The sequence below is a fragment of the Solanum dulcamara genome, chromosome 7 (genome assembly GCF_947179165.1).
Source record: "Solanum dulcamara chromosome 7, daSolDulc1.2, whole genome shotgun sequence".
Taxonomy (NCBI): domain Eukaryota; kingdom Viridiplantae; phylum Streptophyta; class Magnoliopsida; order Solanales; family Solanaceae; genus Solanum; species Solanum dulcamara.
The window spans coordinates 3,902,181-3,952,909 of record NC_077243.1 but is presented as its reverse complement, the minus strand read 5'-3'; the positions used below and the strand labels follow the sequence as shown (position 1 = coordinate 3,952,909).

The window sequence follows — 50,729 nt, the reverse complement described above, 5'->3', positions numbered from 1 at the left end:
TGGGAGTGGAGCTCCTTGAAGTCCAACAGAGGATGTAACAGGTGAGATTAAGCTGCTGACCTATGGATTCCTCAGCCCTATCTATTTATGATGTTTGCATATAGATAGGTTTGTGGGTTTGCATATGTCAGGAGCTTCATTTCCCCCTTTGTTTAATCCCTTTTTGGATTGAAGGGAGCTCTACATTCATCTCTCCTTTTACTAGATTTGTCTTTTTCTTCTTCTTCAATGTTAAATCGAAGTCATACAGTACTTATTTTTTACTTAGATCTATCTAGTTTTAGATTTAATATTCAGGTCTGTAGATCTTCTTTCCTATTTCTAGAATCTATATTATTTATCTGGTTATATTTGAAATGTTGTTTACTTTTAATAAGTTTGAGGGTCTCTATAGATCTGATTTTCCTATTTCAGGCTTCTGAAGAAATATTGGATTTGCATTTGAAGTCATCTCTTACCGCAGCTTTTACCCTTTTGTCCAGATTTGAGTTGTGTAAATTTGGAAATACTTGTTTGTTTTACTTTTAATTATTTGTATTTGTTTACGTATTTTTTTCAGGTGTATCCTATGTTAGTATGTGTACCCATAGGTGGTATAAATATACATATTCAATACTACAAAATTACTTTAAATATATTTTATAATCAGGGTTTATTTTTTTTATTATAATTATGGTTTAGTCTAGGCTATTGCTAATTGGCAGAGACATGTGATTTCTTCCTCGATGTTTGTGCGATTAAAAGCTTGTTTGAATTAATTATTATTGGGACAGGTATAGGCATATGTAGTTTAAATTATTGTAGACCCTTCATTTTGGATCTAATCTCGGGAAGATATCATAGTTTTAAATACAAGTAAAATTGAGAATTTTAATTGTCAACAACATTTGATAAATGCAACATTGTGTGACGTAGATAGTTTCTCTATTACAAATCTTTTTAAGAATCTTTTTAAATTTTCTTTGCAATCCTATCACTAAAGACAGTATTTGGGATTTTATGCGTTTTGAATTACTTTAAATTGTTCAAAGTTTTTCAAATCATTTAGAAAGAGTTTGTTTAACTGGCAGTTTATTTAAGTTAGGATAGTTGAACCTATTTTTTTGGTTTATAAATTGTGTTAAGCGTATGAATTGTTTTAAATTAGCTAAACTTAGGATAATTTAAATTGGGTTCAGTTATTTTTTTGGGTGTATTTTAATTATAATATGACTTTAAGTTTATCGGTTTAACACTTGAAAAAAAAGTTGAAGATAGAAAAGATGTTGATGTCTGTTTTAATTTATTTTTTTGGTTGATAAATTATTTTTAGTTTATTCACTGTGTTGGATATGTTAGGATCAACTGTCAGTTATTTTTTTGGATTTATGTTAAGCACTATTGGTTAATTAAATACTCAAAAAAAAAAATTAAAACGTTTATTACCAAAATTACTGTGTGAAACTCCAGAGAGGGGCAATTAAATTCACTAATGTGTAATTTAGACCGATTAAATACGAAATAAATTAATTTTATAGCACATTTTATTTTGGCCCAAAAAAAATCGAAGTAACATTTATATATACTTTATTTTCACCGTTAAATTTATTGTTCTTATGGATTTTAAGTTTTACTTTATATTTGATATTGAGAATGGTGGAGAATTTTCTCCAATATTTTACATAGTTAAACAATCATTTGTTGAATTCAGAATCTATTTATGTATAAGTAATTGATGATATTTAACTTAATTAATGAATTATATTAAGATAGTGAAAAATGTTGGTAGTTTATTATTTGTGAACTTAGTAAATGCATTAGGCTCATATGGCAGCTGCAACATGATCTGATCAAATATGCAAATTTAATAACTATTCAAGATTGTATACATGGTAGAGAACTAAGCTTTACTCATAACCAGTGGCGGACCCAGGATTTTAAATAAGGGGTTTAAAATCTAAATAACTAGACACACGAGCTAGTCGAAGGAGGTTCGACATCTACTTTATATACATAAAAAATTATTTTAACCATGTATAAATAGTACAATTTTCCGCCGAAGGGGGTTCGGATGAACCCCTCGGCATAAGGTGGATCCGCCACTGCTCATAACCCATGTAATAATCGACGTCAAATAAGAAAAATAGAAAAATAGTTCATATACTGACTATTATATAACCTCTCACCAACAAATGCCGGTAATTATTCTTTTTAAATTTTATTAGATATTATTAGAATTAATTTCGAACTTCCCTAATAGACTTGTACTATAATTTAATCTAAGAAAAAATCTCGTATCAATCATTAGGGATCGGTACGGAATGGATTTAGGGTTATGCGAGGCTGTGCGAGTTGAAGTAATTATTTTTAAAATTAATGCGGGGCAAGGAGAGTAGCAGGTTCATGGGGATTTAAGGTACCAAATAATTATCTAAAGAAAATTAAATTTTTATTTACCAAAAATCAAAAATATAATTTTTTTATATTAAACTTTTTCTTTAGTTTTAATTTTTTTAAAAATAAAATTAAGTTAGACCTGTCTCGTGAATTGTTAGTTGTTGAATTGTTAATTAAAAATAGTTAATTAGTGATTAAGAAATAATTATTGAAATATTAATTATAAATAATTAATTAGTTATTGATGTTGGTTAGTGAAAAAAAAAATAAATTATTTTTCATATTAAACTCAATTAATAAAGAAAAAAACATAAAAATTTATGCGGGGCAGATTGAAAATGAAATAAATTGTCATGTGGGATAATTTAAAAAATTTACGGGTTGAACTCAGCTTGCCCATTGCCATCCCAAACTCTATCAAATAGTAAGGGTCCGTTTAATGACGTAGATTTTATCCCATATTTAATTGACAGAGAATTGTGGGATGATTTTTTTATGGTTTGCGGTGTAATTTATATTCGCACGGAGTGTGAGATAACAATACTGGGATAATCCGGTAGTTTGGATGTGTGTCCGCCCCTGATCTCATTCATTATTGATAAATACTCTCTTTTTTACTCCCTTCGTCGGAAATTGGTGTTTGGATCTATTTAGTTGTTTTTTTTTTACGGAAAAGGGTCAAAATATCTCTGTATTATTGGAAACAAGTTAAATATACCCTTTATTATACTTTTGAGTTAAAAATACCATTTCCGTTATATTTTTAATACTGATTTGCCCTTATAACTAAGGGCTGGGACAGTGGACGGTTAGAATTAAAAGAACTCATCTAATTTAAATCATGCCCAAATATAAACTAACCCGCCCCACTCGAATCAATTTACCTAGACCCATTAATATTATCCGACCCATTTTTAAAAAAATGATACTCTTCTTGAATCAAGTTTAATCTATAAGTGAATGGAAAATTAACTGAAATGAGTGCGCAGGTAATGTAGAATCACTCCACCAACAATTTGCCCCAAATATCAAAATCATCAAAGTAAAAGCAAAGAGCTATACCAAAATATGCAGCTCTAGAATGGAATAGAGAAGTTGATTGCCGGAGATGGCGTCTGGAAAGGGAGAATTCCGAAAGATTAGCCTGAAAAGTCTCAAAGTAACTGTAGCTCCGGAAGATTAGCCTGAAAAGTCTCAAAGTTCTCAGAGAAATTACACAACCCTTGCTCAATCAAGTCTGACATGGACTTGATGTAGCCTGTTTATTTATATTTTTTTCCAAAAATTAATAGAAATCATCTAAAATTCTTTGGAGCTAGGAGAACAAAAATGAGTTGTGATAAGATCTAGAGGTGTAATTGGTTGTAGCTCTCTCGACGTAACTCTTAGGAAACAGCCCTCAAACACACAATTTACTTGAACAACGAAGCAACAATCCATTTGTGAAAGAGAACCCAAGTTAGAAGAACCAAATTCAACCAAATAGAAATCTGGACACTCTTCTTCAAACCCAAACTAAAATATAACACCTTTAAGTTTTTGATGTTTCAACTTTAAATTGGGTTTGGGTAAATTGATTCGGGTGGGGCGGGTTAGTTTATATTTGGATATGGTTTAAATTAGATGAGTTCTTTTAATCCAAGCCGTCCACGTGTCCCTTAGTTATAAGGGCAAATCAGTACCAAAAGTATAACGGATATGATATATTTAACTCGAAAGTATAATGAAGGGTATATTTATTGACATATTCTCCTAATCAGTTAGTAGTTAGTCCTAATCAGTTAGTAGTTAGTGGTGTATTGTTAGTAGTTAGTGGTGTATTGTGTATATTGTGTAGTTGGTTGTGTAAGTGTATAATTAGTTAGTTGTTAGTGTGGGCCCTACTAATTTTGTGTGGTTGTTAGTAGAGTAAGTATATGTATTAACAATGTGAGTAGGTGAAGAACACACTTCACTTTACTCTTTCTTCCTCACAAATGAAATGAAAAATTCCCAATCTTCTCTCTAAATCTCTTAGGTCTTTTTTCAAAGTCATCCATATCTTTCAGCCTCCATTCCAACATGGTATCAGAGCGGGTCATCGATTGAGGAACTCGCCGTTGAAGCTGAAGCTCTGCCATTGCCGACGAAGCTGAAGCCCGGAGCTGAAAACCATGGATGACCGTTCACAGCCACAAACATCGAGTGAGAAGATAGTCATAGAACATGGCCATCCTTTGTATGTGCACCCATAGGACACATCAGGATGTGTATTGGCACAGGTGAAACTCATCGGATCTGAAAACTATGGAGTGTGGAGTCGAGCCATTAGGATCTCCCTTCTAGCTAAGAAGAAGCTAGGGTTCGTGACTGGTACATGCACGAAGGAATCATTCGATGAATCGCTTCATGAACAGTGGGAGACGGTGAATGCGATTGTGCTTTCGTGGATTATGAACACAGTATCAGAGAATCTATTGAACGGAATCATATATGCGTCAAATGCACATTTAGTCTGGGAGGATCTAAAGGAAAGTTTTGACAAGGTAAATCGAGTACGAATCTTTCAAGTACACACAGCCATTACAAATCACAAACAGGGAACAAGTCCAGTGTTAGTGTATTTCTCCAAATTGAAGGAGTTGTGGAGTGAACTGATTTAATAGCTCCTTCTCCGAACTGTGGCTGTCCAAAGTCTAGGGACTATATTGAGTATCTACAGGAGCAGAGGTTAATGCAATTCTTGAGCGGTTTGAATGAAGCATACGACCAAGCTAAGCGACAGATCTTGATGAAGTCAAATGCACCATCTGTGAATCAAGCCTATGCTCTAATTGTGCAGGATGAAAGTCAACAAATAAATGTTGAAAGGTCCAATCCCATAGCAATGCAAGCCAAAAGAAATGATAAGTATAAGGGAAACAATTCAATGTATTGTGAGAATTGTCATATGCGAAACCATACAAAGAAGGAGTGTTACAAGCTTGTTGGCTATCCTTCAGAAATGGATGGCAGAGCCAACAGAAAAGGGGAAGGTACCTGTGACAGCTACAGGAAGGATAACAACCATCGTGATGGATAGAAGAAGGATAGATACAGAGAAAGGTACAAGAGGGATAACAGTGAAGGATGGAGAAAAGAAACACATGCTGCAATGGCCAGTAATGCAGATTGCTTCCAAGGGAAATATGCAGGTAAGGATGATCAGTATGCTGATGAAAACAATAGAAGAGGTAATGGCAAGCTCAATCATCATGATTCAGAGAATCAATACAAGCATCAGGACAGCAACTCTGAGGAGTATCAAGCACATATGACAGGTATTGTGACTTGTTTGATGTCCCAACTAGAAGGATGTGACTGGATAGTTGATTCCGGAGCCTCTCATCATGTTACTGCAAATGACAAAATGCTCAAGGATATTCATAGCCTGCATAATAGTAAAGGAGTAAGGATACACCTGTCAAATGGAAGCACAGTGTCAATTACACACACAGGAAGTGTAGAATTATTTGGCTAGGAGAAAATCACAAATGTGTTATTTGTGCTTGATTTTAAATACAATCTATTATCAGTATCACAATTAACCAAAGAGCTATGTTGCTCAGTCAATTTTTCCCTGATCACTGCATCTTTCAGGATCTATATAGTGGCAGAGTGAAGGGGATTGGTAGATTGCAAGAAGGACTGTACATCTTCCAAGGGACAGCTGAAGACTCCAATGAACAAAGCATAGAAGATATGAGGCAAGTCTATCTAGCAGATGCTGATGAAAGGTGCAGCTTGTGGCATAGAAGACTGGGCCACCCTTCCATATCCACTATGAAGACTATGGCAGAATTCCAAAATAAAATTGGCAGAAATGTACATAACAATTGTAGAATATGTCCATTAGCAAAGCAAACCAGACTACAATTTCCTATAAGCATCTCTAGAGCAAATCAACCTTTTGAACTATTGCACTTAGATTTGTGGGGTCCTTATAAAAGTCTAACTTTTGACAAGAAGAATTATTTTCTCACTATTGTTGATGATCATACCAGATATACTTGGGTTCATTTGTTGCAACTGAAGGCTGAAGTAATTGTAGTTTTGAAGCAATTTCTTATCCTTGTGAATACTCAATTTAATTGCAAAGTTAAGACCATTAGGTCTGACAATGGCACTGAGTTCTTTAACTCTCAAAGTTGTGAGTTGTTGCAGAGTCTAGGGATAATTCATTAGAGCAGCTGTCCTTATACACCTCAACAAAATGGGGTGGTTGAGAGGAAACACACGCAGATCTTGGAGATGGCAAGAGCCATTAAATTTCAAGCAGCATTTCCAACAAAGTACTGGGGTTTTTGTGTTAAAACTGCAGTTTACCTTATGAAAAGGTTGTCATCCAGTGTTTTGAAGGGATGTACTCCTTATGAATTATTGCATCACAGCAAGGCATCCCTTGATCATCTAAGGGTACCTGGCTGCTTATGTTTTATATCTACACTGCCCAGGTTTGACAAATTTGCTCATAGAGCCAAAGAGACTATATTCATGGGGTTTTCAGAAACACAAAAGGGCTACATTATGCTTGACTTATCTACTAACAAATTTTTTGTTAGCAGGGATGTGGTGTTTCATGAGACTGACTTTCCTTTTAGCAAACTTGCAGACTCAGAGGAGAGCACATTCCTTCAACTGAGCCATGTTGATCCTCTATATGATTCCCCTGCTCCTGCTCATATTTGCCAGCCTCCACCAATAGCAGCAAGGGAGGCACACTCAGCTGACAAAGATGATGGTGATGCTACTGCAGATACAGACATCATGGATGTTGAGGCTGTTGAAGCTGAACCATTGCAAGTAGCTGAACATCCATTGCATCATGGCAATGTTACTCCTGCTGTCACTGGCAACAGACCAATCAAATCAACCAAGCAACCTGAATGGTTGAATGATTATGTTGTCAACACCAGTCAGGATCACATCTATTCCATCAGTAAGTATCTGACATATGCAGGAATATCAGAAAACTATAGAAGTTATTTAGCAAAATTCTCTGCCTTAACTGAACCAAAAAATTTCAAGGAGGCTTCAAGGGATGCAAGATGGTTAGAAGCTATGCAGCAGGAGATCAAAGCCCTTGAGGATAATCATACTTGGAAGGTTGTTGATCTTCCAAATGGTAAAAATGCAGTTGGCTCTAAATAGGTATACAAGATCAAATATAAGGCAAATGGAGAAGTAGAAAGATTCAAGGCAAGGTTGGTGGCAAAAGGATACAGTCAAAAGGAAGGTCTTGATTATCATGAAACCTTCTCCCCAGTGGCAAAGATGGTCACTGTAAGATCAGTGATTTCATTGGCAGCCTCAAAAGGATGGAAACTTCATCAAATGGATGTATACAATGCTTTCTTGCAAGGAGATCTTTATGAAGAAGTGTATATGGAGCTACCAGAAGGGTTCAAGAGACAGGGGGAGACCAAAGTGTGCAGGTTGTTGAAGTCCCTATATGGCCTCAAACAGGCATCAAGACAATAGAACATCAAGTTGACTGATGCACTGATATCTGCAGGGTTCACACAAAGCCTTCATTACTACTCACTCTTCACAAGGAAGTCAGGTAACAACATTGTCATAATACTTGTATATGTAGATGATCTTCTCATCACTGGAGATAGCAGTAGCCTCATAGAAGCAGCAAAACAGATTCTGCAATATGACTTCAGAGTAAAAGACTTGGGGGAACTCAAATATTTTCTTGGCATAGAAATTCTGAGATCACAACATGGCATCATCCTTAATTAAAGGAAGTACACACTGGAGCTAATATCATAAATGGGCCTAGAAGGTGCAAAACCAGCTGCTACACCACTAGAATCTGGAAGCAAGTTGACCACTGTGGAATATGACAAGGCTGTTGGAGCTGAAGGAGATGAAGCTTTGGAATAAGTCTCAAAATATCAAAGGCTGATAGGAAGACTGTTGTATGTCACCATAACTAGGCCAGACATCAGCTTTGCAGTCCAAACACTAAGTTAATTCATGCAAGAGCCTAAGACATCACACTGGGAAGCAGCTGTTAGAGTAGTCAGATACCTGAAAAATGCACCAGGACAGGGCCTTATTTTCAGAGCAAAACCTACATAAGAGATAACTTGTTAGTGTGATTCAGATTGGGCAGCTTGCCCCAACACAAGAAGATCTATCACAGGCTATGCTGTTAAGTTTGGAGAGTCACTTATCTCTTGGAAGTAGAATAAGCAGCAAACAGTATCCAAAAGCTCAGCTGAAGCTGAATATAGAAGCATGGCAGCTGTTGTTGCAGAGATTACTTGGCTGCTGGGCCTGTTCAGTGAGCTTGGAGTGGAAGTTCATCAGCCAGTAGTTGTTTGGAGTGATAGCAAGGCAGCGATTCAACTAGCAGCTAATCCAGTTTACCATGAGAGAACAAAGCATATTGAAATCGATTGTCACTTCATAAGGGACAAGATAAAGGAAGGTATCATCAAAGCGGCATTTGTGAAGACAATTGATCAACAATCATACCTTATGACAAAGGGACTGAGCAGACAACAACATATATATTTGATGGACAAGTTGGGAGTGTTGGACATCATTCACCCTCCAACTTGAAGGGGAGTATTGACATATTCTCCTAATCAGTTAGTAGTTAGTCCTAATCAGTTAGTAGTTAGTGGTGTATTGTTAGTAGTTAGTGGTGTATTGTGTATATTGTGTAGTTGGTTGTGTAAGTGTATAATTAGTTAGTTGTTAGTGTGGGCCCTACTAATTTTGTGTGGTTGTTAGTAGAGTAAGTATATGTATTAACAATGTGAGTAGGTGAAGAACACACTTCACTTTACTCTTTCTTCCTCACAAATGAAATGAAAAATTCCCAATCTTCTCTCTAAATCTCTTAGGTCTTTTTCCAAAGTCATCCATATCTTTCAGCCTCCATTCCAACAATATTTAACCTATTTTCAATAGTACAGGAGTATATTTGACCCTTTTCCGTTTTTTTAAAAAAATTGGAAAAGAGTCATTGGACAAGATGAGGAGATGTGTCTCTGCTTGTTCATCCGTTACAGAGAATGGTATTATTGCACCACTTTTTGGATGGCAGGGATATGGCAATATCAAAAATATAACAAAGGGTATATTAGTACCATTTTCAATAGTTTGGGAGTATATATATGTCCTTTTTTCCCATTTACTTTTGTTAGGTACAATTTTAATTTATCCTTGTAACGGCTAACATGCCATTTACCACGTTTTGTGAGTGACATCCGTACACTATAAAAAGTTGTATGTAATTGGCTTTTTAAGTGACTTGATTACACTATAGTTCAAAAAATTAAACTCATATCAAATGTCTTCGCCTATATAAGGAGATAATAAATTGATGTTGTTGCTCCTGCGTCAATTAAGCTGGCGATCTCTATTTGAGTTTTAAGTTTGACGGGTAAATTCTTAATGTGAATGTTAACGACCTAATTTTTTATATGGGTTTGGGATGCCACTGAATTTTTTTTTTTGAGGATTTATAGTATTTTCACACTTAACCTCCAATGTAACTCGAACCCAGGACCTACCGGTCGTGGGTGGAGGTGCTTAACCAACTGAGCAACCCTCACTTGTCCACTGAATCTATTGATTATTTGAATTAGTGCTTTCTAAAGTTAAACATTCATAGGGTAGATTCCTTAATGCATATACATGGCAAGTTTGAGCTAAAACTATTGAATTCGATTTCGATTGAACAATACTTTACTTCCGCCCTTAACCAGCCAATGCCTGATGTAGACCATAGTTTATGGGCTCACGGCTGAAACCCAATAGCTTTTGTATAGATACTATATTTCAAATTTTTTATTAAAAAATTCATAAAATATAAATAAATACGTTACGGCAAACCCGGTGACATTAGAACAGGATTTAATAGATTGAAACGCCAAGGAGAAATCAAGAATTAAGATGGCTATAGTTTGAGATTATTGGAAATTGGATCAAGATTGACTAAATAATGTGTCATTGACTTAACTGGCAACTCTTACCATGTTTTAATTTCTTTATTTCTTTAATTAGCAAACAAAACTAATGAAGCTTTTTTAAAAATATTGGTTTTAAACACATCAAACAATTTTTTTAAAGAAAATATTTGACAAGATTTCAACGGATCAATTTGAGCTTCATAATTAGCCTAAATCAGCCCATCATTCAAATGAGTTGAATTGGATGGGTCAGGATTTAGTAGCTCTCCCAAACTTGAGCAGATCACTTTTTCAAGGGCTAATTTTGTTACTCCTGCACCCTAGTTATCTAGTCCAGTAATGAATTCACTTTGCTTTCAGCAATAGAACAGTTAAAAAAAAACTGATCTCACCAGTAATTCGTATTTGTTATCAAGAGACAGAGAACCATAGCATGTTATTACGTGGGTTTGATGAGGTTATATATACCCGGAAATGCTCCCAGCATAGAAATCTATGATTCCATTCTTCCTGTGGATGGCGGTAAACATCTCAAAAGCATATTGGGAATCCAGAGAAAAGCAACAAAGAATCTTGTTAAGAAAGATTCAAGGAATAGAGGGGTCTCCTATTCTCATTCAACAAAAAGGAATCCAAGGGGGAAAATAAAAAGAAGACCAAAACTTTAAAATCACTGATTGACTAGCAAAAATCTATTCATAAACAGAGCTGTTACCATGATAAGGAAATGAACTACGTACACAGAGAACTGCGAGATACATAGGCAGGCAGTGAGGTTTTCCACAATGGACACATTCCTCACCAGGATTGCAAAGCAATGCCTAACAGAATATCGCCAACAAAAAACATGGCCAAACCTCATCACACCGACCTAAAACAAGAACTTCAAATCTTTGACCAACTTCTCCATCTAAGTTCAGCAGCAGCAAATCTTCATGATTACTGGACCTACACCTACATATTCCCTTCACAATATTAGTTCTGACAATTCTCACACACATCTTTGAAATCGACAAGAAAAAGAACGAAACATTGCCTACACCCTTCATGATTCAACATAAAACACCCAGCCAAACCCAATCTAATAATATTGTCTTCCTCCACAAGGTTTTACAAGACTTAGAGCCCGTTTGGATGGGCTTAAAAAAAGTAACTTTCATGTATGAAGTGCTTTTAGAACTTTGAAGTGCTGAAAGTTATTTTTATAAATAAGCAGATGAGTGTTTGGATAAAAGTGCTTATGTTGAAAATAAGTGTTTGAATTTTAAGGTTAAAAGAATAAAATGGTAGATTGAGAATTTAGTTAAAATATAAGGGATATAAAAGTAATTTTCATGGTCAAACAAAATGGCTTTAAGCACTTAGAAAAAAAAGTTAGAAATTCTAACTTTTCATTTTTGACTGACTTTAAGAACTTTATGGCTTAAAGTTAGCATTAGGCAAACACGTCCAAAAACTAAAAAGGGGCTTTAAGTTGGTTTTGACCAACTTAAAGCCCATCCAAACGGGCTCTTAGTATGCAACCTGAATTTTGCTAAGGAAACACGATTCCACAAAATCTGATTTTTCATGTTTGAAAATGGAAGAAAAATGATGGGAATTTTTTTATTTTTTTTGGGAAGTTAGTTACATTTTTTAAAGGAAATTAAGAAAGGTCAGAAAATTGAACATCATAGTTTTTCTTTTTGACAAGTGAAAATTGGAGATCATAGTACACTCTTATCACCTTTTCTTTCACTTCCGCCAAATAGTATTTTAAAGCTTAGAGAGTTGAACATCTCTTTTGCTTATCTTTCCTTTCATCTCATACAATTGGATCTTAGACTTAAAGAATTGTAATTTTTTGTTTCATAAACTTTAAAATATTACACTTTACATTCATTTCAACCCTCTAATTCATCCTCCATTTCCTTCAACCTAAATCACCCTTGTACCTCCCCAAACTTTTCTCTTTAATGTTTTTATCTGATTTCCCCCTACATGTTAATATCATTGATAACTAATCCAGTCCATGGATAGAAACTAAGCATAATAGAATAATAGCAAAATCAATACCTCATAATTCTGCATACAGCATCTTGCCATTCTCAACATTAGCCTCCAAATTCCACCCCCTGCCGTAAAAGAGGTTAATATCTTATAAACTAGTCTATTAAAACCAGAAAAGGCATAGATGATATGCAATACAAAATAGACCTCTCTTGAGCCTCCTTCCTCAGTTGTTCTCTGTGGTCTTGTAGTTCCCCACATGCAGATTGGATTTCTATATTTTTCAGACAGAGCTCTCTCCATTGCATGGACAACGCATTGAGCTCATATGCAGTAGTTTGCTGTTATGCAATGGCAAACAGATAAATGAGAACAATGCAAGCCACTACAGAAATAGATCAGTAGTAACAGGAGAGACTTATACCTGATGATATTTCCTTTCCCTGTTTACTGTTTCAATCATTTCATTCAGTTCAGCAGCTTGTGATTTCATTCTGCAGCAAATTAGTTTGATATTCAGCCATGGAAGGGATGCAGCAATACCAGAGGAAAAGGACGGGCGAATCATGCTCTTTTCTAAGAGAAATATTAATAGTGTGCAGAACTGGTTCCAGATGTGTAAATACAGTGATAAATACTACTCCCAGCTCCTCCTTACTGATAAAGAGTATTAAAAAATACACAGCTTCTCCTTTTTGAATCACAATTGCACCAGCAGTGGAGAAGGGCAATTGTTTGACCATATCACATTCTTACACTTCTTCTTACACACAAAAATAAAGGGCATGTCCCTGATTATTTTGATGCAAGAGTATTTTCTCTTGATTGACATGTTCTTGTAGCCAAAATGCCATGACCTGTTTAAGATAACAAGTTCTAAGTGTTATTTCAGTATGTGCAAAAAGTTTTCTTTCTTTGACCCCGTCAATCACGCGCTGCCATACAAAATGAACAGAGGGAGCATGTAAAATCATTCCAAGATAGAAGTAGCAGTATATTGTTAAGGATGAGATAGCTGAACAGTAACTACGCCTCTGTCCCAAACAAGTTGGTCGGCATCAATAAATTGTTACGCAAGGATGAGACAACAGAGCCCCAAGAAAAGTATAGAATTATTTAAAGAAGAAGAACCTGGCTAAAAATGCCTCCAACCGTTGATTGTACAGCTTCCACACATCAGGACCATGCTTTGCCATTAGATCCAGATTTTCTAGCCTATAGAATATCAAGGTTAACTTTTGATTACAGAAGCAATAAGCACTCTATTGCACAACAAAAAGGGGAAACTTTTTAACCATATTATATCAAAGGCATTGAATGTTTCAGTATCAAATTACTTAATGCATCCACATACAGGTAGGGCACTGGGATGTAAAAGGAATTTTTCCTGATAAACAACAACAGAAAAGAAGTAAAAAAATTTGGTAGTAAAGTGACACAAAATTCACATGTCTTTTATTAGGATATGACCTGCTGAAGCTGATAGTATACAAGTTCTTCAGAATCCTATTTCATTGAAAATTTGAAATAGATACAAACACACTCCCCAACACGTGACGAGTAGTACTATGTTTCCCCACACGTCGTGCAGGCTTCTCAGATTTGACATAGAATCCAAAACAAACACAAAGCTTTTTATTCAGAAGTTATTTGGAAAATGCAGTATGCAATCACCATATCTTAGTTATTCCTTTGGCAGAAGTACTCTTTTATCATGCTTCACTGCAACATCTATTTTACTAAACCTTGTAGCCTTACAGACCTCATTTCTTTTGCATGTAAAGATAATTGAGTAACTGATACAAAAGGTTTCTTCCTACGAATAAAGGTTATCATGTGCTAATATCTAGATTTTACACATATATATACTAATTATTGGACACATACTTTTCTTTTGTATAATCCATATAGAAAAAAAGAGCTTAAACTGAGAACCATGATTATATAATTTGCAAAAGAGGAGAATCTCACAAATACTACCTCTAGTTTCACCACTGGATACAGGTAGCCTACCTGATTACTTGATGTTGCAGTAAACGCTGAGCTTTTTGAAGAGCTTGCTTCCATGCAGTTTCATCATTGCGCTTGTTCACAGGCGGCACCTCAAGCCCATATCGTGAAGTATCTATCTGTACCGGAGGTTTTCCAGCTCTCACCCGCTCATATTCCCTCGCAAGCATCGGATGATTCTAAAACCAATTCGTTCATTAGACAAGCAAAAACCATGGTCTCATCAAGTAGTTACCAAATCAACACAATTCAAGACAAATAGCATTTTTTTCCCTCCAATAAAGCTAATACTTATAGAAATTGATGAGTATTTCAAAAAATGGAACCCTAGAATTCACGTAGAAAAGAATTGAAGAGCAGAAGTATTGACAAGTATAGATTGAAACCTCGAAGTTGAATTTACGAAGAGGAGGGAGGTTTTTGAGGAAATCAGAAGGTTTTTTGGAGCTGCGGCGCATCTCCTCTTCGACCAAACGGTCCACCTCTTCTTTCACGTTGGGATCACCGTAGTCGTCATCAATGTACGGCAAAGCATCTATCACTTCCGCACTGCTAGAAACCGCCGGCCGAGACTCCGGCGGCGCCTCTAGCATCAAAATGTCGCCGTCATTTGTCGCCATTGTTTCTGGGACCTTGTCACCGATGTGTAGTAAGCCAGTAGCGAGTACGAGTTCATTACTTTTTCGTTTTATAGGTATTCATTCTCTTCCTATTTTACCCTTGTAAATATCCCAAGTTCCCAATAGCATTTTTTTTAAAAAAATTCTCTAATTACGTAGTTAAGAGAACATGGAAAAGATTAGGCTAAATAAAGTGAAATGAGTAGTAGTAAGAATTTATATGGTCCATTTAATTAGATTGAGATAAATTTATAGTGTTATTGTTTGAAAAATCAAGAGAAGAATAATGGATGATTAATTGGATTCTTGTACTAGACTATTCTTAATTAGTAGATAATATTATTTCTTTATAGTTTTCTTTTTTGTACTACAGTTGCACTCTTTAAAAGTAAAAGAAATTGTGCATTGGCAATTTAACATAAAAGTGAAAACGCATACTTGGAGTTGCTTTTCTCCAATTTTATCCTTGTACTTTAGAAATATTGGACGCCAAACACTATAATTATACCTATTTATCTTCGTTATAATTGTACTATGAAATCTCTCTTCAGTTTCTTCAATTAAAAAGTACTTCTACGCCTTAAAAGTAATTATAAGTTGATGTCTTAATTGATTATATATGTAGGATATCTTGACATCTATTCGTCTAAGATTTTTGAATAAATAAAACTAAAATGATCTACTACTATGTATTATATCTTTAAATTTTTTGTTTAATTGGACGCTAGCTAAGTCTTAAATACGCAAATTGGGGTTGCTTATAAAGATTCGAACAATAATCTTAGGAAATATAAAAATTCAACATCATTAATTTCGCCGTCAGTACTGCTCTTGATTGCTGAAAATATAGAGGGGACAATATTATTTAATTAAACAAAGAGATTAGGCAGATGCACTTTATGATGTATTCCTCAAAATCATGTAAGAACATGTGAATGCGTCTTACTACTTTTATGTTTTAAATTTCGTATTCTAAGTCAAACAATACTATATTATATATAGAAGGCTCCTCCTCTAACTAGAGAAAACCGAGGAGAGAAGGAAACTGTGGGTTATTGGGACTGATCTTTGCTGCTGAATCATTGGCTCATGAGCATGTCAAAGCAAATGAAATAACATCCTTGGGACATGTTCTTGCTCCAATGATGCAGGAGCTGAGCTCGGTTTTTCACCGCCTTTTCTTGGACTGAAGAAGGGTTCCCTTCCATTCTCTCTAGGCACAGTAAAAATCACCATCAACTGATCATGAATGATTTCATTCATTCATCCCATCAATGGCAGATCAAATCATCAGAAGGAGGTATTTATACAATCTTTATGATGCATGTATCAATCCAGTTCCAATATCCTCAAAACAAAGGTACATTTATAAGGACCGATCTTTATTAACATATGCTAATCTTAACTCTCAAGCATGTAAACAAAGGCACAAGTCAATACACACACGGACAATCAATCAAGCAAAAGAATTCAACAAAGCTAGGACAAACAAAATTGCAAGCTTTGAAAGCAGCTTTAAGCCATTAAATTCAGCTGATGAAATAATCAGTCTGCATAATAAATTTAATACTACTAAGCAACACTGCGGGCAACAGAAAGAATGAAACTTCACCAGAAAATCTTCAGTTTTCTTATTTTTGTCCAAATTTTAGCCCTTAAAGAAACTAACAAAAAGCTATATGTAATCTTTTACATCCACGCCTACGCTGAAGCTACACAAGAATACAACATGCTCCTACACTATGAAGCTGGTGTGCTTGCATACAACAAGGTGAAGAACATTTCTACTTCTGGCATGTTTTGGACAATTTGGATGTATCTGTCCCTATTGGGTTCTTCAAGCAGGCTGCGACTCATATGAGCAAGTCGTGGTAGAAGTTTAGCTAATGGAATGCCTAGTTTTAAATTGGTTTCTCCATAGAGGACCCTTATGTCTTCCATCATCACATCCACCGTTGTTTTAAGCGACATATCCAGAATATTCTCAAATTCGGAGCTGCCCAATAAAAGGATAAGTAATCAACTAACAGATTTGCCAAAGAGAATTAATTTGAGAAACAAATACTTGGAAATTTGTCAATATTGAATGCTGTCAGACATCAATTCAGAGGTAAAGAATGAAGACATTTTGCTTTATCTGCTGCATTGAGTTCTAAACTTATCTTTACAAGGAACACAGCAGTCAGCTCCTTTCATCTTTTTTGCATTTTTAATCTATATTTTTTCTTTTATTTTTTGGTGGGGTGGGGAGTTCAGTCGCTTTCCTTGTGCTCACAGCAGCATGAAAAGGTGAAAATAGTTCCATTATGTGCTCCAAAGCAACAAAAGATGTCAAAGTTTGGGTTTTCAGCTTGATATCAGAGAAAATCTCAATGTGCACATAGTTGTTTTCACATTCCAGACTAATATTGCTCTAGTGCCTCAACCATTATAAAATTTAGTATCTCAATATAGTGAAGAACAAGTACCAAGCTGAATCTTGTTTTGCAACACAATTGGAAAAGCAAACAAAAGTACCTTGACAAAACGGCCTGTGCCTCCAGCATAAGTTGTTCAAATTTGGATGCAGGCGAAGGTTCTGTCCTATCACTGCTAGAGTTAGCAGCAGAGTTATATAGCTTAGCATGCTCTGGCATCAAAAAGCCCATCCAGTGATGAGGCCTTCCCATGCTCAGAAAGGTGGCCAATATCTGCAGAATGGTATCATGAAGTACAGTTGTGTTGAAGAAATCCTTCAACTGTTTTCTGCAAACCAAAAGTTCAGAAATATTTGAAAGACGCATTTTGGAAAAAAATAGCTAATTTCAAATATAATTTATATAATATGCAATCCTATGGTTTAAGTAGGTCAATCGTCTGCCATCCATTCACTAAAAATGTTCAACTCCAAGAGGAAAATGTTTCCAACACATCGCGCCTTCCAGATAGCATGTGATTTTGTACCACACATCGATCTAGAGACATTTTCAGTGAACACCCACCGGCCCTGCATGGTCCTATGTAATTCTGTTATATGACCTAGGATTGCATCTGTATGGTTTCTTTGTTCCTTGGGCTTCATATGCAGTTTGAAGGTTTGATCAACCCCGTACACTGACAGGGGATGATTTGACCCTTTTCATTGTCCATTGGATTAGGAGGTTGGCAGTGAATAATCACATTTTGATAACTCAAAAGACTCCTTGCTCAGTAGTTTGTGTTTTTGTGTCGATTGGCTTCCAACTAGACATCCTTAATAGGCAGCTATAAAAGAAAAAAAGAGAGTGGTGCATCTAACTTCTACCATCTTACATGATAAAACTACAAAAGGAAACATACTGCAGAAGAATAACACACAAGCTATCTCATCTACTGTCTGCACATAGCTACACTGGAGGGAGCAGAATCTGGTACTTATCGGATTCAGGATGTGGTTCCAAGATCGTAAAATTTAGGTATTTTGAATCTGTCGTCAATCTCTCATTTCCCTGTGTGTGTGTGTGTACATATTAATTTAAATTTCAAAAGAACTGGGTTGCGGTTTAATGGAAATTCTATGCTTTTAAACACATATGGGTTTGATTCTTCAAACTCTCACAAGCAATTGTTCTGGAGTAGAGCTTTTTTGTTCCAAAGTTAGTTTTCTACCTTTTGACTTTCTCTTTCTCTTCCTTTTTTTCCACAAACCCCACGTATATTATCCCTCTCTCCGTTGACCTTTTTGTTAACGCATAAACAAACACTCAAACTTGGCCTCAGCTGGCAAGTAAACACTCCAACTTTGAGAGTGCACATCTAGACACCCAAACTCGGTCTCAACTAGCAACTAAACAATCCAACTCATCCCCATTGTGTCTCGTGAACACCCAACGCTGTGATTTATTAGAGGTGTCTAAATTATATTTTATAAGTTGGAGTTTTCAACTAACACAATGGAGACGATAGCACATTGGAGACGAGTTGAAGTGTCTAGATGTGCATACTCCAAGTTGGAGTGTTCACTTGCCAGTTGAGACCAAGTTTGAGCATATGTTTGTATTATGCCTTTATTTTCTCCCCTATCTTATCATCATTGACAGACTACAATAGTTACACATCAATGCTGCAGAATTTCAATCTATATTTCCACTTTGTTGCACTCCAGCAGCTATTCACAAATGAGCATCACCGCAATATGTGGAGCATTTATTTTTTCCAACCTCTTGCATCATGCCCATCTTGATTTTATCCTCATTAGAAACCAATTATCATAATAATATTGAACTTTAATTATGGCTACACAGTGATGGCAAAAGAAAAAGCTTTTCTCTTTTACTAGGACAGCAAAAGAAAAACATTGTGGTTGAAATTCGAAAAAAATGGCCTATGGCCTGAATCACTTGAGACTTTAATGCGTAAGTTTTCATTATATAGGTTAGCCCTGATTAGCAGTTTCATTGCAACTGAATATTGAAAATTCTCTCTTTTGGCATAAAAGGAAAACAACAACAACTACGCCTCGGTCCCAAGCAAGTTGGGGTCGGCATGTGCCCCACTTCTTCATTTAAGCTCATTTCATATCACCATCATACTAATCATAAAAGGGAAAAGCAGGGGGGGGAATTAAAGAACCTAACCATCAATGCATAGGTCCATCACTCGGTTCGAAGAATCAAATACCAAAATTAGTCAGTTACCAAACTGAAAATAAAAAGATTGGATTTCATATTCGAATAAACCTCGTCGGAAAAAGAGGCGCTTTCTAGATCTAAGCGAATTCGATGAAATCGAACGGAGCGACCCTCTAAACTCTAGATGCACATTTAACTTCTGAGAGGAAAAGAAAGAAGTAAAGAGCCTACCCTTTTAGAACTTCAGATGTTGCAGTTTCAAAACATGAAATCAAGGCAGGCAAGCCAACATTGGTAAGATAGTCTGCACTGGCTAGAAACTGCTGCTCGTCATCTCTGTCAATTAGATCAGCTTCATCCTGGAATACCAAAAAAAAAAAATTCACATCCAAACAGCAAAAGATGTGTTGGCTAAAAGACTAGTGTCAATTGCACTTCCAATAAGCAACAAAAACTGAGGCTAACTACCACCAGTTGGATCGCATTAACATAGAGTAAAGCGAAAAATTGCATAATCACCTAAAAAATAGGTTCACATAAAAATTCCACTCTTACACCCCCTTTTCCATTGTAATAAAGGGTTTAACTTCCATTTATTTATTTTTGCTTGTTATAGAACCCGCTTCTTCTTATTTTTTTATCTCTTCTAGGAGTTGTGGCACTTTCATTCCTTTGGGTCACTTCATATTACTTTTCCTATCTTTCACCCTTTGTGCTTTCCTCCCGCAATCAGCAAATCCTTGTCATGGTAATTCACTCATTCATTCTTCTTTGGTTTCCTTAGAAAGATCTGTAAACCTTACCTTCTCTGATGGCTTCTCCATTTTATATCTCACCACTGACTAAGAGGAATATCTAGCCTTGTGACAAGTAAGATACTATCCTCTATTCAAAGAAGGATGGACCTTCATACTAGACATAATTGTTGTTGAACCTTCAAACACTGCAAACAACTCAGCCGACGAGGTTTTTCCTATCTTCTCTGGTTGGTTCTCAATCGATACTCACTCCAGGCTAGGAAAGATTGACAACTACATCTGCTGGCTTGTCCGGACTGAGAAAAGTAGGGCGAAGCATGGAAATATTATGGCATCACTGACACCATCCAGCTTTCTAGGCTTGACATTTCTTTGTATATAATGCTAATCTCCAGCTTCATCAAAGCTAGCTGATCGCCTGACCGAGCGAGATTGGAGATCACCTTAATAATTTATCATAATTAGGCTCCCATTTAACGTACGCATGTCATGTAGTTTCTGTTCTTGTACCTCTGTCGTCCCTCACCCCTTGCCCTGGTCACTTTTTGAATTTCTTTTGGTATCCTTGGTACAACACATTCAGATAGTTATCACAAGTCTTCCCATTTTCGGGACAAGATCATTTCGTATACAAAAAGGTGTCAGCGGATACCAATGTCGTCTACTCAAAAGAAGAAGAATCCTATTCTATCTTCCTAATGAACAACAACAAAGATTACAGTGAGATAAGTGATAAGGGGTATCATGTCTTCTTTCATTATTGACTTCATTTGTTCAACATCTAAGACAATAGTATAGGAATTCCTTTATTATGCCCACATGATTGCCCAAGGTCGAGTTTCCTCTCTTACTGCCCTACTTCTCTTCTTTTTTTTCTTGAGAAGGTAAGTAGATTATTTATCAAAAATGCACTAATTTAGCACCACGTTGGTGCTAAGACAGTACATGAGTCAGTAATCCTATTGTACCCCCCCCCAAAAAAAAGGATATCTACAATAAATGTCCTATTCCTATAAAGATCTTTGTTTTATAAAAATGACTGTGGTGTCCGGGCCAGCTTTTGCGCACCTCGACTAATTCCACGGGATACCTGCCACCTCCCACTAGCAACACATATCAAGTAACTTTGTCCACCAAGGCTAGGACAAATAGGAAGAATCACCTAGTGTTTTTTTTGTCTCCACTGAGTTTTGAACCTGACACGTCAAGATTCTCAACCACTTCATTGACCACTAGGCCACACCCTTGGGTGCATATTCCTGTAAAGATCTATGAAATCTAACATTCTATCTTCATCCTTTACATCCTGTAGATTTCACCAAAAGCCATAAACATTGTAGTTAAGTTGTTGTACACTAACTTTCTTCCCTTCAAAGCATCTCACATTCCATTCCTTCCACGCAGGGATGGTACACCAAATCTTCTTTAATGGTTTACTAATCCCCTGGAGCTCCAACAACTCAGTTATTGACTGTTTATGGAATAACAGTGGTCATCTTGAAAACCTGAAAGAACAATGTCCAAATCTGTCTAGCCAACGAGCAATGCAAAAAATAAGTGGCTGCAACTATCCTTTTTTTTTGTTACACATGAAATACCTACTGCATAAAAGCATTCTTCATTTATGTAGAATATTGTGTTGAAGGCATGCATCATGAACCACCAACCACATGAAACAGTTAACTTTACAATGGGCTTTAGACTTCTGAGCCAAAGGCGGATCCAGGAATTTAAGACCATGGGTGCACCATTGCATAATACTCCTCTGTCCCAATTATATGGCACCTTTTCCTTTTTAGTCTATTCCAAAAAGAATGTCACGTTTTCATAATCTACTTACCTTCTCAAGAAAAAAATAAGAGAAAGTCTTCATTAATGAAATGATTTATCGTCACACAAATATCTAAGATTTATTTTAGACTATCAGTTCCAAAAGTCTCCATTTTTTTCCTTAAATTTTGCTTCAAATCAAATAGTGCCATATAAATAGAGATGGGGAGTAATAATTTAGTTACGTTATAAAAAAAAACAATTATATACACAACATGCATAAGCAAACAATACAAGTCCAAGCATCATGAAAAAAAATCCATTTTAAAAGTTGAAGAATCTTCAATGAGTTAATAGCCTTATTTAAACTAACAGCAAAAGAATAGGAAAAAGATTTAGAAGGTGACATAAATAAGGCATCAAGGAGAAGCTTTTAAAAAATCAAAAAGAAAGTTGTTCATTAACTTTTTAAATCTTTGACCCAATAGGAGTATAGGAAAAAGATAAGAAAAGACTTGATTTTTATGGGTTTCAAATGTAGTCCGTGCGAGGCATCACAAAGCCTTAAGAGATTAAGTTCCAAATCAGCACCTTAAATATAAGACACATATGTGGATGCACCCCCTTAAATACAAAGACAATAGAGGTGAAATATCAGCACAAATAAGTAGAGCTCTATTCAAGAGGACAGGTGCACATTCACCATGCGAATCAATATAGATTCGCCACTGTCCCGAGCTGCTTCCATGGCCAATTGTTAAAGCTAACTCCCCCATTATTGAGGGTCACAATTGTAACACGCCTTAACTGTGAACTTTCTATTTTCCTGTACCGTCCATACAACACAATCCTCCAGTTGATCATTGGGGGATACCATCCTAGATCTTTAAATAGAAGAGCAATTTTTTGGGAATTTCCTGGTCAAAACAATTTCTTCCAAGTGAAATGCGCCAAGTGTTATCATTCCAGCATTTTGAGACAAAATTACAAGTTGTTCCACTGAAAGTATAAAGATCATAGTATTTAGCATAAATGGAATATGACTACCAAGTGTCCAGCCAAAGCCTAGTTTTCCTACCATTTCCCAACTGGATCTTTGTACTAGCTTCAAAAGTGGGCCCATATGATGACAATTTTAAGGGCATGTCTGGCCTCCCTACTTCTCTTCTTATGGTACCATTCTTTCCTACTGTCTTTCTACTTTTCCACTTTGCTAAAGAGTGTGTAAAATGATGACAAGTATAACAGCATATCTGGTCCCTTGTGGTTATAAATCCCTGCCTATTTTTTGACATTTGGATTGGATGCCCTTTCCAAGAACAAAGAAACGATGGTTAGCATTCTAGACAAGCTACTTCAAAAGATACCTTTTTGCAGCCAGTCAGCTTAAAACAATTGTTTCTAATGTGCTTCAGTAGTTGATTGAAGAAGCAAAATGGATGAACTCCGATTGTTTTGGTGTAATACATTTTTGATCGAGTTTTATGACGAACACTTAATAGAGATCAATAGCAAGTTGAGACATATAATCCTCATTTATTTAACTGCCAGTTTCAGTTTGGATTGACCCAATCTATTCTAGATACCAATCAATCACTGAATGGCATTCTCATCTTTTTTTTTCCTCTCATTCAACTCTCTCCATAAGCTATAATCATTCTAATTTTGTCTAATCATGTATGACCTTATATTCAACTAAACAATTGTATTTGTACGATGTTTATCAAGGGTATGCTGGGCCTTACATTCACTCTCACGCAATATTGTTGGTCTCAGAACCATTTTATAGAGATTTTTTATAAGGACCATGTTATAGAATTTATTATAACTTACTAGGTATCCTCTCATCACATAGATACCTAGTCAGTTGAGAATTGTTGCCAACAATTTGCCGCAGACATTATTAAAGCTCTGAAGATACATTATCAACGCATAGTAAATTGATTTCATTGACCATCTGACTAATTCATCGTCACACAGAATATGCAATATACAACCACATAGCTGTGGAGAATCATATCCATCTAGAAGCAATACTTCTAGACATTCTAGATACAACAATCAATACAAATGCAAGATATAATCATAGTCATGTCAAGTAAAAAGAAGCAGTTCTTACAAGTTGAATAGAGCTTCCAAGGCCACGTGCAGTATCGATATAAAGATGTCTCCCTAATATGTTGACTTGAACTCTAATGTATAAGCTTAGAATTGTGGTCGCCCAAAGAGACAACACAATTCTGGTAAAATCTGGATAGGCACAAGATACAACATCATAAGCTAACAACTGTATAGAAATATTGAGAGCAAACTATATGGGTGCACATGTCCATACTTGAAATTTTGAGTCTGTCCCACAGCTCCAGCTTCTCTGCAGCAGTTAAAGAATTTGGCTCGTCTTTCCCTTTCATCAGCCTCTCCATCAAGTGCGTGAGGTCCAAGTCTTCTTCTATTCGACTACTTAAATGCCGCATTACATGGGGCAATGTCGTTGAATCAGCTATTGTCTGAATTTTCTCGAAATGTTCCTTGATCCTACAGATGAGAGACAAATACCTCTTGAGCATAATAAAACTCTTAACACTATATCGTGCACCAAACACGATGAAAAAGAAAGAGTACACCTTCCTTTTCAGGAAAATAAACAATAAAAAGAGAAAATCTTAACTGGGATCTAATGAGTTCCTCATTTCTTCTCTCATCCGCAAGTTCCCTCTCAAGATCAGAGAGTCGTCGCCTGTGTCCATCATACAGCTTATACAAAAGGTACCCACTTCCAAGAACTCCAAATGTAACATATACCTTCCTCTTATGCCTTCTCCAAAACTCCCTGACCCAATAAACCAGTGTCAAAAAAAGACAAAACCCTGGAACGATAATACTACACTTGCCTCTTCTAATCAATCAATTGCCTATCCCTACAAACTCTCAACTCTTACATCTCACGTGAACAACCAATTTGCAATTCCAAAATATTTCTCTCTTTTTAAAATAAAAATAAAAAAAGGAATCTTGAACTGCGACAAAGCAAAATATATAAAACAAGACATAAATTAGGTATCACTGCACGTATAATTTCATACCCAAATTTACTTTTTACTTGTAAAAATTTCCATCAAACCCACAGAATAAATGAAATTGAGGATAGAATTTACAAACCACATCCAATCCAAATACTAGTTGCTCAGGTTATCCTATGTTAGTGTTGCCGGACGCCGGTATTGATTTTTGCCGGAATTTTAATCTACCTTTCCGGCTATCTCGTCGGAGGTTACAGTCGAAGAATGGCGTTGAGCAGTGATGGCCACTTCCGACTTCGAACCTTGCAATTGCCAAAAGTAGATGGTGCTGATTTATTTTTTAGACATTCAATAAAAACTATAAAATATGGTTGACATTAATTATATATTATTCTATTCAAGAAAGAAAGTACAATAATTACATAGACTGTCCCTGAAGTTTCTGTAGATTCCGCTTACCCCCGGGGACACGTTATCAAGCCAATTAGGGCGGTTCAAAATCGATCGTTATCGATAATCCAACCGTAAAATTGACTTATTGGCTTATTGATATTGGATTATCGGATTAGCGGGTGGGAAATAGATTTAAATTTTATAATTAACGGCTTATCGGTATGGGGAGGGATTACTCAATTTTGTTATTGGGTAAACCGTTAATCCGTTAAGAATTTATTATACTTTATTATATTTTTATCCCTAAACATATAAAATATGTATGGTAATTATAATTTGTAAACCTAAAAATAAGTCTCAATAGGACAAGTCAATTTAGTTAAATAGGTCAAGCCCATTTAATTAAATAGGTCAAGCCCATTTAGAGTATAAGATCCTAATTTTACCTAAATCTAAATAAGTTGCCAGTTGCACACTTGCACTTGCTAGCTGCTGCTCTCATACTCTCATCTCTATTCTCTTCTCTCTCAAAATTGAAAAATTTGTCGAAACAAGTAGACAAATCATAAGCTACAACCGCCAGAAGGGGACGATTGCTCACTCTCGGTCTGCTCCCTCAGTCTTCGGATTGTACTCCTCACTGGCTTTGACTTTGCTGCATTCTTTGCAACCCCAAATTTCCACTGCTTTTTGCTTTACTGCATACTTTCCATAAAACTCACAAAAGTACTTGTTGTGCTAGCTAACCTCCATCTTCTTAATCTACTTACGTAGACTGACACTATAACGGGTACCATACTTTACAACGATTCCAGCCTTCTTCGTCCTCTTAGTCATTTCTGTTTATTGATTTTCCAATATGTTCTTTTGATGCATGTTTACTCTTGTTGTGAATTTTGGCTAAAACATGAATTTCTTTGAGATTTCAAATCTTTGGTTCACTGATTCTTTATGTTAATGTGCTAAATCCTCACTTTATGTCTAAATCGGCTTCGAATTTGCTTTGATTATTTCTGTTAATTTGGGTATGTTCTTCACTGATTTTGGCGTTATTAAACTATTGGTATAAAATTGATTATCCATATCGTAGCTTGTTTTTGGGTTGTTGATTGAAATACAGGGACTTACATATCGTAGCATACATGTTACCACCGATACACCGTCCGACAACCGTCCGATAATTACTAATCCGATATCGAACCAACCGATATCTTATGAGTTGGCTAGCAGATTAGTACTTTTAAAAGTCGATAACCGTTAAGTCAAACCTTTATGCATAATAATCCGTCCGATCCGCCCGATAAGCGCCCCTAAAGCCAATAACCATGAACAAACTTCCGTATCTTTTTTTCTTTTTTTTTAAAAAAAAGAGTCATTATTCGATATTCTCATTGAAATTAGAGGATGAAGGAACCTCAATTAGTGGAACTAATGTTCGATTGGATTAGTTATTTTAAAAGATTATACCATATCAATTTTAGAGTTACTCTGTGATAATTATTTTATAATGTATAATCAAAATTACTTTTCAAAATTGTTTCAATCATCTCGGTTTTGGTACAATTCGGTTAATCTTTTAGGGATCGTTTGGTGTGATGGATAAGGCAAAATAATTTTGTGATAAATTTTTAGCACCCCTCAATAGCTTGTTTGGTTACAAAGTGTGGATAACTTATCCCAGGATTAATAATTATGACTGGGATAAGTTATCCCTACTTGTGGGTGTAATACTAATTCCGAGATAAAAATATAAAATAACAAAAGTACCCCTTAAACCCTCTTTTATACATCACTTTTATATATATTTATACCCTAAACCCTCTTTTATACATCACTTTTATATATATTTATATTAAAATAATTTTTAATACCATTTATAATAACATTCATAATCTTCACCACTCGCTATTTTATGATTATATATTTTTTCATTAAAAAATTACACTATATAAATATATTTTTTTATTTATGAATATATTATACATTGGATTTATTTAATTGGTCCTTATGTTTATTTATATTTTGATTTCTCTTAAAATGTTCACTCAACTATTAAATTATATATTTTTAATTAAATAGTCTTGTAATCACTTGAAAATTTGTATCTTATATATCAATTAAAATAAAGATAATTTTAATATATTACAATATATGAGTGATATGTGCTTAAATGAAGTGATATTAATGATAAAATCTTTTTTACTTTAACAAATTTAAAATGAACGATTTATTTTTAATCTAAATAATATGGATGTTTTATATTTAAAAACACACAGCATAATTATGAAAATGAACAAAAAAAATTAATTAAGTTAAATAAGATGAAAAAATTATTTTTAAGAGTGAATAACTAAAGCTTGCAAAGAAAGTGTAAAAAACTAAATGAAATTAAGGGTATTTTTGTAAACAAATAATTTATTTTTAAAAATTATGACATGCATATTATTTGAATACAACAAATCAAACAACCAATAAAAAATCATCTCATCATAACTTATTCAATCATAACTAATCTCATCATAACTTGTATTCAAACCAAACGACCTCTTATTTTTTAAACTTCATCTAACAAGTATAGCAATCGATAAAATTTGATAGAATTAATACTCAAAATTTATAATAACATAGAATAAAAATATTTTTCCTTTTATAATATCCTATAATGTCAATTAACAAAAGCGTATGATGCACCTCTTATTATCAGGAGGCGTATGAAAATCTGTATAGATTTAAATTGAAATCTACAATTAATTTTGTTGAATAATCAAATTTGTGTATTTTAGCATTTTTTGTAATTGGACATATTTCTGATCACAAAATTAAAAGACTTTTTTATACATTTTATATATCATTATTTAAGACCATAAAATTCAGATCTGTTAAATGAAAATCAGAGTAAATAAATTGAAATGCATGAATTAGCATTTACAAACTTATTATTATTTTGTATTTCTCACCAAAACTCAAGTATTTCCCTTGATTTATAATTAGTACCTTCACCCAAATAAATAGACCTTTAATAAGTCTAGTTCTCCAATTTTTCATTCTTAATTGCAATCACTTCTATTTGGAAATTTAGTGAACAAATTACTTTTTTCCCTACAACTCACGTACTTTAAGAAAAAAATAATTACAAAAATGATTCTCCATTTAAAAAATGGTTTTCCTTTTATTTATTTTGGGTTTAAAAGCCTTTTATTTCTCTTGGTTAAAAAGAATACTAGAGTTAGAAAAAAATTTAGACGCAGGATTGGGGCATAACGCATATCTATATTTTTGAGGGGGAACAAAAAGAAGGGGATCTAAACTTCCATTCCTTTTTTCAAGTAAAGGACATACAGAAAGAAGAAAATCATTGCACGTGGGAAACATCATCATTTTCTTTTTCCTAAGCAAGGGGGAAAAAGTTAGTAGTACTATCAAGTTTATTGAATAGGCCCAGTATGTAAAATTCATGGCAGCAATGTCTTGTATAGGTGCTAATTCTTGTTTGAGTTGCTTCTGTGAGGAACTCAACCTCAATATATGCAGCTAACCTGAAAGACTTGTAACAGCTAGGAAACAAAGAGAGAATCAATAATTTCACAACTATTTCAGCAACTCTAGTAGGAGCATGAATCTGAATTCAAAAGGCTGACTAACAGGTTCTAATCCATCCAAGTATTTTGTCTAAGAATGAAATCAAGATGAGAAATAACATACATGCAAACAAACTTGAAGTGTAGCAACATAAGCTTGTAACGAAATACTAAACAGAATTCCAAAATTGGAACATCAAAACTCTCAAACCCATGAGAAACAAGGAGAATCCAGATACTTGTCGTCAAACATTTTAAGAGAAATCTAAACGTCTTTAAATGACTATGGCCAAAAGATGCAATTCCTAATAACGACCAATACCCCAGACCCTAATCAAACCGTCTGTGTATCCACTGAAAAGTGTGCTTCCATCAGCACTCCAGCTCAAACTGGTACAGTATATGATCTGCCAAAAGGATTCAACGATATTAGATATGTTAATTGATAACAGGACTAACAACTGCACTTATACATTGTTTGTATGGACCTGCAATATAAATATACTGAATTGCAAAACATGTAGTTTCTTCACAATATACTAAAAGCAACCAACAATAAGCAATAAAGCATCATCAAAGAAGGGAATAGTCTCGGGGAATTGTCCAACGTTGCACATTCCCTAACCAAGTAAAGCAACATGGCAACATGAATACTGCTAGTGTGGAATCATCTCAGGGAACCATTACAAGTCAATCGACGATCAGCATCTGACAAATTTCATACTACCAATAGAACCATCAACCCAAATCCCCAAGTTACAAAATACTCCATTTTATTTAAAGCAGACAGACTCTTCGTCCTACCAATTACCTAATTTAGCTGTTAGTCTACAAGTTAATCGAGGCAAGTCAATTCATTGTATAGGTCACAATTACACTTCAGACGATAATAAATTTCCACAACTCAGGCATTCATATACAACAGAAGAAAAATGCTAATATAATCCATCTAAACAATGGAATCATGATCAAGTAAAACCAAAAGTGTAAACATACCTTGTTTTTGGGAGCAGTTCCTCCGTCGTTAGCAGCCATCTCACTCTCTTGCTTGAGATCAACTCTAAGGTCCACCACGATGCTCTTGCTCTCCAAGTCCCAAATTTTAATGCTAGACTCAGTGGCTGCGCAGAGCCAGTACCTGTTAGGACTAAAGCAGAGAGTATGAATGATGGAGCCAGCGTCAAGAGAGTAGAGCTTCTTCCCCTCAGCCAAATCCCAGAGCAAGATAACTCCATCCTTGCCTCCACTAGCGCACAATGAACCATCAGGTGACACTGCCACAGTGTTCACATATCCAGAGTGTCCAGCAAGAGTAGATCGCAGCTTACAGTTCGTTAGGTTCCAGATTTTCACAGTACGATCCCAGGAACCAGAAACAATAGTTGGCTGAAGAGTATTTGGGCTGAAACGCACACACGAAACCCAATCGGAGTGTGAGTCTCCGTCCTGAATGGTGTACTTACACTCACCAAGAGTGTTCCACAGCTTGATGGATTTGTCCCGCGAAGCAGAGACAATCTGACGGTTATCAACGGAAAAAGCAACGGACAGAACATCCTTAGTGTGACCAACAAAACGGCGAGCAGTGGTGCCGGCCTGAAGATCCCAAAGGCGAAGCTCTCCGTCCCAAGAGCCAGAAAGAGCAAACATACCGTCGGAGGAGAGGACAACATCCTGGACGAAGTGGCCGTGACCGGTGAGACGGCGTCGGGGGACACCGTACTGTGCGCCGTCCTTGGTGAGAGACCAGACAATGATGGACTTGTCTCTGGAGGAGGTAACGATCATGTCGGAGTTATCAATTGGGGTGGCGATAGCAGTGACCCAATCGGTGTGGGCTTTCATGGTGCCGCGGAGGACAAGTGATTCTTGCGCCATTTTGTCAAGCAAGGTGGTGGCCGCTCCGGTTTTCCTCTGGCAAATGAGACGACGATATAGCAGTGAAGAGAAACCCTAACCTCTCAAGTGTGAATTTATAGTGTGTATCAATTTTAGGGCTTTTGTGAGAAATATTGCGGGGTTACAGGTCCATTAGGCCAATTGGATCAAGTTACTGGGCCTGCTTCGGAAATATATCCTTTGGTAGGTTAGACAAAGCATAGATAGTTCAATAATAAAAAAATAGTATTATTTTATTTTTTTCTTTGGCTATTAATTTTAGGTTAAATTATATCAGAATTAATAATTATGATATGATAAGTTATTTCTAAAAAGAGAAGTGAATAATAGGACTGAATTAGTCATACAATAACAACGATAATATACCTACTAAAATCTCACAAGTGTGGTTTGCGTAGTTAGAACGTACAAACTTTACCTTTTTCTCGTGGAGGTGGAGAAATTATTTTCGAAGGAACATCGGAACAAGTGCAAATCAAAGTAGGTGTGGAAATAAAAAACGACAATGAAAAAAACTAGCGAATAATTAATGGAAACAATAACAACATCAAAGATATTGCGATAAACAATGATAGAAATCAAAAGCACTACACTAAAAGAATAGGGCTAGTACTACAACTAGCAACACTCCATTATCTACTAACCTTCTATCCTAATATGTGACCTCCACACCCTGCTATCTGAGGTCAAATCCTTGGTAAAAGACGATGAACATACCTTTCCCTAATACTTACTCTATCTACCTCGACCTCTCTTCGTACACTCTATTATCCAACTTCTCACATTTCCTTACTGGAGCATCTATGATTCTCCTCGAATAACCGACATAACCTAAATTGAATTATTTGAATTAAAGGCATGCAAGGCAAGAACCCACACGAGCAGACTTAACTTGTTTGAATAAGCATATAAGCAAGAATCCAGTAACGTTGTTTGTTAACAGATTCACACTCTCACTTGAAATTCAAATAGATATACAATATTTTTATAGAAAAAAAGACTATATATTAGTTGCATACTTATAGTAGTATTATATGCAGAGTGCAATTCGCATTTATAAAAAAATCTTAGTGATTCAATTAACTGACTATTTAAACTTTTATCATATTGATGTGAGATCAATTTCTCACCTTGTAATTCCTTACCAAAGTCCCATGCACTTGATTAAAAATCCATCCACGACATAAAAGTTGAAACTTTACATATAGCCAATCAATGTTTAATGAACATCTAAATACATAACATTAGGAATTCTTTCGTTTATGTCCCTTCAACCAAACTTAATTATCGACACCAGCTATAATATACAAAAAATATACATTGATTATGTATATTATATGTTGTGTATATTTATACTTAAATATATATAGAAAAAAAATAAATATATATATATATATTTGCTTGCTATTTTCTAAACTAGATCACCCAAAGTCATTGAGCTATAATCATCCCTTAAAATTAGTACTTAAACAATGCAACCAACCAACGGATACCCATAAAGAACATCGCAAAATACGCATGTGTGTCATACCAAAAAATAGTATTCAATAAGAATACAAAAGTATTCATTGCAGTGCGAGGAGGTTCAAAATTTTACAGTAATATGGAGTCATGGACACAGGACAAAAGTGCCCATTCAGTACCCCCCCAACCACGTCTTCAGAGCTCTCCCATTAGTATTAGACAAAGAATGGCTTTTGAATTTGAAAAAGAACAAAATACATTTGAGCAAATTTATAACTCATGCGTCAAGCAGGAAATAAAGAAAATTTTCCCAATTGCGATCGCCTATACAAGTGAATCTCATTAGTTTCCCTCCAACAGCCTGAAAGTTAACGCACAATGTAGATGTGTGCATCCAAAACCAGTCAAGATGAAGATGGGATAAATCAGTTTGGCCTTTACCATTGAACGAACTTCTGAGAATAATGAGCAGCCTTGGAAATCTATAAAAAAAAAATTAACGATGTTCCCTTTTCAATCTGCCCATAAAAAGAGAGAGAGGCATGTCATCCTCTACTTCAGTCCACTCCCTTTTCTTCACTCTGCCCATAAAAAAAGAGAGGGGCATGTCATCCCCTACTTCAGTCCCTGATATCTGATTGGAACTGGTGCATTCTTGTTTAGTTCTCTTCTCCATCCCATCATGACCACCAGATATACAAGATCTGCTAGAGTGATCTCCAGCCATAGCCATACTTTGAGCTTTGCCCGGATGCAACCTGGCAACCTTTGTAGAAGATGATGAACATACCTTTGCTCGCGATTTACGGATAAAAGAAGCAAGGGTCATGCAGTCATCGGCTGTTTCTGGCTGATTATCTATGGAAGACTTAACATTATTCTTCAATTGATTGCATTCATTAAGCTTGTGACAGCCAGAAGCTCCATAATTCCCACCTTCCAGTGTGCCAGGTATTGCAGAAGCTTCTAACTGTCTTGCATTTTCATCAGTGCACACATCATTCTTTTGAAAAAATAATGAGGCATCCTGGAACCCTGTTGTAGAGGCATTATCATTCTCACAAACATTGAGATCAGCTGTCCCTTTATCCAACTGTGGACGTGCAAATGGAGGACCTCGAGGGCTAATACAGGGATCATCATATTCACTTGCGGAATGGAGTTTATCCATAACATTCTTGGCCTTCCTGCTGTCTTGAACACGTGACTCAGCCTCTTCAAAAACTATCATTGACGAAGACAGATTTGGCAAAGATGATGAACTTTCTCTACTCTTTTTCTTCACTAACGAACTGGCTCTCCTCCTCCTCTTGCAGATATTGCCATCTGCAGTAGTAGACTCAAAAGTACTGGAAGCAGAGGCGATAGTTCTACTCTTTTTCTTCACTAGTGAACTGGTTCTCCTCCTCTTCCTCTTGCGGATATTGCCATCTGCAATAGTAGACACACTGGAAGCAGAAGCCTCTGGAACCTTATCATTTGGTGTAAATTTTTTTGTCTTTCTAGGATGCAGTTTAGACGGTCTTTTATTCTTTATGGCATCATTACAACCCTGGTCTCTAGAAGATAACAAACTGTTGTTTATAAGATCGGAAGACTCTGGACCTTCACTTCCCTCCAAATGTCGCTTCTCCATTTCACACATTGCATCACCCCTAAGAGCCGTATCCATCCTTGTGGCTCTGCGCCTACAAACAGAAACTAAAACAATCAGAAAATCAACCTAGCAGCTAAAAACACATTCCTTCTGTTAGAATAGGAATAGGTGTACATAATCCTACTTAGAATGAGAATAGAAATAAGAATAGATTATAGTATTCTACTTAGAATAGGAATAGAAATATGAATATTTTATAGTATTCTTCTTGGAAAATGATTGTTTTACGGTGTCTATAAATAGGGTCTTTGTGTAATATTGTTCTTACACAATTCAATAATATTTCTCTTGTATTTCTCACATGGTATCAGAGCCTTTGGTAAAAAATTAAAGAGCTTCCGCTGTCGGAGGGCGGCTATTACTCATATATGCCGCCCGTCTGGCCAATGATTATGTTAGCAAAAGTCTGGGTCACCGTATATCTTTTCGGTGACTATTTGCTCATATCTAATTTGCGTAGCACCTTGCATCTTTTCAGTGACTACTTTTTCATATTTAATTTGCATAGTACCGTGCATTTTTTCGGCTTACTTTTTCATATCTATTTGTGTAGCACGTGCATCATTCCGGTGACTACTTTCTCATATTCGATTTGTGCACCGTGCCATTTTTTCGGTGACTACTTTTTCATATCTGATTTGCGTAGCACCGTGCCATATTTTTGGTCACCACTTTCTTATTTGTGTATGGTCGTGCCATCATTCCGACCCTATCCATATTATTCTCTTTCTCTCAGTAGGGTCATGCCATTATTCTGACCCCGCCCATATAGTTTTATTTCTTAGATTGTGATCATTTTCAGCCATCAAATCTAATAATCTAGGGCATGAGCATGTTCCGACCAGTTTTACGGTGACTTTCTTGTTTAAGATCTACTCATCTCTTGATTCGAGATGTTCCATATATTTTATATCAGATTTCGAGCATTTTTCAGCGGCCATTCCATTGTTTCTGAGAGATCTAAGTTTTCCTGCAGTGTTTTCTTTCTATTTCAGATTGACTTTCGCAAAAAAAGAAGAAGGCATATTCAGATATTTGGACTAGATTACAGTGATATTTTCTCTCTCGTGGCTAAAATAGCATATGTCCGACTTTTTCTATCTATAGTTGTCATTCTTCATTAGCCTTTTAATCAGTTGGACATTAAGAGTTTTTTTCTCCAGGGTGATCTCTAGAAAGAAGTCTATATGGAGCAACCACTTGATTTTGTTGCTCAAGGGGAGTTTGGTAGCCTTTGTATGTCGATTGTGTAAGTTACTCTATGGTCTGAAACAGTCTTCTCAAGTCAATCTATGGTCTGAAACAATCTTCTCGAGCTTGGTTTGGAAAGTTCAACATTGCAATTCAGGAATTTATTACTCTGTGTTTTATCGACATATCGCATCAAATCCAGTGTTTCATGAGAGGACGAAGCACATTGAGATTGATTGTCACTTTATCAGAGAAAGGATACTCTCAGGAGATATTGTTACAAAGTTTGTGAAGTCAAGTGATCAACTTGCAAATATCTTCGTCAAGTCCCTTACCAGTCTTCATATTAATTATATTTGTACCAAGCTAGGTACATATGATTTGTATGCACCAGCTTGAAGGGGAGTGTTAGAATAGGAATAGAAATAGGAATAGATTATAGTATCCTACTTAGAATAGGAATAGAAATATGAATAGTTTATAATATTCTTCTTGGAAAAGAATTGTTTTATAGTGTCTATAAATAGGGTCTTTGTGTAATATTGTTCTTACACAATTCAATAATATTTCTCCTATATTTCTCACAGCTTCCACAAAAAGTTGTGTACTCATGACCAGACAAAATTCTCTCCTAAGCAAATAGCAGTTTGTGAAAGAATCTGAGCATCCACCTAAGACCTTAAGACTATGAGTGGGAGCTGCTCAGGACTATATAGGCCCCCATGAAAACCATACACACCTGATGAGGAACAAGTGTATTCTCTAAACCTTACAACACAAGCAACTTGCATCTTGGGTTTATACGTGAGCTGGATAGTTTTTCGAGTTGAGAAGATTGGAAGTGTGAACCTAATGTAGGGGGAGAGATTAAGCTCAATAGGCCGAAAAGTGGGCCTGTAGCAGTTTGTGAAAGAATCTGAGCATCCACCTAAGACCTTAAGACTATGAGTGGGAGCTGCTCAGGACTATATAGGCCCCCATGAAAACCATACACACCTGATGAGGAACAAGTGTATTCTCTAAACCTTACAACACAAGCAACTTGCATCTTGGGTTTATACGTGAGCTGGATAGTTTTTCGAGTTGAGAAGATTGGAAGTGTGAACCTAATGTAGGGGGAGAGATTAAGCTCAATAGGCCGAAAAGTGGGCCTGGGGTTGAGAGGAGAGTAGGCTCAACAGGCTGAAAAGTGGGCCTGGAGCTGAGAGAAGAGTAGGCTCAACATGCTAAGGAGTGGGTTTGGAGCAAAGTTTGTGGCTCAATGGGCTGAATTGAGAGAGAAGTTCAGCGCATTTTCAAGAGGCCTAGAGCAATAAAATGTGAGGAATGTTATTGTGCAAACGGGGCACACCAAAGTTTGGCTTTGATACCATGGGAAAGAATCTACATATCCAACCCAAATCTCAACAAAATGGAGTGGCTCGGGACCTTATATACTCCTATGGAAGCCCTTACACAACATCGAATGTGAATGACCTTAATGATTGTATCAGAAGTATGTTTTACACTTATACAAGCCTGACGACTCAAAGCAGGGTCGACATCCATCCCTTTTTTTAAAACTGATAAACTAACGACCCACCAAGCAAGGGCAGATTGCGCGGTAGCAGCCAGTTCAAGGAAGTGAAACTAGGATGGGAAACTTCCCTTCTTTTACTTTTAAGTAGGACCCTGTCCTCGGATAAGTTTATTCTTACACTTCATTTAACAATTACTCCCACTGATCCAAGGTCAAATGGTAGACCAAATAAGTTGCAATAACATCTATATTCAAATGGGATAATCAGTCCCAAATGGACAGTTAAAATTTGAAAGAATCTATCTTCTCCCTCCCCAGCCGACACCCCCAAGAAAAACACATATTTTTGGCAGCGGGGGAGGAATGAGCTATAGCACGCACAAACTAATTTGGGATTGAGATGTAGTTGCTTCATTGATTGAAGCAGGAGTAGAGAGCTATACAATGTAAATGACAATAAGGCATCAGATAGCCACTTCCAGAAGAAAATTCATCCAAAGTTAAGATAGTTTCAAATTTCTCCTCTTTGAATAGGGATTAACAGTGAATTAAATAAGCAAAACACATGTAGCAAAAATATCTGGAGCACAGTTATTGTATCCATACCGTAGTTTCCTCTTTTTATTCGCAGAAGTAGTTTCACATCCAGCTCTATAACTATGCTTATGTGTCAGAACTATGTCATTGGGTTTAATGGCAGGTCTTTCCTCCTCCCTGTCAACAAAGTTGGAAATAAAAGCTTCTCTTCGTATCTTTTTAGCTTCTTGCAGCATATAAACTTCATCTGGAAATAGCTGGATCCATCTCCTGTACTTCAGCACAATTGAATAAGAACCAAATCTGGATAACAACTAGCATATATTCTAATATCGTGCACAATTAGTGAGAAGTAATATTGACCTCCTACAGGGAAAATACACAAATAAGACGAGAGCTGGCTCGCCCAAATAAAAATGCTACACCCTCCCCCCCCCCCCCCCCGGGGTTAAACCATGATTACAAAACATCCATACCTGCGACATTGATTATCAGTACGTGGAGGAACGCATGCGGCAACCTTGGACCAGGAATATCCATGTTCATCAATGGCTGATTTTAACTTCAAATCCTCCTCTTCTGACCACTCATCCCACTTCAAAGAAGGATCTAAGCTATTGACCCATCTGAATCAACAGCAACAAAAAAAAACTGATAAGAATGATAACAGCTATTTCCACCTTAATCATCCCAAGTCGGACAGATAATAAATACCTTTCTCTACATTGTACATGAGTCCGCCCAGGTACATATTGAGCTACCTTCTTCCAAATTGGAGTTCGCCAGGGGACAGATTGACCGATATTCCTCCAAGTTTTAGGATGAAAAAGCATCACAGCAACTTTCAATCGCTTATCTTCATCAGCATTCCATTTCCCGCATCTTTTTATTGTTGGATGAATAGATTTAATCCACCTGGGGATTTCAAATAAACTCACTAGCTTAATTCTAAAATTCATCATGGAGAACACCTAACCGCAAATTGCTTAGAAAAGCATTGAATAGAAAAAACATGTGAAAAGCAAACCCAAACATGAATAACATTTGGGATTCAGAAACCTCAAATTTAACTATGTATTCCCTTCTAATTCTCCTCCTCCCCAATCCTTTGGATGAGATACAGTACAACATAAGTACAAATATACCAAACTTTAGACCATCCAACAAAACCTGACAAAAGTAGCTACATAATCTCCGAAAAAATTGTTGAAAATCATTGATGAAATATCAGCAGGCAAATTTACTCATATAGTCTCAGAAGGAATTGTTGTCGGTAATTGATGAAATAGCAGAAGGCAAACAGTGCAAGTTTAATTTGCCAAGGCTCATTTTTAAAGGCCAAAGAGAAGCATTAAATCTATAGATCCTACTCTAGAATCTAGATACTGGACCTACATAAAATATGGCCAATCACAAACACCGACTACAAAGTTTTAACAGTAGTAGTACTGAATACAGTGTTATGAAAAATTATCACTTCGACTACAGAAGTAATATATGTGATCATTTAATACATTATGAGAAGCATTATAGTACTTTGAAAAAAAATGAAATCACGACAAGGAGATGACTGACCTATTGGAGCACTGAGTACCTGTCCGGCCTTCAATGACAGAAGCAACAAACTGCCAGTTGCTCTCACCAAAAGTCTCCACAGCAGCACAGAGTCTAATATCCTCTTCATCTGTCCATTCCCGCCTAATGATTGAAGCATTCAAACTCCTCTGATAATGTGATAAGCACTGAAATGGAGTCCTACATACTCCTAACGATGTAGAAATATCAACCCAGTTACTCATTTTTTTCTGCTGAACTGCATGCAATAGGTTCTTTTCTTCTAATAAATCCCATCCTTCATGTTTAATTAAGGGGTCTTCCCAGTTCAACCACCTGAAGGGATTTAGGAGAGAACAAGACCATTACTCTCAATTAACGAAAAAGGGAAAATCAAATTCAAAGCCCCTCAACACTAAACTAATGATAACAGAAGCACCACTAAGAAGGTATGGTATCTCCATTAATGCACAGATCAATCTTAGAACTTGCAGCAGCTAAAATTTTGTTTTTGGAATGGGGAGACCACACAGGATCATTTAAGGTACTTAAGATCTGACCGTAATATGGAATTTGTAGAAGTGCAGTACTAATGTTACATTTATGTATATGTGGTTTTTCACATTCATTTACATGCTCATGAGTTTCATGGATCAATATGATATCAATGCATATCCATTATATGCAATCATTAGACTTTCAAAAGGTGACTGCACTATTGAACTTCAAGATCATCAGGAGTGCGATAATAATGTTAAATAAAAGAGTATATGTCCATACATGTTAATATATATCTTCATAAAACTTGTGGTAGTTTAGACTTTAGATAAGATGCCTTTTAAAGAGAGAGACTCAAAGGAAATATCTGGCACTGACGTTGGACGGAGGAGGCAGAAGACTGAAGGGAGGAAAGGAACCAAAGTTCAGATTTTCCCCAGGGCATATCTCAGAAAGAACTGAGTTCCTCGCGACGTGCGTGGTGGGGAAGACTTCACCAGATCTTGTATTTGACTGGCTGTTAAGGCATGGACTATGAATTCAGTGCTATAGCCACGAGGCTATGGTGGGATTTGTTTAGGTCGTTCGGCATTCCGTGGATATGTCAAGAATCGTAAAAGATTTGATGTCTTTCTGGAAGAGCAGGAGAGGAAGGAGAAGACGCGGGGCATGGAATGTCACTCCATTCACGTTGTTTGGAGAGAGAAATAGAAGAGCTTTTGAAGGGGTATAAATGAGTTTTAAACAGTCGAGAAGTAGCCTCCGATTGCTTACTTTCTTTCGGTGCACCCATGTAGTCCCTCGTTGTATAGAAGATTGGGTGACATTTGTAGAGAATCATATCTTTTTGTAGTTACTCTACTTTTTGGTATACCACTTGTATACAATCATGTTTTTGGTCATGTTCTTAATGAAAATACTTCTACTTGATCAAAAAAAAAAAAAAACTTGTGGCATATCTCTAAAATGTATAACAAAAGTTTATATTCTCATAAATTAGCAAACCAAGCCTTATCTTACTTGCAATCCAATACAATCGGTCATCCTATCAGTTTTAGGCTCTACTAATCCTGAACTTGGATAATAAGCCATTAAGCATGCAATTCTGATAGTTTGGAGTCATGATTCAGCAAATGTTCTCCATAACTTATGATGGGTCAAAAGGACATAATTTCCAGTATTCATATTATAATCAATAGACACAGCAAAAATCAAAATTTTGATATAATTTTTCAAATACATGCATGCATAGAAACGGACAAATCCCAGCAACAATAACCTAATTCAAGTATTAAACGTCATTTATGCTATGGAATGTATGTCATTATTTCGCACGGGGAAAAGGCATTTTCAATCTACCTTGATTGACATTCAGCACCAGAACGACCAGGAAGATACATGGAAGCTACTTGATCCCAATTGACCTTGGGTAGAAATAACCTCATGGTCTCGGGGGTAATCACGAGGTCTCTGATTGAGGCAATAACACCATCAAGATCACCAGATTCTCTAGAACATCCATCCTCATCACTGCAAAAGAGTTTGATTAGACCAAATCATCCCAAAAGAGCTAATTTGGTAGCAACATGGAACATTTTCCAGCCACAGGTTAAATTAAATCACTCAGCTCAGCTTAATCATGTTTGTCTCATAACAGCAACCATTTGACCATCATGTTCCGAATCTCAAGTTTTTTTAAAAAAAAATCAATTGTTAGAGTAGTGTTCATTTCTCCCGAGACTTCTGCTTACAATATACTGATAATAGTACTTCAATATTTTGAATAGCAAAAGTTGATAAAACCAGTCATTAACCAAATGCCTTCACGTTCCAACATCCAAACTTCAAATTCATATCCAAATAAATAAAAGCAAGCAGATGAAACCAAAGCCAATAAACTGAGAGAAACCACATCAAAAGGCATAGAATTAAAGGGTGGGAAGAAAGTGGAAGAGATAACTGAGAAGGATAGAGCGTCCGTCAATGAATATTCTTCAAACCAAACTGCATAAACATTTTTTAATTCACTAAAAATGAGAATTCCCATTCACCATAGCATGTTTGATATTCGGACCGGGATCCTCAGCTGGGATCGCAATAAGAGAACGCACACACTGACACAGAGAGGGATGGAGATGAGGGCTCAAAGTTGCAGAAAAATACTTAACTGACTGAGGAGAAGGGAGTGAAAGTCAAACACTTGACAATATTAAGATATAATGGCAGCATTGAAGAAAACCTCAGACAATTCTCCAGAATAGTACAAAAGAAAAACAAGTTTTGGTAGTATTAACTTCAGTGTTTGGACAGAATTTTCTAATCCTGCAATATAAACACTTCCATTACATCATCAATACACTACTTTATTAGAACATCATTTGCACATGTAACTTTTTGTTTTTGAATTGCACCTGTAAATTTAATAATATAAAAATTATGATATCATGTCGTCCAACAGTCAATCCCAAATATTCAGATGTTCACCTAAAAGTGTAAAATTAAAAACCAACATTATTTGTTCTCGCACATATATCAAAAACATATCTATAGCTAGAAAAGAACCACAAATGATTGAATTGGTGAACTAACAATTAGGTATCCACTTCAAACTTAAAAGTCATATAAAAAAGGCATCCTGTCTATTTAAATTTACCTCCAATAAGGACCATCAAGATAAAAATCACTTGATTTTCAACAATTATACCATGGGGGGATCAACTTTTTTCCCACTCAAAGTTGTTGAAAATCAAACGAATTCTTTTTTTTTTACAGAGTTGAAAATCAAACAAACAATGTTGCTCGGATATGGGCGCAGGTATCTGACACGGGTGGGGATATCTAGAGATCGGAGTGATTACATAAATTTTTAAGCATATGGGTATGGATTGGCACAGCTTTATACAATAATTTTTAGTGAACAGTGCAATTTGGCTTGATTGCTACTTAATTAAATTAAATGACCAACAATTATACTATTTCCATCACCGGTCTGCCGACTTTCCTGGTTACTCATCAACCAGAAATTCAAGTAGAAGCAGTAATATTTTTAAAGATTTGCATCACTGTACCTTTTTCTAATGGCTGAGAATAGAATCCCTGAATCCCATTCATAGTATGCTGCAACAAGATTTTTCCACCATGCAATTCTTATTATTTTATATAGGCAAAATGGTCTGATGGACCCTTGTGCTTGTATGAGTTTGTATTCTGGACCCTTCTACTATAATGTTTTGCCAATTGAACCCTTAAACTCAATTAAAATGAGACTTTCAAACCCTCCTAACCATTGACCGAGCTTATGTGGCATTAAAATGACTGAGTTGGACAAATGTGTGACTACACGCGTTTTGAAGCAAGTGAATGCAATATTTTTATTTCAAAAATCTTAAAATTATAAGAGAAAACAATAAAAATAATTTTTTTAAAAAAAAAACTCAAATCCCTTCAGCATCAGACCATTTCACCTTTTTGTATAAGATAAATAGATCTACTAAATTGGGAAAATTCCCATGTAACAAGCAATATGCCAGAAAGTGGAGAGTTTATATAAAAATCAGGTTCTATACGTCAATTGTGTTATTAACAATTTTGTAGAAAAGAGCTCCATAACAATATTTCTTTCCGGTGATTATTCACTATTAAAGCAAACTACTCAGCCGTGAACTAAGAAACTTACAAAGTTCATTTGTTTTTTTTTATAACAAGGAAAACCTACAGTCACTACCCTTTAGATGCGCACAAGATCCTATGCAATAGATAGCAAATCAAACTGAAGAGGTAACCCACACTAGGCAAGCCCGGTGCGACGAGCTCGACCCAGAAGGCAAACCCCTTGCTTTCGCTAGCAAGGGGTTTCGAACTTGAGACCTCCAACATGGAAGCCCCAAGCCCAAACCACTGGGCCACCCCAAAGGGTAGAAACTTACGAAGTTCATGAAAATCAAAAACCCTATATAAGGAGTCTCTGTTATATAATTTTAACCAATTAATTCAGCAAGAGTGGTATCTTCTATTTTATCATCACAAAATTATAAGTAAAAAGGGAAATTGGAATTGGAACACTCGGGTGAAAGAATGGATTAAAATTACACATACAATCCTTATAGAAATGTCTTTTTTAAACTGGTAAATAAGTATTTTTGAGAAAGGAACTGGTAGAGAAGTATTTTATTGATATTAACAGCATTTATATGAAACTAATATAAATGTTGCAAAACAATAATCATGAATAGGTTGATTTACATATCCTAATCCACGCAAAAAGGGGGAAGTCGTCTATTTTGAATACCATGATAAGTCAATCAACCTTAATCTTATCGGTTTGATGGATAAGATATTTGCTGATACATATTATCGTCATCCAAAAACATGGAGGAGAAACCAGAAAATCATTGAGAAGCACAAGGTTTATATGAAAGTTGACCAATATTAGAACGTAGTGCTGTTGCTCGTTTCGTTATTGTAAGAGAACATGTATATGTGCATCCAAGTGCTGTATGAGAAGGAATCTAATCAGAGAGAAGAGTTGCCTCATTAACATAGCAACTGCAGGGAGAAACGTACCTTAGAAGATTGACCGAGCGTTGAAGTAACATCTCTTGAAATTGTTGTTTCACTCCTTTCGCAAGATTTTCACTCTCTTCCTTGGACCACTCCTTGCGACTCAATGAGACAGCAAAATGTGTCAATGCCTCCCTATAGCTAGCAACATGAGAATTCTCAGGCGGTCCACAATGTATTGCAGATAACTTCTTTCCCTGAAGTTGTCAAAACGAATAGGATCAGAAGGTTATATACAACAGTATCCTTTTTTTTCATTAGTACAACTTGCATCTACAACTTTTTTTGATGACCCACAACTTGCATCAACAGATGTATGCCGTTTTACCTGATAAGTACAACTTGCATCAACAGATGTATGCCTTTTTACCTGATAAGTACAACTTGAATCAACAAATGTATGCCTATTTTCCAGATAAGTACAACTTGCGTCTCATATAATAAGAGCATCTCCAGGAAAGCAGTATTTTTAATAAGTCTCACAATGTTGTTTGTATTTTCCAAATATTTTATCTCAAGAGAAGAATCAATTACCAAGCTCGTTTGGGATTGAGGTTTTGTAGTAGTTGCTTAACGGAAAAATTCAAGCTTTCGGAAGATGCAACCCATATATTTGCACATATTAACCTTCTCACCCAGTTACACATGATACGATACTGATATAAAAGAAAAGGTTACGCAATATATGATCAATCAACTAAAATGAGAAAACAAAGGAAGGCAAGGCTGTCAGCGTGCAACAAGCAATTAATTGGCATAGATAAATGCATGAAACAAGAAAGCCACACATGTTCAATTGATGACATATTTGGCACCATGTCATCAGCAAATAAAATTTGGACAAAGTGATCAAATATGCATGCTCAGTTTATGTCTGTAGAGGCTCAATGTCTCTTTCTTGTGATTTTTCATCAGTCTACCATCATTTTGAGATATGTACATGATCAGTGAGGGGAAGTCGGAGAGAGCCTTGGCAGAATGAAAATGATGCTCTACTGTGCCAATAGTGATCAGTTAGAGCCATGGAAACAGACTAGACAACACAGACAGATAAGGTTGCAATCGTTAAATCCCCCCTTCCCCAAAGTGGGTACACAAGAGACATAAGGTAACGAGTGGCATTTTCTCTCTCCACGAGAAGATACCATCAGTGACATAAATTACTAAAAACTGGAAACTAATAAAGTTAACAAATGTTGAAATATCCTGAACCTGTCAACATCCCACTTTTACATGCCATAGTCTTTAAATTGTTACTCTTCTAAATGTTACCTTCTCGGAAAAAAATGGTTACTCTTCTATCCGTTTATGCAACAAAATTTCCAGTTGGCACACCTCAAAAATGTTTATACTTGAAAAGAATATTCTCATAGCTGTACACTAAAACATACACTAGACAAAAACTTACATGTTTCGAAAATACAAAATACTAATACTTCTGTTCTTGTATATTCAAGTTGTCCAGCGCTAAATTAATCTTTTGACAACAAACTCAGAACCGCATACGGTTTTGTTTTTATTATCTGGCTGTCTGGCCTAAAAGAATGAGCAAGGTAAGTAAAAAATGAAATGAGACGAAAGTCAGGTAAATGAACCCTGAATCTCAAGTGCTCATGTGTTCTTATCCTAAATTATTCCATGCAGGCAGCAATATAAGAATTCAACAAAGTAATAAATAATAAAGCTTGCAGTTAATTGACAGTTTCCACTGCTGACCTTTGCGCTGAGCCTTTGCTTTGGCAAGGAAATTAACTGGACACGAGCATCTCTTTTCTGTGACAAGGCCCGCCCCATTCTCTTTTTGCAAGTGAGCTGAAAGCCCTTAAGGATCTTGACCCGCTCCTTTAATTTTTTCAACTCTTCCAATCTTGCTTCAGTTTGCATCATTTTATCCCGAATAACTTTCTGACAAGACCTATTCTTCTTTATGGCATCAACAAATGCATGTGCTGATTTTGGGAAGCAAGAAGAATTAACCGACACAGCTGTGGTTTCAGCACCAGAATCATGCCCCTCAGTGAAATTCTGAGACCTAGCAACGTCATTACTGCATCCTTCAGAAATCTGTATGGATCTATCTACACAAGCGGGAAACCCCTCCTCAGCATTAGTTCTCTCTACAAAGAAATTATTGGAAGTTTCCTTTTCCGAGGTTATGTTAGTTACACCAACCTGCTCAAATTTATCTAAAGGACTCTCCTTTCTTCCATTCCCAGAATCTGTATAAATTATAATAGTGACCAACGAAAAAGGATAAAATTTAGTCGCAAAGAAGATATGCATAAAAAGATAGTAAAACATTCCTGATACCCAACACACAAATAAGTAATTATCTCTTGCAATGTAGATGGCATAAATGATTTAACCTTATTTACGGTTCAAATTAAAGACTAGCAATGAGTATTTTTAAAATTCAAATCTAAATCAACAACGGAAATAGTCTACCATCATCGTAGGCCGCAAAACGGCGCTGAATAGCACGTAAGGTTTCAAAATCAGCGTCTTCATCACACTCTGAACCAGGTGGAAGGATAGAGCACAATGGTTTCAGACTTATAGGCTCGCGAAGCTCCGTTGATAGAGCAAATCGCTCTTGTATGCTACGCACCAACTCGATGTCATCCTCATCGTCATCGTCGTTGGCGTCCGAACCAGAGGGAGTTTCATCGTCATCACCAGCGACGTGTCCACCGGCGATATCGCCGGTGGAAGATGAAGGTTGGAGGTCGTCGGCGTCCTTGCCCACGAAAAGACAAGCTTTCTTAAGGGCTTCCATGTCTTCTTGGAATCCGTCATCGGAATCGCTGCCGGAGAAATCTTCATCGTCGTCGAAGGCCATTAGGAATTAGGGATTCGGATAATCCAAGGTTTTAGGAATCTTTCAGTTGAATGAATGCTGATGGCGGTAACAGCTAATGTTTGGAAAGCTGAAGAGACTCCATAACAGTGTCAAAATTTGGGCTCAATAACAGAAAGCCCATAAATAAGCATTCCAATAAACTCGCTTTAAGAGTGGGCCTACAATCTTGAAACCTCGGCCCATTGTGCTCATGAGTGTTTTTCCATAAATCATTGGCATGAAAATACTTTTCACCATCTTCCGCACCACTTGCATGGTTGCCCCCCGTCCTTTCTTTCTATCAGTCTCACCCAGCAAGCCAGCGGATCACTTGACTCAGGTTCTTCTTGTTGATGACTCTCGGGGGAGAATGATGATGGAGATGTATTGCGGCCTTATTAATCCATATATTAGTGGGCTAAGACCAACTTCGGCACTCTCTATTAATTGGGCCGTAGACTCGTAGTTAGGAGAGTTCATGGTTTGGATAATAAACGATCCAAAGCAAAAAATCGGATTTAACTAATTAAATAAACTGATTTTTATTTGATTGGTTGTACATTTTTAAAAAACGATATTTTGTTTAAAAAAATTGAAGAAATAATTGAACTGATTGACAAATTATATACATAATTTTTATAATTATATACAAACAAGGTATGATGCATTTTTTATTTGTGCAATAATATTGGTAGCTTATGTATTATTCAGTAACAAAAAAGAAGTAAAAGATACTATAGGATCAATGCTATGACTACTAATATAAATGGACAGCGAAACAACGTACAACTACTTACTAATCTAATTTGTATTAGGATAGTTTGGGATATGTCAATTATCAGTAAAGAACGAAGATGTGGTAATAATCACTTTTGCTCCTCATTGGACACATATTACTTTTGTTGTTATCTTTCTATTACTTTATGTACTTTGATTATTCTATTTTATTTGTGTCGCTTTCGTTATTTGCGTTATTCATTATTTGCTTTCTCATATCGCTTTGAACTTCTTAGCCTTATTTGACCTCTTTTTATGCTTCTTTTGAGCCGAGGATCTTGGAAACAGCCGACCTACCTTGGTAGGAGTAAGGTCTGTGTACACTTTACCCTCCTCAGATCCCACGTTGTGAATTTCACTGGGTTCTTGTTGTATGTATTATTCAGTAAATTTATATTGTTTAGTATATTGAATTAACTAACAATATAAGTAGAAAATTAAACATAATTAGAGTTCTGCTCTAAGAAAACTTATAAGATCCAAAACCGCACGTAAATAATTTATTTCATTTTAATGAATTACTGCCTTTTTTCTCTATTAAATGGTCATTATTTTTGTGTATGATTAATAATTGAACAATTGAATCAGACTGAACCGAAATTGATGACAACTAAATTGTCGTCTTAAATATGTAATGTGGAAAGTTGAAATTAAAGAATTGTTAGAACGGGGAAAATATTCTTTTTGAAATGAAATAAAAAGGAGAGTAAGCTTGTGTTTGGACATACAATATGAAGTCATAATTTCAACTTAATTTTTGGACATGCAATTTGAGATCATGATTTAAAATTTAAAATCATGATTTCAATTTTTCTTTACCCATAACTTTATATTTAGTTTTTTTTAAAAAAAAAGGAAGAAGGAAGATTCATCAATTAAAAATTTGAAAAACAAAAAACCCACACTCAATATATCGAAGAGATTGTTTGTACCATTTGAAATAATCATATTAAATAATAATTAATTACTATCATAGTTGACTAGTGGAACTTTATATAATTATGTGTATATGAAAGTTTATGGTCACAAAAAAAATTATAAAAGAAACATGATAATATTTGTGACTTATCAATGCGGTGCCTTGGGATATTTTAATATTTTATTTATAAACTATGACTTGCTCATTGGATAAGACTGTATAAGAACTTTGGGGATTTTGATAGTTTTCACTTTTCACAACTTGTGAGATTTTCATGTTTATGAAGAAAAAAACACCACTTAAGAAATCCAAATTACAAAACTACAACTTCTTATTCCATATCATGATTTCATATCCCATGTCCAAAAAAAAATCAATTGGACTCCACATCATGAATTCATATCAAATGTCCAAATAAATTTTAAGACAAACAAATTGAAAGAGAGGTGGGAGTACTAAAACATTTGTCACGACTCACGACCCAACCCCGTAGGCCATGACTGATGTCCGAATTAGTCACTCATATACACGTACGCTGTTATAATCGATCAACACCCATATGACGTGAAATTTATACGGACAGGGCGTCGTCTCAAAATTGTCACAATTGTCAAAAGATAAGATAGCATATTGCGTAAGCCGACAAGGCTATTACTATGAATGGAAACGTTTCAAAACATAAGTCATACCAATACAACCGGACAACATCTATATAAAATCCACACATATGTCTACAGACCTCTAAGAGTATTAACAATAGCATATGACGAGATAGGGCCCCATCGTGCCCCTAAATAAACAATATATACATCAATAGATTGGTACTAAAAGTCTATGCTCCAAAACAATGGAGCACTCCAAATCAGTTGAGTGGAAATTCTAAGCTGGCGGATCCCCAAAACAATTATCTATACCTGCGGGCATAAAACGCAGCCCCCCCCTCGAAAAGAGGGGGCCAGTACGAAATATGTACCGAGTATATAAAGCATAAAATACCGTAAAGGAGACCACATCTGAAATAAAGATTCAAGAACCAAGTATCATAATCAATAAATCATTGTACCTATGTCTTATGAAATGAAGACATGCATATCATCATCATATATCGTACCCGGCCCGTTATAGGACTCGGTGTCATAATTATATCAATATATCGTCATATGTATATATATACCATACCCGACCTATCGTAGGACTCGGTGAATAATACCATAACAATATGAACGAATAAGGTATCATTAGCAACCTTGTGTAATTTGATCATTATCGGAGACTTAATGGAATAAGCAAAACAGTCCATCATTTGAAAACCAAAACAATAGACATTCCGAGTACTCTTCCATTGTCATTATGAATCACACCAATTATGGATTATACTAAAATATGAATTATACCACAACATGAGTTATATCAACTAGGATGGCTGAAATCATACACATAAGTCAAGACATGGCAATATAAATTCTGAAAATTAAGAATATTAGTCATCCGAGTGTATCTACGAATAAGAGTTTTTTGGGAATTTAAGCATACGTCATCCGTTCGTTTCATATGGAACATACCAACAGAAGAAAATATTAACTTTACATACCTTTAGCGTTTATACAAATATGCTGTCCAATATTATCTCAACTTATATTAAAACGTTAAGCACTATGGTTAAGTTATGGACAAGAATAAAACGTACTCTATCGTTAGTAGGTTATTTTTATAAAAAAAATGGATAGCACATCCCCTATACCGCTCACATTACCCACTTTCAAATCAGACATATAATCATCAAGCAACATCAACAATCCAAAATATTGACATAAAGTAAGATTTATTATTAACAATAAGCCTAGAATGTTTTCACCCGACTCATGTTACCAAAGCAGTAAATTCGGAAAGCCGAGTACCTTAAGTTGTATCTAAATTTTGAAAAATGAAAATGGCAAAACTGAACTTTATGACCTTCATGAAACTTTTAGATCTCTGTCTTAAGTTTTCAATGCAAAAGAAATCAACTCAAAACTCATTTTGTACAAAAACATATCATCAAAACACTAACAGTTATACATGAGGGATTTTTCAATCCAGAATCTAGACAGAATTTATATTATCATTCATCTTTTTTTTTCGACATAATAACAGCAGATATAGACTACAACATAAACATAAGAGTTGTAGGTACGTGTATTAACTTTTCAAAACATATTTAATATCTAAAATCAAAGATCTATACAATGAGACATTTCAGAATTACTACCAGCTACACAAT

At 35.8% G+C, this 50,729-nt stretch overlaps 4 protein-coding genes across 5 annotated transcripts; all 4 read right to left on the bottom strand.

Annotated features, from left to right (window-relative positions):
* Window positions 1-10,991: 10,991 nt before the first annotated feature.
* On the bottom strand, window positions 10,992-15,001 carry LOC129895820 (pre-mRNA-splicing factor SPF27 homolog). Its single transcript, XM_055971594.1, has 7 exons — window positions 14,714-15,001; window positions 14,331-14,506; window positions 13,449-13,532; window positions 12,742-12,811; window positions 12,525-12,658; window positions 12,384-12,442; window positions 10,992-11,282 (listed from the first exon to the last, which is right to left on the bottom strand). The coding sequence occupies exons 1-6, from the start codon at window positions 14,945-14,947 to the stop codon at window positions 12,385-12,387; spliced, it is 756 nt and encodes a 251-aa protein (XP_055827569.1). The 5' UTR covers window positions 14,948-15,001; the 3' UTR covers window positions 10,992-11,282; window position 12,384.
* Window positions 15,002-16,427: 1,426 nt separating this feature from the next.
* LOC129895679 (peroxisome biogenesis protein 3-2) lies at window positions 16,428-25,448 on the bottom strand. The gene is made up of 7 exons (XM_055971416.1): window positions 25,224-25,448; window positions 24,733-24,894; window positions 24,400-24,599; window positions 24,184-24,314; window positions 19,768-19,895; window positions 17,465-17,692; window positions 16,428-16,943 (listed from the first exon to the last, which is right to left on the bottom strand). Exons 1-7 carry the CDS (start codon window positions 25,226-25,228, stop codon window positions 16,688-16,690), a joined length of 1,110 nt encoding a protein of 369 aa, XP_055827391.1. The 5' UTR covers window positions 25,229-25,448; the 3' UTR covers window positions 16,428-16,687.
* Window positions 25,449-29,153: 3,705 nt separating this feature from the next.
* Window positions 29,154-31,086, bottom strand: LOC129894171 (guanine nucleotide-binding protein subunit beta-like protein). Its single transcript, XM_055969728.1, has 2 exons — window positions 30,052-31,086; window positions 29,154-29,462 (listed from the first exon to the last, which is right to left on the bottom strand). Exons 1-2 carry the CDS (start codon window positions 30,931-30,933, stop codon window positions 29,361-29,363), a joined length of 984 nt encoding a protein of 327 aa, XP_055825703.1. The 5' UTR covers window positions 30,934-31,086; the 3' UTR covers window positions 29,154-29,360.
* A 1,397-nt stretch (window positions 31,087-32,483) lies between these two features.
* On the bottom strand, window positions 32,484-46,849 carry LOC129895275 (uncharacterized). 2 transcript variants are annotated; one of them, XM_055970964.1, is made up of 10 exons: window positions 46,380-46,849; window positions 45,651-46,153; window positions 44,263-44,304; window positions 43,938-44,131; window positions 40,734-40,904; window positions 38,898-39,212; window positions 38,037-38,237; window positions 37,799-37,948; window positions 37,392-37,592; window positions 32,484-34,106 (listed from the first exon to the last, which is right to left on the bottom strand). In XM_055970964.1, the coding sequence occupies exons 1-10, from the start codon at window positions 46,771-46,773 to the stop codon at window positions 32,915-32,917; spliced, it is 3,363 nt and encodes a 1,120-aa protein (XP_055826939.1). In that variant the 5' UTR covers window positions 46,774-46,849; the 3' UTR covers window positions 32,484-32,914. The 2 variants fall into 2 exon arrangements, with proteins under 2 accessions (XP_055826939.1, XP_055826940.1); XM_055970965.1 differs by lacking the exon at window positions 44,263-44,304.
* Between the last annotated feature and the right edge of the window lie 3,880 nt (window positions 46,850-50,729).

Coding starts and splice junctions, on each gene's coding strand:
- LOC129895820 (XM_055971594.1), bottom strand. CDS start 14,947: ATGGCGACAAATGACGGCGACATTTTGATGCTAGAGGCGCCGCCGGAG. Junction 14,507..14,713: donor TTCGTAAATTCAACTTCGAG/GTTTCAATCTAT, acceptor AATTGGTTTTAG/AATCATCCGATGCTTGCGAG. Junction 13,533..14,330: donor CTGCAACATCAAGTAATCAG/GTAGGCTACCTG, acceptor GATATTCTATAG/GCTAGAAAATCTGGATCTAA.
- LOC129894171 (XM_055969728.1), bottom strand. CDS start 30,933: ATGGCGCAAGAATCACTTGTCCTCCGCGGCACCATGAAAGCCCACACC. Junction 29,463..30,051: donor GAACTGCTCCCAAAAACAAG/GTATGTTTACAC, acceptor TCCTTTTGGCAG/ATCATATACTGTACCAGTTT.
- LOC129895275 (XM_055970964.1), bottom strand. CDS start 46,773: ATGGCCTTCGACGACGATGAAGATTTCTCCGGCAGCGATTCCGATGAC. Junction 46,154..46,379: donor TTTTGCGGCCTACGATGATG/GTAGACTATTTC, acceptor TAATTTATACAG/ATTCTGGGAATGGAAGAAAG. Junction 37,593..37,798: donor ACTGATAATCAATGTCGCAG/GTATGGATGTTT, acceptor GCTGAAGTACAG/GAGATGGATCCAGCTATTTC.
- LOC129895679 (XM_055971416.1), bottom strand. Junction 24,600..24,732: donor GAGGAACTCATTAGATCCCA/GTTAAGATTTTC, acceptor TCTCATCTGTAG/GATCAAGGAACATTTCGAGA. Junction 24,315..24,399: donor GGACAGACTCAAAATTTCAA/GTATGGACATGT, acceptor GTGCCTATCCAG/ATTTTACCAGAATTGTGTTG.